The 72,089-nt window shown below is 27.1% G+C and overlaps 1 protein-coding gene across 1 annotated transcript; it reads right to left on the bottom strand.

Annotated features, from left to right (window-relative positions):
- Positions 1–34,215: 34,215 nt before the first annotated feature.
- Positions 34,216–56,928, bottom strand: LOC114126536 (homeobox protein unc-4-like). The gene is made up of 4 exons (XM_027990507.2): positions 55,943–56,928; positions 38,444–38,634; positions 37,509–37,770; positions 34,216–36,266 (listed from the first exon to the last, which is right to left on the bottom strand). The coding sequence occupies exons 1-4, from the start codon at positions 56,529–56,531 to the stop codon at positions 35,614–35,616; spliced, it is 1,695 nt and encodes a 564-aa protein (XP_027846308.2). The 5' UTR covers positions 56,532–56,928; the 3' UTR covers positions 34,216–35,613.
- Positions 56,929–72,089: the final 15,161 nt, after the last annotated feature.

Raw genomic sequence — 72,089 nt, 5'->3', positions numbered from 1 at the left:
ACTCTCATAAAAAATTATTTAAAATTATTTTCTTATAAATTTTAGATTCTGAATGGATTGATGAATGTATTGATTTTACAATGATGTGTGTTTTTTTTTGTGTGTGTCTGTGTACATTGTACAACATAACTAGTCGAAATAATGCTTTAATTTCAAACTTCGGGGGTGGTTTCTAATGGAAAAATTAATATCCTTGGTGGATTATATAGGTAAAAAGTAAATATTTTCCAACAGTTTTCAAAAATATCGAGTAAAACAAAAAAAAAAATGATGAAAAACGGGAATTTTTACGCAAAACCAGTTTTCGACCAAATCGATTTTTTTATATGGTTGTAATTCAAAAACTAATCAATGTAAATACTTAAAAAATTTACCAAATGTTTATGTTAGTGTTATCTATATACAGTTAAATTTTCAAAAATTTTTGACTTTTTTTGAGTTATTTATAGACCACTAGAATTTTCAATTTTTATAAGAATTTTTTTTTGAAGTGTTTTTAAAGTAGGTACTATGTAAATTTATATAGTACAAACTAAATCCGAACCTCTACCCAAAACTACTTTAAATGTTAAATTGAACCATTTTATTGACTACTGTTTTCGTGTATACATCCACAAAAAAAAAAATAAAAAAAAAAATCACACATCATTGTAAAATCAGTTCCCACTAGTCTTTGTTAAATTTTATTATTTTACATTTTGAACGCAGTTTTTAAACCGAGTGATTGAGCTTTTCTACTTACTTAATTCTTTCCAATTCGAGTACTGGCAACAAATAACTATAATACTTTATTTATTATAATTAATTATTATTGACAAATAATATTATAATTTCTGAATAATACCTGCAGGAACTGTGCAATGTAATAGGTTCAAAATTAATAACTATTCAAATATATATTTTCTATCGAACATTAGTAAAAACTAATTTTAATAAAATATTAAATGTACTAACTTATAATGTACCTATATTTCATTTATATTATCGTGTTGTATACATTTATATAATTATATTATTTTTAAAACAATTATTATTCTTTACAGTGTTGTAGTGTATGTACATAATATCATACACCATCTCCGTGATTTAGATTACTAAATAATAAATACATGTTTATATTATTTTTTTAATGTCCGTGGGTTTCAAAACAATCGCGCCTACGTTTGTTTAGTGGTGGCGGGCGGTGGTCAAGTTTGATTTGTACATAAAATCAGTATGAATTATATTATTATTATTATTTTCATTTTCATTATAAACTCCAGCGAGGAAATTAAGTCATTGGCTACGGTGCGTGTATAATTTAATATATATATTATACCTATAGTCTATACCGCATAATATAATAATAATGTATACCTATAGGTTGCAAGTATTGTAATCGGAATGGTGTTTTACTGCGACGACCGCGGTCATAAATCAACCGTCTTGTTAACAACGGGGGGAAGAAATAACGATTCGGAAGGCCCCAAACGATTATGTGTTGTATTTGTGTATAGGCAATATGAAAAAGTCACCGCACGCCGCAGATGACACGTGAAAGACCGCCAGATATGCGCATCGGATGGAAATTTACATAGCGATAGCGTTATAATAGACGCGTAGACACGTTGCCTCTTCTATATTCATCAGATATTCGTATATATATATGTACGGTACACGTACAAACATATATCATTGAGTTATTTACGAGCTTTACGACTACCTACGATTTTATAAAATTTATTTTTTTTCTCGATATATATTTTGAATGATTTTCATCGATATACAGTTTTCAAGTGCGATCGTGGATTTAAAACGATATTATAATTATATTTTGTTTAAAATATATTTTTCACAAAGATATATTTATGAGTTTTTTAACGCCTTTAAAGTAAAGTCAATTATACAAAAATGATACGTCATTACTCAAATATATTGGTTTACAGATAGGTACGTATAAGTTATAGGTATAGGTACAATTTTTATACAATTATACCGGCAATAACACTTATACTACCCCGTCAGTACAAACCAATAAAAAAAATTACAAAATTATTATACTATTCAGATACGAGATACCTATTTAAAATTTCCATTTCTTTACTATAGTTATATTAATGCATAATATTACAGTTATTCGACAAAATATTATAGATATATCTACTGGCCACTATATAGATTTTTTATCCAAACAGTATTCTCAAGTTCAATAATGAGTTAAGTCTTTTATTTTGTTAAGTGTAATATTAAACATTAATGAACTAAAAAGTGCCTATGTTAAAAGTTTTATAACTATACCATCTATACCATATTATATGGAAATATACAAGGAAGAAAGGAAAGTTTTTTTCGGATGTAAATGAAAACCATTTTAATGCATATAAATTATGAGTAAATACTTATACAACTAATGTTGAAATTATATTTATTGTAAAAAAGAAAAATTATTATTAAAGTAATGTAGTTGTAATGACATTTATTGTAACGAAATAATGTTTAAGTTTTAACTATAAATTAAAATATTAAAAAAACTAATTAAAATGATATTATATTAATTTCAATTAAATAATATAGATAATATGTATCATTAAATTTAAACTAACCAATGTGTTAACTTTTTCAGATTATCAATTATCATCTACTTATGCAACTGTTATGTTTTAAATTATTCTTATACACTTACTATGTACTTAATAATTTGTGGAAAATGCTAAAAAAATAATATGAGTAAACTAAAGAACGATTGAATATTACACATGCGTTAATTTAGTTTAAGAATGCAATATAAGTGCAAGTGAAGTAATTGATGAAAAAAGTTGATTGAAGTTTTTATTTGACTTCGGAGTACCTATATAAATTACCTATAATAGTCTGTAGCATTGCTCGTGTTACTTAAGTTGTATTATGCTGTATGCATGTAGTTTATTTCATTTTGATATTTAAAATCAATAAGAAACATTTTCACCATGTTTTTCACATTCTTATTTAAACTTTTTAAACTTTTCCACCAAGGAATAAACACATAGAATTTTCTTTATTACTATTATATATTTTTACATTATATATGAACCTATCAAAACAACTGTTGAAACGGATTTTAAATCAGAGTTAACCTAAACGGATTAATTAAAAAGTGTAGACTACTAGACTACATATGTATTATATGATTTAAACGCACGCACTGCAGATATAATTTTTTTCATTAAATAATTGTATGATTTGGTAATAAAAAAACATGAAATATATCAAGATACTTAAAGATTATACAAAAATTATGTAGTTTTCCAAGTTAAACTGGAAAATCTAAATAGGGCTAATGTAAAAAATTAGTTAAAATATTAATTAGACTAATAAAAAAACCTATTAAAAATATTATAATGGGTACTGAATTATTAAATTGCAAATCAGATTGCATGTTTTAACAATGTACCGTATAATATATTGTATACTATAAACTTTATCTGAATATATGCATAAAGCTTATAAAATAACTCACCTAGTAATTTTATCATGTAACTATTAGCGTTTTACTGTATAAAATACGTACCTATACCACCTATCTACATAAATTATAAATATTCATTCTTGTATTTACAATTTTCTTCGATTTATAAGAAATAAAAATTATAATTGTCATTATCGAGTATAATAATTAAAAATTCAAATTTTGGAACACGAATAATATTTTATATGAAGTTCTTAACGGTTTAATGAAAATAATAATAATATAATGTTTACTAGTTTTTATTTCTCCATGGTGTTGTTATAGGGTAGTAGTGTAGATATTATATTATAATATTAGATTGGCCACCGCCGCCGCCGCGCCGCCCGTATGTTACTATGTTTTCGACACCTGATTTGTTGTTATAACATCGTATTCATGTAATTATAATATTTAAAATTAAACTTCTATGATCCAATCCATTATGCAAAATGAAACAACGTGTCGTAAATCAACATGACTCTTCGTTATAATGGAAAAAGACGCTCGCACTCGTGCTTGTAGTTTTGTGGTTTCAAAACACACCGCGGCGATCATCATCTGCATATAATAATAACAAGTCACAAATTAAAGAACCATATGATATTGTATAGGTGATGAGTGTTCTCACTAAACGATATTATAAGATAATCCGTGTCTCGGGGCTCGGAAACATAATATATTGTTTATCAATCAAATCAACATGTTAAATCCAATTATCATCTAAATTATATTTATACAGCGAGTGGTTATTCTATGACAATTTGTCCAATTGCGCCTGTATAACTGTTACTTCTGCATAATATTAAACGTTCAGAATTAATGATTTACGTATAAAATTTGATTGCAATTTAAAAACCATTTAATCGGAGAATTTCGGATGTATCTATACTGATTACTGACATGAGATATTCGCGATGGTATTTAATAAAAACAGATTGTATATACCTATACTTATAATATAATATACCTAATAGTCTTTCAACTTGACGTACATTTTTTTTCAACTCTTGTTAATATTATATTTACGTATAAAGAAAAAAATATGTTTATTATTACATAATTTATGTATTATCAAGTAGGTTAGGTTGTATTATTATTAATATTATTATTTTTAACATAATATTATTTTCTCTGTACCTACTATGGTAAAAGTATGAATACCTATGAAACCTAGGATATACAAAATAGTTTGGTCAAACCTCAAATGACCATTACAGCTTGGACTTTTATAATTGGTAAATCTTATGAGTTATGATAAACAATCAGTGTGGCAAAAGTCCGAAATTTTTACCTTATTTTTCTCTTATTTTATACTCCAATACTTCTATGTTAATTACTGTTATATTAAACGTTTAACGTTAAAATTGATAATTATTATTACTAAATTATACTAGGTACTGCATTAGCTTTAGCTACTACCAGTATTAATAGGTATATATTATAATATTACAGATATACGCATCCATATAATTATTATAATAAAAAGTAAGAGACAAAAATCACACAATTGGAAAAATTTTCAGATTTTCAACAACACTGATATTGTTTATCCAAGATTTACCAAACCTCGTGTATAAAAGCCATATTTTGTGTATTGTATAGGATTTACTAGTATTTTTACTTTTACAGTAATATACACATAAAATGTATTCCGTTTAACCTGCAGGGTATAAAATAATATGTCCACGCCACACACGTATTAATATATATTAATCTACAGTATACGTATAGTATATAAGTACAGCTAAACAAGATAATTATTCTTTAATCTTTAACACCTATTTCTAAAAAAAAAATAATAAATAAAGGTACTAGTGGTCTTTTAGTATCTAGTACCTATTTATAATCTGTGGGTTTTTATTTAAAAAATTAAAACTCATATTGTTAAATACTAAAATCTACCTATAGTCATAATAAATTAGATTAACTGCAATGACGGTTTTGTAAAAAAACTTATAATCTCTTAAAACATTTTCATAAATTGCTTAATTATTGTAACCTATACAATTTTATATTTGAAATAGTTGTTTCATATTCGAAAATGATGACAAACAATAAGTAAATATTATGATTTATTACCGTGTTAAAGCTTTCAATATAAGTGGGAAATTAAACAGTGGGTAAGTATTATAAAGTATAAACCACATCTCTTGTTTAATGTACCTATAGAAAGTCTAATAATGCAGGCGTATTTCACTATCTCTAGACTCTAAAGGATAACGATTCTACATTCTAGATAAGTACATCGTACATATAATGTGATTTTAAAACAATAAGATTTTCGTATTAAATATGAGTCTATGATGTATAAAGTGGCATGGCAATTAAGATATAAGATGAGTTTTATAAGTACATCCTATACATAGTTAAGTATATAAATGTCGACATTACTCATACAACTTGTTTCAGGTTAAACAATAATATTATAATAACGCGCCGATAAGTAGGTGTATTGGTATTATTTCGTTTTTTGAGAATCACACTCGTGTGGATCAAATCGAAAGATAAACACCGATCAGGACACGAACCAATCGTTTCTCACAGCTAGCGGCCTTATATTATATACGTTTTATCATACAACTATAATAATATTAATAATAATAATACGTAAGTATATAATGCTCGACACGCCGCGCCGCCACGGTCCCGCCCGCACTGTAGTCATTATATTATTATTTTTTTTTTTATTATATACATAACGTTATATCTAGTTTGGTTTATTTAATAACATACCTACTCTTTAACGCCGCTGATACCGCTGATTACGTATCCAATACACCAATATTAACTCTCATTCGGCTCAGTATATCTAACCATTTAATTATTTTATATAATGTGTGTATAATTAATACATCTGACGCGTGACATCAAAAGCACATTAATTGTACAATAATAGTAAATTATTATTGTAAAAACAATACTATAATAGGTATATTAATAGTTATGATGTTGTACTAAGATGTTTTCATGAATTTTTATAATCCATTAATAGTATTTTATATATATATATATATATAGGTGCCTATTGAGGTTATAGATTTTATAGATTTTTACTAATTTTATTTTTGCAGATAACAGTATTTTATTTTAAATCATTCAAACGTTAATATTATAATATAACTCAAATTAAAATGTATTTTATGAACATTATAATAAAATAGTTTAAATTTGTCTTGTTTAAATATATTGAACCATACGATAAATAAACTTTAATTTGCGATATCTTATGTATTAAAGATTATAATTATAAATAATATTTAAAAAAAATAAATTTGTTATTATATTATTATTAAATTTAACTAATTAGTGTCTATTGTAGTAAGGTAAACACGAACCCGGATATACTGAAAATTGCATACGAGATTCTATTCTTATATAATTAGATTTTTTTCTGAGTAAGATAATCATATAGCACAATAGTGAAATTTGTATAACTAAACAATAATACGAATCAAAAAAAATTAACAACCTGTCGAAGATATATAAGATAGAACTTTAAAAAATCATATGTCTGTAATAAGCCTGTAACAAAATATTTCAAGCTATTATTTTTGTAAATATTATTTATAAATTACAATAGACTATAGACATAAGTTTTTATGTAGGTATGCTTATTCTCACATATAATTTTACAAAAATTTAATTTATTTATGTTAATTAATTTGCTATTAGTACGTTTATTAAACAATTAATTAAGAAAAATAGTTATTTAATCGAAACGCAATTTTTGTTATAATTTCAATATATTGTGTGTTTTTTTATTTATTAAATAACTAATTCACATGGACCACAAAATTATTGAGAAATGTATATAATTATGATTTGAACTTTCATTTTTTCTATATATTATAATACTATATACTACATTCCCTTGAACATGTCCATTTTAAAATGAGTACCTATAGAAGAGAAAAATTTATTTTTAAAAAGAAAACCTAAATGAAAACAGTTGAAAAACCTATAGTTTTTAATTTTTTATTAATGAAATACATATAAAAAATAGGAAATTAACCTAACTTACTCTAAAAAGTTCTAATATGATAATTGATAATTGATAATTTTAATATTGATATTGATTAAATATTACTAAATGGCTATATTAATTTATTGAACTTAAAAGGTATAAATTATTCCTTAATATAACTAACTTATATATGTATAAAAAGTACAAATATTTTTATCAGTACAATACTATAATGACGCATAATATGTTAATTATTTATTATTAATTTAAATGGTATTAATATTTACAATCAAATTCACAGGTTAAGTTAGGTATACTACTTATATATTTAATAAAATGATTAGAGAAATAAAATACTCCATTGAACCCTAAACTAAATAGATTCATTTAATTCAAAAAAGAAGCGAAGTAGTTTTCAACTGACAAATAATTAGCCACATTAAATTACTAAACAGAAACCTTATGGAGAAGATGAAACCTTTCTGATACTTAACAACTAAAATGTTATATAAACAACTCCATTAACCATTTAACCGTACACTGCTAAAATTGTATTGAAGTTAAAAGTGAATTCAACATCCAGGAAAATTTATATAAATATTTTCTGGTCGGTTCTGTCAAACTCCAGCCAATCCTGAAATTCTGAAAGAGATAATAAAGTCAACCAAGTATAAAAAAGAATGTGATTTCTGTAAGTGCAGGTAAGTTGGGTCATATTCTAACAATCTTCTATTATCATAAATCATAATACATGTTTTTACGTACGTACAGGAAATTATATTGTTGTTATTGTTATCCAATAAATGATGAAAGCATTATCGATATTTTCAATTTATTACGTTTTATTTTTCAATTCATATAGTTGTGTTGTACTATTTTTTTAGTATCAATTGCTTTAATATTTACACAGTAACATATTATATGTTTTTTAAAAAAATACGAATTATTATTTTTATATTTATAATTTGTAGTTGAAAATTTAGCCTTGGATATCTAACATGAAAGATTTTAATCGAAAAATAATTAAATTTAACGAAATATGTTGTAACTTTCACTTTAAAATCTATAAACATTGCTAATTTATTATTCAGTTTGGTTTAGAGAAGGAAAAATAAATTAAGAATTCAGTTAAACTACATTATTTTTATCGCACGTATTAAATATTTGATTACTAATTTTGCTATGCTTGCTATTACTGCTACCTAATTGATTAAATTAATATTAAATATAACATATATGAATACAAAATTTATAAATATTTTAAATATAATCTAAATAAATTTAGGAGATCATAAGGTCATATCAAGGAAACTAATTTATTTGTTAAAACCAGGTTAATAATTTAAATTAATTAATTTCAAAAATAAATAAAATTAAGTATATTATTTTTTACCTCTTTGAGGTACCTATATTATATACACAATAGTGGTATTATAGAGTTATCAACAAATTAATTATATAGAATTTTGTATGTATGTTTATTAACTTTTAATAAAGAGTATTAATTGTTTAATTGATTTTGGAGAAAATAATTATACATATATGGTATCATTAATACTGTAGGTAATTTAGTAATTATAATTGTTTGATACAATCGACATTATAATCAATAAACTATTTACTTATCTGTTTATTAACATTTTTAAATAGTTTTATATCTATGTAAGGTAAATAATAAGTATACCGTTACAAAATACTTATATCTTACAAATGCATTTCAAACTTAAACAATATAATATCCATGAATTAAAATTGTTTGAAAAACAAGATAAATTATTGAATTTTTATATTATATATTCTTACGTAACTATAGTTTGAATAAAATATATAGACCAATTTAATCTAGATTTTCTTAAAAAACCTTAAATCTTATAACTGTTTAGTTTATATTTTAAACCTGCTTGTAATCACTAGCCATGTGTTATATTAAACTATTATAGCAAACCATAAATGTTCATTATCAATTCATAAAGGATTTACTGATATTAATAACAACAGAAAATTAAAATATCTAAACCATCATCCATAACATGCATAGCCAGAGTCAACACATATAAATAGACTAAAAGACATAACTGTATATATTTATTTACATAATAATACGGACAACGAAAGTTATTATTTAACTTTAGTATTTAAATTATAAATTACGTATTTCGTAGATTAATATGAATCTATCATCTGACATTGTTCTATTATTAAATTAGATACACTTAACTCATTTATCAATGAATATTATTTCTCTGAACTGATTTATCTGCCAGCTAAAATAAACTTATAAAAGTCGTTCAAATACAATGATAAAAATTAATAACATAATAACTAACAAACGAAACATTAAATAGGGGCCCTGTAGCGATATCTCATTTATCAGCCGATAAAGATAAAAATTATATTCAGCAAACACTAAATGAAACATGATAATAATAATATACGATTGGGAGTGTCTGCTAATGATATTGGCTCTGGAAGATAGATTTCGGCGCGCACAAGTGCAATAATAATCTATTAATTTAAATATCTCTTAAGGTATATAGGTGTACAAGTTTTTATTACAATGATGTAATAAAAAAATACCTACAGACATGCATAATATACATAATACATATATAGTACACACACACGCACGCACACACACACACACACACACACACACACACACACACACACACACACACACACACACACACACACACACACACACATACATACTAACATGTACATGAATCGTTTGACGGAAACCTGCAATGAGAGAAAGAGAGAGAGAGAGAGAGAGAGAGAGAGAGCGTAAGGTAAAGAGACGAAGAAAATTAATAAGCTCCGGAGGGAATATATATAATTTTAATAACACGTTCGGTCGCGGTCGACCACTGCAAGACCAACGCATCTATAAGACATAATCGTAAAATATCAATTTAAAATAATTACCTGGAACACGTTAAACGAAATAACTATATGGATTAAAAAAATAATAATAGTAAAAATTAAAAAAAGGATAACAACCAACCGAAAACAACAAAATTGAAGTCTAGGGGACGGGTCGAATTTGCATATTAATTTGCTTATAAGTCGGTGTTCTGCCGTACAAACAAGCTTGTACCTATACCTATTATATATACGTAGTCGTCATCGTCGGCTACTGCACTGAATTGGTTGTTCGGAGTTACTTTATACTAATACACAGCTTTAAACGAGCGGCTTAACATTCCACTTGTATTTGATCATGCGTGGTGTCTAAATGATTCACGCTGTATATACAAATAGTTCTATGGAACCTTATCGCTGGTTGGCGTACCGATCATCCATTTAATAACAGCGTGAGCTATAAAATTTACACATTATATTATTATTAATTATATTGTATGAATTTATTTATAAATTTTGTACGGATCCAATGATAATACGCAGACATTATATTATTATCAGTAGCTTTGTGATTACTCACGTATCTATAGTTATAGTAATAATAGGTACTTGGTAATTGTTGTGTTAGGTCATCGTTTCTGAAAGTGATGATGATCTGTAGGTATAGTAAATAACAAGCATTTATACTTCACTCTGCTAGATAAACTGCAAAACAAAATAATTTTGAAAATATTATAATATAATACCTAGATATAATTATAATAAAAAAAAATAAATTTATTGATATTTCATAAATTATTATATATAATTTATAGAATATGTAACTACTAAATACCAAAACTGGACACATATTATTATTATTTTACTGTAATACTAAACATTAAAAGTGGCTTGAATATCTTCTAATCTTGATTTCGGAACTAATAGATTCAATTTAAAATTTAAATATAAACCTATAACTTATAAAAATTAGTGACTTATAAATAATCAAATTATTAATTATTATGTAGTAGATATATGGTAGAGTACAATATTAAGTAAATTTAATAGCTGGTATAGATTTATTTACCAAATATTTAATATTATCAAGATTTATAAAAATAATATGTTTTACAATAGATATAAGTCTAAACTAAATTGTAACAAGATGAGTTACTTCAGAGGCGTATTTATGGTTATTATAGTGGGGTTTGTATATGCTATAGGCTATAGCTCCCTCTTTAAAAAAAATTTTGTAAACATCAAACATTTTCAAATTCTGCGTGTTATTTACTCAAACACACTAATGTTGTTGATTTTGTAAAAAAAAAAAATAGCTAATATAGTGATAATATAATGACAGTCCAAATTTGGAGAGCAAAAAGAAGTAAAACGAAGGAAGTATTTTACAAGAAATTAAATACTAAAAGACTTCATGAAGACCCAACACAAAGATTATTGGACACGTTACTTAATGATTTACAAAGAATTATGTATGGGTTAATTATGCAGGGGACAGAAAACGACGGAGAGTCGTGTGCCAGGCAGCGTTGGTCCTGACCGGTCCATAAGCTGAAGAGAAGAAATGTTTTATGTTAATTTTTATTACATACAATATTACAAAAATTTTTTAATTATTATTATATTTATATGAGATATTCTCTTGTTATAAAACAAATGAACCAAAACTTTTGCCGTACACATAATGCAAATAATATGTTATACCTACTTACATACAAATCATACAATATCTACCTAAAACACTATTTCAGTAGTATAGCGAACTATAGTAATATAGTATTTATATAGTAATATTTAATATAGTATAGGTATACTATTAAATTTTATATCATGTATATAAAACAACTAGCAAGAATAAAACTGCTGTATATTTTACTAATTACTATTTATTATATAATAGTGTGTAAAGGTATAGTAAAGTTATTGGTGTTTTTAATAACGTTGACGATTTCTGAACTTTGTATCTATATGTGTTAATAAAATAAACACATTTAGCATATATTCACACTACTATAATATTAGTTAAATTTGTTGAGTACTTTTGATAACTATACTTTAGGTATACGTACAGTCATTATTATTATTATTATTATTACCATGAAAATTATAATTCATTATTATATTTTGTGCCATAATCACTAAAAGAATAAACATAATGACTACCTATGTATCAACTATCGAGTATTAGTAAATAGTTTTGCTACATCATATAGTAATATATAGGACAATAGTTAATAGGATAAATTGTTATACCTAGGTTAGTGGTTAATATTGTTTTCTGTTATGATTTTGTGTACCATTACTCGTATATTATAGTCTATAAAGTACCTATATATATTATATATATATAGGTATATAATATAATTATGTAGTTATATGAATTACAATAATTGTAAATGGTAGCATACTTATTATTACCTTACACGATTATTGTGTTTCCAGTTGAGAAACAACCTTGTGAAACGTATATTACAAAAATATAAAATATCGTGGAACGTTTGTACGAATGCATGATTTTGTAAAATTTAATCGGCATATTAAAACTTATAGGTAGGTAATGAAGCCAATAGCCAAATAATTGAAACGCAAGTATGCAAGAATAATATTACACTACATACTTATACATAAATTAGATCTCACCAAAAATATGCACTTATGATGGTTTTTCAGTTAAAGAATATATAGGTACTTTAAAAATATAAATTTGATAAAATATAATTTAATTTCCAAACTCTGGTTTTTAAATAAATGTAATGAATTAAAAACTGTTTCTAACTGTATATAATACATACATATATAGTATATATATATTTTATGTATGTAGTATATACATGTATTTTTAGCAAATAGCTAGGTAGATATAAGCTTCAATTTAAAACTAACAAATTGGAATGTCAAGTATGCCTAATATTATCTCTGATAAACTATCAAACCAGGCATAATACATCGTAATTGTTTTATAATAAATCAACTATTTTCTAAATCTGGTTATCCTGGTTGATGATGAGGATGTCGAGGACTACAAGGATGGGGTTGTTCAAGTATAAATCAAGTCCAAACAAATTAAGCGTGTCCGTGTGATTATTCATATGCAGCTGTGGTACATACTCAATTCTCAGCGGGCAGTGCGACAGACGTTTCCAAAAATTAATTGCACCGACTACTATTATTATATTACATAATACATATAATATGCAATATGCATACAATAATACTCGATATGGGACAAATATCCAGCCCTTACCTCCTTTACAAATTTAAATTCATAACAATAATAAATACATTTTGATTTTATAAATAAGAAGCGAGCCACGTCTGATATGACGAAAGCCGTAATAGTTGGCCACCCCCGGTCTAATAGCTATATCCAGCGCCACAGTCGTGGCGCGAGCTAAGTAAAAAAAAAATAAAAACTGCACGATGGTGTATGTATATACCTATATTGAATTTAAGTAAACTTATTTTGTTTCAAGAATTTATTATTATTAATATCTGTATACTATTCTAAATAATTCCTTGCCAAGTAAATAAATTCTTGAAACCAAATAAGTTTACTTAAATTTAATAATTTTTTTTTTTACTTAGCCATTTTTACACGTAGTTTACGAAGGGTTTTTGTTGTGATAGTAGTTATACATACAATTAAGTATAATATTATTTCATCAAAAAAAATATTTAAATATTTAAAGTACATTTATTATGGGTATTGTATATATTTATTATTTATTATTTAAAATTGAAATTTAATGTTAATAAGAATATATTAAAATATTTTTATATATGGAAGCTATCCAATAAATGTTTAATTTATAGAGTAAAATACTAGCTATATTTAAAAAATCAAATTTACAAAAACAAAATTGATGTCTGTTAAGTCAAAATTCTTAATGACTACATTTTCAGCCTTATTAATATTTTAAACCTATGGAAATCATCGGACATAGCAAGAAAAATATAAAACTCCCATTTCAGAGCCGTCTTCACTAGTAAACACATATCATTTATATGGATTCCCAGCCACTACAATATCGAAGGTATAGTAATGAACACGCCAACAAGGCTGCCAACTTTCAAACTTCTCCAACATCACCCTCATAACCTCTACTTTAACTTATACTAGGATCTTAAAAGAATCATATAACCAAGGAAACACAACCAGTGGAAGAACAAATGGCTAAACTTGTTATCATCCAAATTACACAAGATCAAAAGAACTAAATTACCTTAGCTTTTCTCTGAAAATATCACCAGAACAGAAAGTGACAGAAGTTATACTAACCGGACGAGTGACAACTCGTCTCAAGATAGGGCACACACATTATTCATGAAGAGAGAAGAACCCCAAATTTACTCCAGCTATAGCACTCCACTAACTGTCAAACACATTTTCACTGAATACCTGAACTTCAATAGAGAAAAGAGAAAATCATGCTTACCGTATCACATATCCGAAACACTCAACCCTGACCTGAGGAACGTCAGATTTATATGTGTGGAATTTTCACACATCTCAAAACTTCTCAACAAAATCTAAACAATCTAAACAATATGCACATTACCTAATAGTTTAATATACTAATATACTGTTCATCCAACGGCCATCGATGCCGCAAATTTTTTTTTTTAATAAAAAAAATTATAAAATAAAATATATTAGGTACTCATAATATTTTCATTGGTCACATATTATTTTTTTCTGATCCTAAGAAATAAATGCCACATATGTATATACTGATGCATAGCAGTACTAAAAATAGGTTTTGTTATCTAAAACTTAACGCTACAGTAGTCGTAATTTGTTATCTACAAAATACAAGTACTTAAAGAATTAAAGAACAAAATAGTGTTAGGTATACCTATGGGTCTTCTATTCACAAAATGTACTGTAGCTAGCCAATTAGGTTGATCAATTATATAAATTCAAGCATTCTCACAGACTTTCTATTGATTAATCACTGACCAATGGTCAGCTATTTACTTCGATATGTTTTCACCATCAGCTTCTGACAGTTCCTGAAACTAATACATAAAATATAATATAGTTAGGTAATAACAACAATGAAAAATTAGAGAGTAAAGTACTTTCCACATAAACTAAGCAATTACTGACTTAGCTTATTTCTTTAATTGACTAGGATAAAACTAAAAGTCTAACAGATTCATTCAGTAACGATAAATCTTAAATAATAATTATAAAAAACATTAGGTAGGTATATGCTTTAAATTTCAAATAGAAGAAAATAACATATGAATTTCAGTTAAATTAAATTAATGTTATGATAAGTGATAACACTTTTATTAATTTTATACTCGCACGTATTTTAATTGATTGAAATTTAAATCTATTTAGTATTTTAGAATTGGAAGTGATTTTTTGGTTTATTCTCAAAACGTTTTCCCTATTAGGTTCAAAGAAAATGTAGAGGAAATTAATAAATTTAAATATACTGATGATCGTAAAATAACATACAATAACACAGTTGCACTTTCCTACTTTAATTAAATGAATTTAGACGATGAGTTCCTTGTTATTGGCTGTGTCAAAATATGCTACCCCGCACTGCTGTTCAATTTCATTTAGAACGTATTTAATTTTTAATATAATATGAATTATGGGTGGTATGACAGTACATAAAATATTACAATAATCTTACCTAATCTTTCTAAATATAAAAATTAAAATACAATTTACCAATTCAAATTATTTAACAGTATATTAAAGATGCCAATATTTAAAATATTTATAATTATTGTTTTTTAGTAGGTAATTATTAATACAGACGGATAGTGCTTACTTCATACACGTTCTTATCATACGTACAAATCTTATCAATGGATCCGTTGGATCCAAACAAAAACTATTAAAATGCTGTAATAATATCACTTAAAATTAATATTTTACACGTTGTTTAAGCAGAATTGTTTAATTCTTAAGGTTTGTGTGTACTAATGCACTGTGCATAGTTGGTTTAATGAAAAATCGCGTAAATTGAAAGTTTAAACTAAAATGTTGTTCAAATTTTCTAAAAGTATATGTTTTTCACATAGTACGAAATATTTTTTATTCAATTGGGACATTTGATAAGGATTTATAACATTTTTGACGTAACACTATTCGTCCGTATAACAACTTTAGTTATATGTTATATAACTTTTCGTAAATTATTTTTAAAACGTGTTTTTAAACAGCGATTTCTATTAAACTAAACGTACTCATATTTTTAAGATAATTATTTTATAATCTTCTGGACTTTCTGGAGCAGTTCATAATAATTAATAACGTCATAATAAGTTTAAAAGGCGCTATTTGCTAATTGATATATTATGAACTGTAAATATTTGCACACCATTCAATAACTTGTAGTCGAATTTTACTTAATTTTTACTCTAGGCAGCAATAACCATCACATCAGGTTAATATGCAATCGATCAACGAACTTTATTGGTAATATTGTAGGTTGTTGATTTTTTGACTATTTTTTTTTTTTTTTTTTTTATGTTATGATAAATATGTCTTCCATTATAATTTGAAAATAATGTTGTTTTAACAAGCTTGGTATTTTGACACGCCAAGTGATAAATGATAATGTCATGCACTACCTTATACGTGTATATGGGTGCGAAAACCAAATACGTGTCAGAGAAATTTAACGTTTTAGCCTCCGTGATAGATTAAATAGGCAGGTACTACACCACATGTGTTTATAAACTGCTTTCGTGTGATTTAAACTAGTGGGATTTAAATTATATTATACTGAATGTTCTACCATCGCATGTTCAAAAATTAACGCTTGACTAGTTGTGTAATTCGACAACATATGAGTATGGCAATAATTTATAATACTATACATGCTATTTATATATACATATAGTTTATGATTTTTAATGTTAAATAATAAAGATAATTGATGAAATATTAAATAACGTAATATCTACTAATTAAATTTACCGTAAAATTCTTTGAATAATCTACAGAAACATATTAGAGTTGCATTAACAATAAATTAATAATATATATTTTTATGTTTATAGAATAATAAGCAGCATATGTACCCAATTAAGTTTTAGAAAATAATTGTATGGTTTAGGTTTGTTATAAAACTATCATTATTTAAACATATAATTAATGATATAATTATCTTGTTTTTAAAAATATGTACACTTCATTTTATGATCCTTTGCAATTGAAATTATTCTTTCTTAAATATTTATATTAAATCTATCGATAATCTATAAAGTCTATCTTTTTTTATATACATATAAAAGCCTGAAGGGAAAACAACTTGAACAGGATTATTTCTCCTCCTCTCGTTATTCGTTCCCTATGTTTAAGTGACGATAAAATCAATGCTAACGGCTAGTATCATTTATGACTAGGCTATTGAAAAACGTATATCGTACAAGAAATAATAAAATTGTATTATATGATAGGTATATGCCTGGATACAGCAGGGAGAAAGAACAAACTACTTAGAGATATCAATATTATTCTACTTACTTGACCTCTAAAGTCTAAAGGTTCAGATCAGCTGAAAACGAATATTTTTAGGTAATAATCACTTTCCTTAATCAAATATTTATATCTCTAAATTATTATTTAATAGTTGTTTAAAATTACATTTTTTTACTATATGGACACGCGTAAAATAATAACATGCATTTTACTACTAAACTTTATTTATTATATTTGAATTTATTATTTATATTAATCTTTATTCTTTGTATTGCACGCTATCTTAAAAAATTGATTTTTAAAATTTATAATACTATAATTATAAAATCTCTTTAATTAAATATAACATTAATATTGTAAATATTGTAAGCCAATAACCTTAGTTGTTGAGACTTAAATAAAATAATTATAATAAAAAAAAAAAAAAAAAAACAAAAAAAAACATACATCATTGTAAAATCAATACATTCATCACTCCGTTCAGAATCTAAAAAACACTATAATTAATATTATCTATAAGTAATACATATGTATTTAAAATGTACACATAAAAACATTTTTAATTTAGCACTTAACGTCATAACAGACTATAATTTTTTGTATAATATAAAGCATATGTTTATATTATAAAAAATAAAATATTAAGTCTAGTCTTTACCTATAGTCGAAATGAAAACGCCTTATATAAATTCTAATATTTAAAAACAATTATTAACGATGTACTGTAATACTGAAATTCAAAAACCTTCTATTGTTATTAAATGCTTGTTATATTATTATCTTATCGACGCCACATGTGTTGTTTCAGGATAATACCAGAACGTCAGAGCATAATATAATGTCATTAGCTCACTCATCAATCAGCTTATTCTCCAAAGGATAACACGTGTTATCAGTACATTAATGATTTTTATACCAAAGCCACCTAGAACACATCTTCAATTTTAGAAATGTATTTTATAAAACTCGAATGATGTGTAATAAGTATATAGATCATGCGTGATCATTAGCAGTTTTTCTTCACTATAAAATACGTAAGTATACTTAAAATTAATGTTATTTTAAAGCACACCTGTCGAATCGTTTCTAACGTAACGTCAAATACCAATTACACCTATCCCCGTTAATCTACCGGGTTCTGTCTCATCTAATTTAATTTTATAACAGCTATGTATACTTTCTGATTAAATATATTCTGTATAATACTATAATCAGTAAAAATTATTCTTGGTGTTTCTTAAAACTAACCTAACCTAGCTAAAATTATTTTCTACTTACATATGAGTTGGATACTAATTGTCGTTTGTCTAATCTGTACTAAATCGAAAAAAATATATTTGATTTTCATGTGATGTAATAATACGAATACAATATCTAAACATGTTTTATAATTTTTAAATTTTATTTTTTGTGTATCATGTAGTTACAAATTATTCAATAGTCCTTATGACGAACCAGTCATTAAATTATTAATATCATACAGGTTAATTAATAAATAATACTTTACATGAATAAGAGTGTATCTAACTGCTAGATTTAAGTAGCTGAAATATTTTGATTCCCATCAACCAAATAAAATTCAGTAACTTACCTCAACAAATTTGATCTTACACTCTTGTAATATTATGAATAATAATTATTAACTTATAAATACGTATAATGTTGTATAAAACATTTTAATTTGCTTACTTTTTAATTTCTTTTTTAAATACCTAATAATATAATAATATACAATAATAAGAGTATTAAACAATAATGTCTAGACAATTAATTAATTTATCTCAAAAATATAATTTTTATGTACATATTAAATTTCTAAAATATTGAGTACCTACGTAAAAACGTTCATACAATAGACGTATGAAAAAAAATGTGATGACACAATTAATTAGGCAATTAGAAATAATAAACATTACAAGGCCAGTATAAAGAGTGTAGCACCGCCATTGTATGAACTCAATAAAACAATTAAACTAAGGTTTCAACCATATATATACGCTTTAACAAGAAAAATTCGAATTCAAATGTCCATCAAAAGGAAACAGGTCAACCAGAATACAAAATATGACGGCTGCTACAATCGTACACCTAGATTATTCACCAAAATCACAACCTCTAATTTAACCGAATAGATCATGTATAAAGAAGTCCGTCACAAAAATTCGTTATATATGGTTAAGAATAACGAAAACATTTGGAGGTATAGGTATTGTAATATCACACACAGTCTTAAATATTGTACTTGCAGGAGTTAGGTCGTAACACGTAATCATGTTGAGATATTGATTTACAATTTGTAAGTATTGATTTTTTTTTAAAGTATATAAAACTGGATAAATATATTTTATTTACATTACTGACCAAACATAAAGTGTTCATATTGTTATTTGGTGAAATATACCTATTCCAAGAGATGGATTGGAACAATATAACTATTAACAGTAGGTATGTTCAACACTGTTCAAATTTTCAAAATAAATTATTATATAAATATTACACAACCTATCTTAATTATTTCAATTTTACTGATAATAATAATTTGGTATCATTATTGCAGTAATAAAAGACAAAAATATATACAATCAACATTTAATAATTTTTATTTTATGTATCTAATTTTATATTGTGTCAATATAGAAACATAGTTGATACATAATAGGATGTACTTATATAAAAAGAAAAATATAGGTACCTATCTTCTCTTATTTTTTCTACTTGTTGTATGAACTTTTTTGTTAAACATATTTTAATTATTAATGTAATATTTTTATTCAGTCCCGCATCCAAAGCTTTTGCTTTAGAGAACACTGATCATTTGTTATATTATATATAAGCAGTGCTAAAGTGGTACAATGTAAATACCTAAATATCTTTATTTATTCGTCAATATTTGAAACTCATGCTTAATATGTATTTTCATATAATCATTATGGTTTAGATTACTACATTCTAATTTATAATACCTATGGCTTATTTATTTTATTGGTTATTGGTATCTATATACTTTTTTTTCCTAACAAAAATGAAAAAATAAAAACATTGTAAAAATAAGATTTTTCCAATATACAAGTAGTTTTATAAAATATTAGTTGCTTAGTATTTAAAAGGTAAAACTGAAAAAAAAATTATTTTATTAATACAGAAATATCTAGCAAAATAACGACCATCTTAGTTACGAAAAATCATAGACCTGTACACATTAAGTAGTGTGTTGTACTGTCTAGTCCTTAATTTAGTCCTCGCAGCTCGCTTTTCGGCACACCGGAGGCTTATTATTATTATATTACTACATCGTTCGATGTGACGACCGACCGCGTCATCGCCCAGACACTACGGCGTTATTAATACGTTAACGCGCCTATACCTCTGTACCGCGCACGCACCTAATGATGTATATATTATTATTACCAATTCGTTTTCCGTCGCCTGGCTCACACAATCCTTTCGAGTCACTCTAAGATTTAAAAAAAAAAAAACGTTATACGTACCTTTCAATAATATAAAATATAATATAACGTTTTAAAATTCTCTCTCTCCCATACATAAACACTATACTCCCGAAACCGGTTAATTACTGTTCCTCCTCCACATAACCACTCATCAAACGCCATTCGTCGACGAGCCGTCGTTTTCGTGTTGTTTATTTTAATTACACCACACCATATCCGCGTCGTATCGTCTCACACAGTTTAAAATATATCTGTATATAGTCTATACGTGTACTCTATAATAAAGATGTGTGTGTGTGTCTGTGTGTGTGTACCTGTGTGTGTAATGCATTCAATTATGTACAGGTACCTACCTAATATTATAATGAATATAATGTATTAATGATGTTTCCTTATATCGAATGATTTCAATTAGGTATAACGAATTGATGACGAAATTTTATTAGTGATCAATGGTGTATACAGGTAAAAAACACAACTACAGTCAAAACATATTACGAACTTCAACAACTTTTACCAATTTTACCAAAAAGTATGCTAAATTTTGTTTTAAAATAAAAAAATTACTTATATTTATATAGGAGATAAAATTATTACTGGACATAACTACGTGTAAATACAATCATTATTTAATTATTATTATCAGTGCTTAGCTGACAATAATTAACTTCATGTTTTTTTTTTAGTTAACTAAATATAAATGATAATTAATACATTTTTAAGTGACTATAAAATGGTGATTTTTGGATACAACTACCATACCAAGTAGGTATACTATAGTCTAGAACTTTTTACCGCCGTCATTTCGGTGATAATGACAAAATACATGATATAAAGAAAATTATTTTTAGTATAAAATGATGTGTAAGTTATAGTCTTATATAAAAGATTAAGTTAGTTTAATGAATATTTTATAATATTTTATTTTGATAAAATTCAAGTTCAACGACATTCACGATTATAAAAATAGTATAGGTAATAATAGTAGGTATCTGGTATATAATAATAATATATAGGTATATATAATATCATATATCTATACTATACAAGTAAGTACCGATTTTTTAATCTGAAGTGTGTGATTTTCAAATTGAATATTCTTCTCTATGTTATATTCAACTACAATGTATCCGAAAACCATACGTAATATATTTTCTAAGAAAACTATTGTTTTATTTTAAAATAGACAATAATAGTACCTATACCTACAAAAAGAAAACTGTAATATAGGTACCTATTACCTATCATTAAACAATTAATATAGTAGTACAGTAATACCTATACGTATAGGTATATACTTATACTATATAGGTATATGTTTATCGATATTCAGTTATAAATAATATATATTATAATATATATTAAATATAGTTAAATTATTAAATTTAAATTAAATTTTGAAAATGTAATAATTTTTTTTGAGCACTTTAACTCTAAAAACCATGCAAACGCTTTATTTTATACTAGATGTTTCATTAATATAATAAATTATTATGAATTTCTTACAAAATCCATTGTATAATAAACGGTGTATACATTTTTATTAATCAATTTACAGTAGTTAAGTTGGTAGCAATTTATTTTCCATAAGTTGAAAATTGTTTTAGTTACTCGGAGTAAACAAATTTGATTACATCTAAACGCATAACAAAGTGATGTACCTACACATAATATTATATAGGTACAAAATACATAAATGTCAATGTAAATAAATTATGTATGTAGGATAGGTACTTACTAACTAGATATGCTCAAATAAAAAAAAACATTCATAAATATGCGATTATAAAGTGTACCCTATATTGTAACCTATATTATATTTATATATTCACTCAATATTTAGAAAAATTGTACTTAAACATAAATATATAGGTAATACTATTTTAATCAAAAATTAGTAAATATCTATTTATTTTTTATTTATCATATACACATATAAATTCAAACGAGGATAATATAAGAACTATTATTTGTGCAATGAATTATATTATACGCGGGCAATACCTTAAAAATGTGCGTTTATTTAGTATTACTATTGTGGACAATAAAATATATATTTCAACTTTGTTCTCTTCATCTTCCACCATCAACAATGACGACTACTTATAATAATAAATTTATCAGTATCGACTATCGATCTTCAGATATACGAATAGTATTGTCGAAACAAGACACGTCCACACCAGCGGTTTCGGCATGCAGGTCGCCAGAAGAAAAGTGTTGGAAATGGGCGGCCATTTGTCGTGACTTAATCATGAACCGATAAATCAAATGTTGTTATTAATAACCACGTTTATATAAATATATATTATTACCTACGTGTGTGCGTGCTTATGCTTGATGGGTCGGGTACATTTATTTCGTTCTTCGAATAAATTGAGTATACTAGTTAGGTATACTGCTTTAAGAGTAATGATATTAAGAATATTTTTATAACCGCGTAACTCTTTATATCATATATAATATAAATAATAGCCAATAGGTATTCGTATTAATAAGTATAATAGATAAACATTTAAAAATTGTTAGAAAACATTTGGTAGATTTTACTTATTGAAAACTAACGTTAACTAAATTATATTTTAACTATTAATATCTATATATAAGCACAGCATAATACTATTATATAATATTATACATTTTTTTATTCAATAAAAAAAATTATTACATCATATCCCTTGAATATCCTCGATTACCTATAAGACGAATAAGTAAATGTAATATGCTCGTTATTAGTGACAGGTATAGTATGAACTTTTAAAATGTGTATACGGGTTTTACTTTTACAAATAATTTTATTTCTAGTACCTATGAATAGTGTACAATATTATATACTTTATAACTTATAAAGGTACTCTGTTTCATTTTATTCAAAGAAAAACACTTTTTTTTTTAACTATTGACTTATTTATAATATAAGAATATCAAAAAAATATATTATTGATGATTTGAGATTTATTTTTAATTCTAAACATTCGTTTTACCATCATAATGATCGTTTAAAAAATAAATCATTTATGAAATTATATTTAATAAAACCGTTCGAAAATTTGCCATGTTGTACGTTTGTAAAACAGAAACAATATACATGTGGATAGGTTTACTTAAAAGTTTTGTTCTATCTGTTTTTATCTTTATTTATTTAAAAACTTTTACCTACCTAACCTACCCTAGTACCTTGTAAATGTTCGTAATACAGAATATTATTATTATTATTATAGTCTATAATAGTGATAATTCTTAACATTTTGCGTTTAAAAATAATACGTTATTATAACTTGTATTTACACTTCACCAAACTCATAAAATAATAATAAATTAGTTTTAATATGATATAATGACAATATAATATCTTATAAAATATAACCTATCTTATATTTTAAATAATGTATAGGTACTTCGATTCAAATCTAAAAAAAAAAGAAAAATCCTCATTATAGTTACTGGTTGTAGTCGTGAGAAATACATGAAACCATATAGCAAACGTTTTGTTTTTCACACAGTAATTTGTCCTCTGCTACTATACATAATATGTGACAATCTAGCGCACGAGTAAATTACAAGGTAAATGTTTTAAAACTAATATACCTACGCATTAGTGTAAATCAACTCAACCAAAAAAAAATACGACTTTATAATCTTCGTTTAAATATAACATAAAATTTACTAAGTAATATAAACATTCCGCAATCAAAGAGACTTAAACGATCAAGCGTAAGGTTAACGAGTTGATATATATATACATACCTACATACTTTTAATATAAACATATTGTAAATACTAGTATAACATACATGTAAGGTACATCTTAAAAAAAAAAAATTAATTAACTATGAATAATATATTAAATTATCGTCAGACGTTGACACAATTGAATAAACATGAAGTATTTTTATTTAGAGTTATATCTTTTTTATTTATAATGTGTTTGATTGAAATCATTATACTATAGTTACAACAATACATATTATATAATAGTACATTGTAAATTAAGTATAATTATGTACTACTGTTTGAAATTTCCATTCCATTTAAATAGTTATTAAAATTATAAAAACAAAAAAATAGTTAATTGCTTGAATCGAGGTATAATATACCTATTCTTTATGCGTGGATACTTAACTAAATGTTATACTCTTCGAAAACAATTCTTCTATATAGACTTTATGTGCAAAATAATGAATACATTATACTTAGGACCGTATTTTAGGACATTGGTATTAATTATTATTCTACATAAAACATGTTGGAAAATAATTATCCACTATAGTCATTACAATTACTATATAAAAAGATTATTTAATTATATTCTACGTATAATATTATATATCGACTTCAAGTAAATTAAATTAAATTAATATAATATTTTCATTATATATACACAAATATAAATAAGTATGTAAATACTCACATATATATGAAATAAAAATGAAAGTTATTATTACAATGGTAAATTAACGGAAAGCATAAAGATTTTCCCCTTAAATAAACAGCATAAAAAGAGTCAATTTGTATTCACTACAGTCTATATGATGTTGTTTATTATTTTAAATATTTTATTTAAAAAGAGTAACAGTTCGTCAGTTTAAAATAATAACATTTAATAAAAAATCAATTATATATAATACATTCTACACTTTTATCTAATTTACTTTGTGTTGGCATATAAATTAAAAGTTCTTACTTAATCACAGTACGTATCAGTGATTTATACTACGAAATCGATTATTTATTATAATTTTAAATAACAGAAAATAAAGAATTAGTACAATAAGTAAAAAGATTTAATAGATAATTATTTCTTTACAAATATCTACTGTTCCGATGTCTTCATTATATATTAAATGAAAACTAAAATGTATATATAAATGTACTCTTTTGTACCTTTCAATAATACACTATTAATAACAGCTGTACGACCATTCGTACATCGAAAATTCAATGAATGTAATATATTTGTAAAATACCATTTTGTGATTAAATTAATTTTATAGTAATATAATAGATTTGTATCTATCTATCTATATTCTATATATATGATGTATAATTGAATTTTATTTAGATTATTCAATTTGATATAATACCTATATATTCGTTAGAAATATTTAAAAATATAAAATGTATGATATCTTTATTGTATTGATTATAAATTATAATCATCGCAAAAGTGAAAAACAATAACTTTAAAAAACCTAAATCGTGTAAGTTGTTCATTTTTCTTCTGAGTCCAAAAGTATAGTAATAGGTAACTATAGCGAGGATAGTTTATACTGCAGCTGAGAGGATATAGTATAAAATGTTAAATTTAAACTTTAAAGTAAAATAAATTAAAATTCACTTTATTTAAAAATGTTAATAATAGACAAATATATGAATTAAATTTGTACTTGATTATTGTAAAATTAATTAAAAAAAAAAAAAAAACATTATTAATTATAAGTCAAACTGATGAATTTAAAATACCAAACATGAAAATAAAAATTGAGTATTATAATATTATAGTAATTTAGTTTCCTACAATAAGACATCATTCAACACCGTAAATAGTTATAGAAAAAATATTATATGGTGTGATTATGTATGTGTTATAATTTACCAAGTATAATCTTTTCTGTTTTTACTTAACTATAGGAGGCATTTATTTTGTTTACTTATTAATTATTATAGATGTTTAAAATATGTAATTTATATTATTGTATTGATACTATTATTTAAATTATAAATGTTCACTTTTAACAAAGGATATAATACATCTAACAATCGTTAAATAAAATTATTACATCTAAATCTACCTACCTAAAATTAAAAAAGTCTATAAAATTAGCCGTATGAAAAAGTGTTAGATATTACGTTTATTATATAAAATTATTACACAAACATAGGTATATTATTACACATACATATTAATTGAAAAATTATAATATTATCTAATTTATATTATTGGTAATTATTGTTTTTTTTGTTTTTTTAACTAATAGCTTAATCAGAATATAAATAATCAAAAAAAAAAGTAATAGAAAAATATGAAACTATAGTCGTTGAAATAGAACAAAAAAGTGAGAGGTAGCGCATATAAATATTAAGTATAGTCGGCTATACCGATGAATTATTTTATACTTATTGTCGTACATCTCAGTTATTCATAATAATTAATAATGATTAAAAATACCTTATTAAATTATATATTTATCAACTAAATGCATTTTGATCTCAATAACTTAGAGTTGTTTATACATTTAATGAATCAATAGTGAACGTAAACGTCACTTAAACGTGATTTATAGTGGCTCACGATTAGTCATTCAATTTTAAGTAATCATTAAATAAATCAAATTTGTAAGCAGTCTGGCAATATTATATTAAAACCAGATTGATCCTCAACCTTCTCCCAAAAATATTTTTAACTATAGTACACGGATACGATACCACATGATTAATTTTGAAATTGAAGTTTTAATAATTAATTTCCGTACCATCTAACAGTAGGTAAATCAAAAAAAAAAAAAAAATCCTGAAATATAATTTATTTAAAATAATTTAATTTTTGTGTTTACTTAAAAGATTTTTTGATTTCGAAAATTAAATGACCAAGTATAAACCAATAGTTGCAGTATACCTAACTTCCTAATATAATTTATAACTTGATGATAAAATAGTCCCGATTAAAATATTACTAACGGTGCTTATTTAACAAGTCGAACGAATTTTAGGATTTAATATTAAAAAAGATCACTCATCTACTTATTATACGCAAGCTGGTTTACCTATGTAGTTATTAATGACAAAATAATAAATATACGTTACAATTATTACTACTATAGATAATGTGTATACATGCACATATAAATGACACCGGTAATATTATAATAAAATAACAACGCGTCATAACAGCTATTTTTATATGCTCGTCTACCGTACCGCCGATGGTTAATTTCCCGTCGCCGCCGTTGCTCGAGGCGTCTCCACTTCTTCTTTTTCGTCGCTCTCTCTCTCTCACACACACACACACATGCCTGTCAGACGACTTTCCGATCTTTTGTTAGACATTATTAAATTACACGTACAATTTACTCCCCCGCGTAACGGGCCTTAACAATTGTGTTGTATTTGTTTCCTTTACCCCGCCCCGTTTCTTTATACGCGCTGTATAGGTGTTTATTGTATGGGACAGAACTGCACCGCACCGTCAGGGTTGCCCAAAATATCACCCAAAATACCTAATATTCTACTTATTTATTTATAAATGAACCGGTAGTCTGTGTATAGTGTACATTATATTAGATGGTCGTCGCGATAATTGTAAGACGATAATGCCTATAGTTACCGCATTATAACCATTTTTCACACTAATCGTGATGCTTTTAACAGTAAAACACTCATCAAAAAATATATTAACATTTTTGAAAATACTTTCTTGTATAACAACTCAGCACAAAATAAAACTGTTGATTGTTTTTTATTATTTATTAAATATTTATTCGCTTTTTAAATGTAAACATATAATTTTAATTTCATACTCACAAGTAGAATAATATGTACTGAGAAAAGTTTTTATATCTACATAGTGGTATAAGGATACCTCGCAAAACATTGCTAAGTAATCAGCTAGCAGTTTGTAATAACTAATATTTAATAACTTAATTTTTTTTTTATGTATAAAATGAAAAAAAGTATTTTTTTAAAAAAACATGAAACAAAAATGTTATTAAAAAAATAATAAAGTATATTATATAATATAATTAAAATAACGATAAAAATATAACTTGTTGTCTTATAATGACTTCAAATATTATCATTATGTAAGGATTCACGAAGTAAATTTATTTTTTCTGTACCATTGTTTAATATAAAGCGAGTTAGGTACCTAAAATGATTCAAAATCAGTGTATTCTTTTGAAAAGAACTGCATGGTTTATGTCTTTTTTTTTATTTAATTTATAAAACAACATTTGAGGAACAGAATAAAATGATATCGGTGATTTTTTTTTTAATTTATATTTTCTACTCGTTTAGAGTGAATTATATAATAAATATATTTTAACGAATTTATATTTCAAGTGCTATTTTGGAAAATTTTATGGGAATATCTAAACCATACTCTATATGTTTAAAATTTAGATTATCATTATAGTAAACAGGCATATTCCAGCAGTACGCACACTACGGTTAACGGCGCTACTATATAGGTATATGTTTGTTATTCAGCACTTTCTCGCGTAGGTACTACCTTGTATCTTTATATATTATTCATACGGAGGTTTATATATAATATAACGCGCGTGGTGAAATAATATATTAATCATAACAATATACACGTCAAAACGATTTCGTCGTCCACAATAGCCGCCCAGAGTATAATAGATTATAATTTTTCACTGAGCAAAACCAATTACGTATATTTTATATTCCTATGTATATCGTTGAAAGAAGGTATGTTCTAACCGATAGAGTGAGGAGGCATAATTATATCTCGTCTCTTAGATTATTTTATTCTTATTGTTCCTACAGTATACATATAGCACAATATATACACTTAAACGGATCTTATTTTGATGTATGTTTCTGTTTGGACATATTTTGCAATTTTGCATAGCTCTAAATGAAAATTATAGGGAGTGAGCCCATGCATAAAATATAAATCATGCGCACATCTAAAAAATCATTAAATAGTGACAACTGTATTTGAGATTATATTATTATAACAATATATGAGATTTTCATATGAAATGCATTTTGTTTCTGATGACTGTATATAAAGAAAATTCGATGAGCGCCATTTGAACCGCAGTTCGTACTAATCTTAAATTTCTTGTCGTGATGAGAAATTCGTGTAGTGAGTACTGCAGGTTATTCATTTAATATTATTTTATATTAATATAGTAACTATTATCAAAATTGATTAATTAATTATTTTCAAAAGAAAGTAATTTCTACATTTATTGCAGTTTATTTTAGTAGGTAATAATGTTTCCGACCGGCTATTACAATTGTCTTCTTTATGAAATGCCGAAAACAAAATCTTTACATCAGGTGAATTATACTAAGTACTTGCCTATATAAATATGTAATACATGTCAAACAAGTTGTTATTTGATTAAAAATACTTGAAGACTTTTTTATTTTTCAATAATTAGAATATAGTGTAACACGAGTTGATCGTCGTAAAATTTAAGAATAATGGTGATTTCAGAACAGGTTTGACTACTGAAATTGATTCAAATATTTTAATTAAAAAAAAAACGTAAAGAGATTTATTATGTGTTTGAAACCAATATTTGATATATACATATAGTATCTGTTTTGCAATTGATTATCATTATTATTATAGTCCACTTGGTTTTTTTAATTTAAAAACTGCTTCTAATAAATCAATTGGAATAAATATGATTAATTAATATCCCAATACGTTAATTTTGTTGTTTTCACACGTTTTAAAAATATATTATAATATTATTTAATGAAATTCGTCTATACGGATATACTATGTATACAAAAGAATAAACAATAATATTATTATTTATTAGTTTCAGTGATAATCGTAACCTATTATTATAATATATAAACAAATAAAAAAAAAGCAATTTATTTTTTTATTGAAAAAATAATATATTATAATATACATAATCCCAATCTATTATCGTATGATGCAGTTTTTACATGACCAATCTAAAATAATATAGCATATCTTAAAATCTAACATACCTACCACGAATGAAAATATTATATCATCCCATCATTGTTATAGGCATAGTGCTCATCGATGAAAATGTGTATTAAATTACAATTTGTAATTCTACATACCGGCAGGGTGCCATCCGTCATTACCTTATGAGTTAAGATCTCTGACATTCGAATAAAAGCCGAATCTTGAATAGCTAATGATTTTCATCTATAAATTATACCTACGTATTATACCAGTATATAGGTATACAGTTGTAGGACATTTACCGTACATAAATATCATAAATCTCTCTCTATATATGCATAAATAATATTATATTTAGTAAGAAGAGGTATATTATTAGTCTCCATTGTTTTGTATGATCTAATTCATATTTAATAACGCACATAATTCAATAGCATAACGGCGATGGGCGATGGCTTACTTGATTATTTTTGCTTATTTATTCAAAAAATAATAGCAAAGTTAATATGAAATATTTGATTTTATAGGAATTTATGGTAAAAATGTATTCAAAATGTAAAAGAATATTAACATTGAAATGTTTTAAATATGGTTAACAAAATATAAATTTAAATTATATTAAATGTATGATTGAAATTGATAACATTGGGAGAAAAAATAATAGTAATGAAGAGCACGCTCAAGCCTTCTTCATAATACTAAGCAGTAATGTTGCTCTGATAAAGACTGTGCTCAACCGTATTCTTTTAAAATTTATAGGTATAGGTTTATAATCATAATAGTTTAAATGCAGTTTCAGTATTTAGTTTCGGCTATTATTCAACTAGTATATATTATATTAATTTTATTTTGTTAGTTTAACATCTATATTATGTATAATATTACTTTGACGATAACAAATATTATTATTTCACTTTTATGTTTTTTTATAGTATTATAACATAATATTATTATGCCAGGTGCAGTACCTATAATCTCTCTGTCTCTCTAAATATAATAATATAATATCATGGATGTATAATTTAAGAAAAATAATAAGCGTGGTCATATTAAGAAATTAAGTTCTCCACTCGTCTTTATCCGAATAATTTTAAACGAATAGCAGTCGGTGGATACCGATTTTTGCTGGAGGCCACGACACCATAGGGATAAACTATATAATACATGCAGCACCAAACACGAGATAAATTTAATTGGATTTTCATACAAAAAAATCGACACGCGATAAATGAGAAATGGTCTTGATAACCATTTAGGTGTGAATGATGCAATAATAATATCGTTCACGCGTTTTATACGTTCTGCCGTAGGAAATTTGTAGGCACCTAAATATTATTTCATTCTATATAATATATTATACTCAGTCATTTTTCCATAAGGCCATTTCATACTTGGATAATTTAGTCCGGTAAATATATTATATAGGTTAGAATATAGATTAGTATTGTATGTGCTCTGGAATAAAAATAAACTATGATCAAAAATTGTTCTTATTAATTATTAATTATTTATTATTACGCGCTAAAGGTTAGACAATATGGACTATTAGCTTTACAAGATTTAAACAAAAATTTGTTGAATATAAAATGGAAACTCATGAGTCATGACTAGGTAATAAACTCTTCTATGTTTGTGTTAAATTTATTTTTCTATTTCAATGCTTTTGAAGAATAATATGGTGGTTTTTGGTTGGTAAGCACATACGATTATTTAGCATATAATATAAAATATAGGATACTGATAAATTATAATATGCTTTTATGACGACTCTCGACTATATTATAAGGAAATTTCAAATGTATTTAATTAATTATTATTCTATCGGTGTATAATATAGGTAGGTACATCATTTTTGTCTCGCCTATTGTTCTCTAAAATCCGCAATGAGTTAATTAATAATATGTCATTTTATAATTGTTTAACTACACACTGTGCACATTATGCATACATTATGAACCGATGTTAATATCATGAAAGCTATGGTTTTTAAAATAATAAAAAAAAATCACTAGTAACGTACTCAACACTGTGATGTATGGAATGCGTGTTGTAATTAAATACTCCACGGGCAACCCGTTATCGTGCTCATACTTAGGTTAGCGTGTTGATGAAAATGGATAGAAACATCACTTCTATAATACACATACGACATATATATTATTGTACTTCTATAATAATAATAATAATTAATAATATATACTTAGACGATCCCAAGGCGTAGCTTCAATTCGACACAAATACTAACGATCAATAAAATATTTTGTCTATTAGTTCCAACTCCTAACTCAATACCGTGAAATTTTCACGAACCCAGCCAACGCATATGCAGGTTTTTAGTCGCGAGATGTACAATTAACGTCGAAAAAGCGGTCATTTCATTGGCACTCACCAATAATTTAACTATAAATTGTATAACAACGCATATAAATCGATTAACACTAACCTAAAGTGTATGCTTGTATTATTATATTGTTCATTGTTTGGTCACATCTGGCCTAATCACTGAAAAAACTCCGTTGAAATCGTTTTAACTAAAATTGTTAATATATATTAAGTTCTTCACTTTACCAGTTGATTTTGAAAGAATCATACTCCAACTATTACTCACCTTGAATTTTTCTTAGTAGGTGTTAGGTTAAACTACCCTAACCTTCTATTTATAATATATATGTTATAAATTAAATAATTCTCAACACCCCAAAAAATATTTTCCCTGAAATTTTATTACGATGGTGTAAGATGAGTTGAAATATTTTATCGTATTTGGGCACCACTGTTTTGAACACGACCGGTCGACGTATATCGTTACAACAAAAACAACAACAATAATAATAATAATATAAGTATATATGTATATAAACGCATATACACGAGAACGAGACATTCGGTAGAGCGGGTGGAGAGGTGTTGAATATTATGAGGTGTTGGGTGCCTGTCAAACGTACAACACACTTAATGTCTTCACACCGGCGGCGGCGGCGGCCGAGACTAATTGTAAAAGATGTCTTCATCGTCGCCGTAGCACCGCGGAAAACGTACGTACACACTACACACACAAACGTCAGAATAAAGTGGCTTTACACGTTATGTTGTTATTATATTATTATTATGTACGTACCTCTTCTTCTTCCACAGTACACCTGTGCGCGCGAGTCGTATATACTCATGCCGAACGTATAGGTAGGTATATATTTTATATGTTATACAATATACAGAGCGTTCTCGCGTTTTTTTACTTTCCGTCGGAAACGATATAATTATTATTAAATTATTATCGCATTGAGGCGTACCAGCAGTATATACCTATATTGTGAACGGCGGTAACGAAATAATAATAATAAAAAAAAAAAAAAAAACGTTTTTATGCATCCATAAAAAAAATAATAATAATTCAACTTTTTTATTATTATGATTATTATTTCATTTTATAATACAATCGTATACGTAACATAATAAAAACCTTAACGTAAAAATGCGTTTATACAAGTCATTCCGGAATAAGGGATCGATGCACGTAATATATATATATAGGTATACACGAAAATACGAAACGGTAGCGATCAAAAACGATAAGTTTTATTTTTCTCTTCCGTACGTCTTTTCCACTGCAGTTTGTATACCTTAACAACATATGAGAGGGTCTGTCTACGACAAGTGGACAAAAACAATAAGAAATATCTATTCACAATAATAATATATATAATAAAATATTATAATACGTTTTTTTCCGATTTACACCCTACACGAGACTATACGTATAATATAAACACTTATTGCACTCACATGTTTAAATTTACAGATATGCCAACATTTTATCGTGCGCTGTTTAACAAATAAATTATACAAGTATACATTTTGTTCGCAGTGTTAATTATAATCGCTATTATAAACGTGTCTTAACTAAATTATTTACAAATTTATAATATAATAATATATTATATACGATATTTTATACAATGTGTTAACTTAAAAACATATACATATATTATATACTATTGACTAGATTCTTGTTACTTACTAATGGGCTGTTTAAAATGGACAAAGGTTATTATAAAACTATACAAAGAACAATAAATAAATATGACGTATTATATGATATTAATCTTCCCGGGTTGGAACGTATTTCGCGTTGCGTTGATACGGTTGGAGTGTCCAAGCATTGTCATCAAATCACAAGAATATAATGTTATAAATTTTTAACAAATAATATTAATAACAAAATATATCGTCAGTTTGTCGTTGGGTATAATCTCTATCGTGTTTATACATTTATGATAGGATCCTTCTACTTAATATATATATATACGAGTATAATATATATTATATAGCACATAAACGGTTCAAACTCGATTGGAAAAATTCCAATATAATAGAAACAAACTTAAATTGAGTATTGTAACGCTTATTGCTTGCTGATTATATTATGTGTTATGTACAAAAACAAAAGTATACAACTATATTATTCGCCTGCAGCTGCATATTATAGGTATATTTTATTTATTACAAGATACGAGTATATACCTACATTACTGCAGTTTTCAAGGATGCAAATTAATCAAAGAGAAAGAAACGTGAAACGAATATTTTTATAAATGTATATGGTGGTAATATAGTAGGTCATCCATTGATCTACAATACAGTTATATACCTAAAACATGTATAATATTCTATTATTACGTCACATAGGAACCCTGCGATGATAGCGATGACGACGACGTTTGTACAAACCGACGGCTGGAGTGTGTGTGATTAAAACCACTGGAGAGAAGGAGTTCATACTTTGTTATTGTTGTTATTATTTATGTTATTGTTGTTTATATTGTTAACATGGGTGGCAGTAATGCTGAATGGTCGATTTCCACCAGCTAACAGGGATTCGATACTAAACGGGTTGAGACGGCGAGCCTTGTCCGCGGTGGCTGCCGACGACGTTGTCAGGTTCAACAGTGGAGGTGGTGGCGACGATTCGCCGTCACCGGTCTGTGGTCGTCTGTACAAACGTCCACTGCCATACTCGTCGTCCGAACTACAGCTGTCGTCACCCCGGCAAGCGGCCGCTGCTGCTGCTACCGCTGCCGCAGCAGCCGCAGCCGAGCGCGCGTACGGTGGAAGACCTTCGTCTTCGTCCTCATCCAAATCATCGTCGTCGTCATCGTCGTCATCAAACGTCGTGCTCGCACTCCGCCTGTGGTGCAACATTCTGTGGTGATGGTTTTGATGTTGGTGGTGGTGATGCAAAAGGTGGTCCTCTTCGCCAACCACGTCAATCTCCTCGTCTCGGCTCGTCTGTCCGCTGCAACAGCTAGACGAGTCGTGAAAAGATAGATCCATACCAGCGTTGGACGATCCACCAACTCCGTCAATTCCTCCTCCCATTCCTCCACCGACGACTCCGCAATCCATCTGACCGTGCTTTTTGGCCGCATCTATAACAACAAACAAGTGTCAAACGTTCAAACTAAATTCAATTTCATATTTTATTCTTAAATCATCGCCACCACATATTAATACTTTATTTTTCATACGTAATCGTCCATATTACTATATAAATTAATAACTATAAAAATGTAAGTGTACTAAAAATAAGTTTAATAAAAAAAGGAAAACCTTTAAAATTAAATTTATTCTACTATGTTTTTATTAATATGATTTTTATAAAAACAAAATATGATTGAAAAAAATATATCTTTTAATAAAAATGTATATTATATATAGCTTATTTTAAATTTCAATTGTCTTATAAATCTCTAATACTAAAAGATGAACAATCCTACTAAATCACAATAAATTGAATTTATTTTTATTATTTTACAAGCATGGATAAGTATACTTATATAAGTTGTACCTAAGTAATATATTAACATTATTTTATGCGTATATTTCTTGCAGAAATCGTATATCAGCTAAATAAGCATACACCGTTGAAGTATCATTTATTACATATAATATTCATAATAATAATAGTATACTCGGGCTCGATATCGTTCGATTTAATGTTAATATATATATTATATATTATCTGTATAGACCCGGACAATTATATTGGATATTGGCCACTGGGTATAGATGAACGTAGTTTTAAAGAATCTTTAACGCGGTCGTTTTGATTGGTTTGTCGTTTGGAACGAGTAACGCACCTTGCATAGTAGTACCATGAGAACATTTTCCAATAACCGTATCGAAATATGTACATTCATATTATATACCATACGATATAGTAGTGTAAAGTATAATATTGTTAACTGGAATTTAAAATGTGTATTTGTCATTGAAACAGTCATTTTTTTTTTATCTCAACGATTCAACGACTTAAAATATAGGGTATATAGAGGTATAGTATTATAAAAGACAAATCCTATTATATAGACTCGTAGTACGTACTTATATATTATATAATATAGGCTATACATTTCTAACATGATATTATACAGGCTGTATCAGTTGTAATTTTCTAATTGCATAATACTAATTATAAAAAAAAGTATAAAATATAATAAATTATTATATTATAGCTATTAAAAACTCTAAATAAGAAATTCGCCACAGTGTAACTTCACCGCGATGAACGATAAAATTACCTATTATTGTACCTATATTAAATACCCGCGTACATGTTATATTGTGGTCGTTATAATATATTATTATATTGTATTATAGAAAGCGCTTACTGTTAGCTTGCTGAGACTCCCATTCTTTTCGTAACGTGTCCAAGTCAACGTGCACTCCTTTGGCAGCTAACTTCCTCTGTTGTCTTTCCAAGCTCTTGAGCAACTTTTTCTGTCGACGTTCGCGTTCCTTGCGTCGTAACTCATCAGCAGGTATTGGTTCTCCAGAACAAGTTACCGGATGTGCGTTGTGTGCCGGTCGACCCGGACCTTTTTTAGTGTGTTCCTTTTTCCTCCATTTCGCTCGTCGGTTTTGAAACCATACCTTTAAAAATCAATGCATTGTTTATATAAATAAATCTGTATAGTTATATTAAAATAAAATAGTGTTTTATTACATTAATTATTATGTAATCAACAATAATAATATTATCATGAAATCCGATGATATTTCATTATATAATAGATTTATATTGGCTAACACGTGCTCTTATCAATTTATAATAGGTAGGTACATAGGAGAAAAGCGACCCTGAACAAATGGCCTTTAAATTCCATAATAATTCGATACATACTCGTATATTTTTAAAAAGTATAGCTATATTATATATATATATACGTGCGCACTAAAGTTTATCGTCTATTTCTCGCCTCCGGCATTTGCGGTTCTAAAACCAGAACGTATTACACCCCAGGGACGTGTTCCAACTGTATGCTCCGGACTGCAACATGATGGCGTAGATTATTTAACCATACACACAACCGTTTGTATATGCACTTTCCCCTCACACACGATAAAAAAACGGCCAACAAAAATCAACCCCTAGCTGGTTGAAACAAGTATCAGGAATGAGGTTCTAAATCAAAATATTGAGCGAAAAGGGTGGATGCTCTAGGGAACTTATATACGAAACAAAAAAAAAACAAATGCGAATTCCTCGCGTGGGTACAATAACTCTATGCGTATGTACCTATATATAAATATAATATATACTTACAGCCACTCTGGATTCCTTGAGGTCCAACCGCAGGGCTAAAGCCTCCCTCATGAAAACGTCTGGGTAGTGGCTAGCCAAAAACGCTCGTTCCAGCTCTTCTAGCTGCCACGTGTTGAAATTTGTTCTAGACCTCCGCCGTTTGTTGGCCAAGTCTTCCGAACTACCTGCAGCGCTGTCTCCATCTATTCCACCTATATAAATGTTTAAATATGTTATAGAACAACATTAAAATAGTTTTTATGTATAAACAACTTAATAATAAAAATATATCAGAAATCGTGTGAATTCCGACGGATTTTTGTAAACTAACTATATAGCCATTTAAATTAATTGTATATTTCACAATGTTTGTATAATTAATAGGTAATGGTAAATTATGGTATGATACTATGAATCTCTATATTTATGTTGATTAATACGTATATTGACTTGGTGACTGGTATACCTACCTATATAAGTATTTAATATTTGTATATTATGATTAGTTATGTATAAAAAGAATATTTGTTTTTAAACGTAATTTCGTTAAATTACCGCCTATTTTAATAGTAATAATACATAAATGATAAATGTTTTGCACGAGTAATTGATTACATTTTCATAAATATTGAATAACATTTTTGACAATCAAAAATTATACATTATACAGATATTTTAAAATCATCTCATTATTGTAGTAGATACTACATTTTTTCAATAAATTTTTAAAATAATTGAAAAAAAAAATGATTTATGTGCATTGTTTTACATATTATAATATATATGTGTGAAATATGCATATATATATAGTATGCTTATGCGTATTATATGTGCAGTTTGAGTAAGTATACCTATACATTTTATGGGTATTTTAAAATACTTTAAACCCTCAGAGTTTGGATTATTAGAGAATATTTTTTTCACATTCCGGGTGATTTGAACTATTTCGAAAACAGATTTACGCCACATGGGAACGGTTGTATTTTCGATTACCGAAAAGTTGAAAATTGGCTTTTCCGGAGCGGGGTAAAAAGTTTAATACACCGTAGGGCGTTAAAAACACACTTTCAAAGTTCTCGAATTGAAACATAAGTTTACAGCTGGCGTATTGTTTACGAACCGAAAAACTGTAGATAAAAACTAATATAATGTATCTATATTTCCCCCTAGCTGATCAATAGTATACCAACAGAAACCAGTGTTGTATAGCTACAGTATATATATATTATATTATGCAAGCCCGGGGGAAGAAAACCGCATATCGAGTTAAAACAATTTCGCAATCGCGTTATAAATCATGTCCCCGCGACATATGGCAATATTGGTCTACAAGAGAGAAACCGTTTCCACGAGGATTTTTATCTCGCAGTATGCATGCACTTCAGACGGTCGTAAATCATATAAGAATATGGAAAAACATAAAGACGAGACTAGATAATAGAATCGGGAGCGTGGAAGCAGTTTTCTGGCGGTCTAAGAGGTGGCGGCAAGTAGAAAAAAATTAATTTTCGCCAAAACAAAGAGCTTCAAGAGGGGATCTAGAGAGAAAAAAATATTTGTATAATAACTGAACCATAACTGAACGAATTGTTTTCATGTTACCCCAGTTACCATGTTGCAGAGACCGCCATTATGGCGACAACACAATTACGTTAACTTTTATGAATCCGTCGCATATACAGTGATTTTCGCTTCTAGAATAAATCTCATATAAAGTAATTGAAAATTGGTACATTGACATACTTAACTATTAAAACTTGTGTTAAGTTTAACTGTTAAACTTGTACTTGGTACACAATATAAGCATTAAAGAAAATGTAATTATATGGTGTATTTACTGTCATTAAGTTGGCATATATATATTTAAATACATAATTTTTAGGTAAAAATATTTTTAAACATTTGAATAAAATAATCTAGTTCGACTGTATAACTTAACTTAACTTAACATACCTATATGACTATATGCTAAAATACAAAATTAGTAATACAATCTATAACAAATTATAATATTAAATTTTAAATGAACGAATTGTCAAACTAGTTTAGTGTAGTTGGCGAAAATGAAAAATGTTTTATCGGAAAAATATAAATTATATATAATATTGTTCTTAAAACAAAATCCATACTAGAATAGTAGAATATATAGGTATACTGCAGCATATCAGCGTATATACTTTAATAGCGAATATAATTACGTCAATATACAGTTGACCAATGAAACGTCTTGTCTTAAGTGGAAGTAAATAATGACGAAGATGTGTACAAAGCAGCTGTCACACGTTATATTATTTATTTATTATTATTTTTATAGACGGAACAAGAATGCGGGGGACGTGAAACACGATACGCGTTTTGGGTGGACCGTGTCAAACGGATAACAATTCGTTAAAATTGAATTAACGCGTCCGCGGACGACGCGCAAAGATGATGTTGGACACGCGGGACTCTCACGATAGGCGCTCCGGCAAACCTTTCTCTATTGCCGCCGAAATGGTATCTCTAAAACGCGTAATGTCGTATAACGTATAACACACATTATTATTATTATTATTATGTTATAAGACGTTAGTCGACAATGACGATATGACAATGGTAATAGAAATAATGGCGGTGATAATAATGATAAAAAAAAAAAAAAACGCAACAAACAAGACCGAAGGCGACCAATAGGAAAAAAAAATAATAAAAAACCATTTCACGATGTGCAAAACACACGTCGGGTGGCGACACTAAAATCTAGGACGTTCGATTTTTATTATTGAAGGTACATAATATTATATTATATACTAACGGTGGCGGCGACACAATAACACGTCTGAGTATAATATATAATATATATATCACTGGTTAATGGTTATAACTATCGTTGTATGTATACATGATAATATATTATATTAGCGGGAAGTCGTCGCACCACGGACCGTCTGTAACTATATACGTATATATAGCAATAATAAGGCGCCATACTTGTCAGACCCGCGCAATCGGCTCGACGTGTGAAGAATTTTAAATTTGGTAATTGTATCTTTGTACGTTTAGGGTTTTGACGGTATAGTAGGGCATAATGTATATAACAGTTATATATTATATGGTACCTATACATTTAATACCATTTCTTATATTATTAAAAAAATTACTTTTATTAAAGTTTGCTATGATATTAATATAAATGTTTGAATTATTGTCTAGGTAGTAATATATATATATATATAGGTACAAATTTAGTATTTACGATTTTTAAAGATATTAAACGCGACTATACATACTGTCAAATAAAGTGTGGTTTTCGTTGTGGTAAAACCATTATTACGCGTTAAACGGTTCGTCTTGGCTATCATACGACTGGTACAGCACGTGATAGATATTCTGGAACTTCAAGCTCGTAATAAATTTCAGATTCTAAACAGCTTCCACGCGTCGATGTTTGGCAACTTTGCCAACATCTATATATAGGTACATACGTATATGAACCACTGGAGAAGGATAGATAAAGTTAGTTCACAGAATTCCATTACGTGGAGACGGTTTTTGATTAAACAAAGTTCATTTGATAGATGATGATGGCACGCGGGTTTATAGTATAATATACATAGTATAATACTGCACGAATCCAATTAAATGTAAACCTTGACGATATCCCTACATCACTGAAAACCGACTTTTATGTGTTCAAGATGACAAATCCACTGCAGAATTACCTTAGATATTAACACGATACAAGAAAAACTACATTTAAAGATTTTTAAACAATTAAAATCTATAGGTTCGTTTAAGAACTTAAAGAGCACTAAAGAAAATATAGGCAGGTAACATCACTATAAGTACCTACATACATTACAATAATATATTTAATTTTGCAATAAATTGTAGTGTTTGATAATTTTACTCGTCGTGTATTTACGGGGGTGTGTAAAATATTTCATTATTTTATTATTATTGTGCCTGTTGTGTGTAGAACCATGCACAAGGTAATATAAAAAACAGGTTTTTGTAAGCTCCCAAAATAACTGTCCCGAAGTCAATAAACCGGTAGCATTATTATTATTTAAACACGAATATCTTTTATTTTATTGTCAATAAAATTCATTTAGCACTTAATTTAAACTAATCTATTTCTATTTAACTTATAAATAAAAATAAAGTATTCATGTAGTAGGTATAAGGTACATTTTAATATAATAAAAATATGCATTTCTCTCTTATACATGGATTATATTAAATACTAAAACACTTATAAGTGATAACATTGTTACACATATTTTATCAACGTAGATTATTATTAGATATTTTTATAAGTATTTTACTATACAACGTATAACAATTATTACTGCAGTCTATAATGACGTTACAAGCACGCAACCGTGTGAAGCCTTTTTGCACGAAAAAAAACTTTCTGAACGCGTTAGTATTATATAACGACATATTTTAATAATAATAAAACAGTATTATAGTATAAGTTTTATTAGTTAATAATTTTAGGTGTAGATATATTTTCTAGTTGAACGCCATCACAGACATTTTATAATGAATTAATAAATAACTGAATTGATTTATGTTTATCTTAAATGTATTTATATTTTGTAAATCAATCTATAACATAACAAAATTTACAACTTATTAATTGTAATACAATTGTTCGTCATACTAGGTATGTATACAGTTAATTGTTCTTGCGTGCTACGCGGTTTATAGTAGGTAGTATAGTAGGTACGCAAGTATATAATATATTGAAATTAAGATAACATTAATTTAATTTTGATTCTCATAGAATGACGCATTTTGTATTAATTTTAAAATTTAAATATTAATTATTTTGTTAACGGAAGTCTTAGCTATTGCCATATGGTTAAGTAGATATGTAGGTACGCATGCGTAGCATGCAGGTAATCATCCCTTAATATAGAAGTGTTTAGTAAAATTTAAAAATGTGATTAATTTCAACGCGTTTGTCGTTATATACATAATTATTTTTAAGCTTTCCACCGGGACGTATATTTACTTTACATAAAAAAAAATATATATATGTTCCAGATGTCTAACGACAACATCTTCATCGTTTCGTATTATAAAAATAATAATAAGAATAATTGAGTGTATCGACGGTGTATAACCTATATTTATTGACTGCCGTCAGCCACCTGTGACTCACGCCACCTTCGTCGACTTTATAATATATTGGTATAAAATAACATTATGTATAAAATATAGGAATGTTAATGTAACGATCGGTAGTATTATAAGCGGGGATGATAGAATGACGGGGTGGAGCAAACGACGAAAAAGAGAAGAGGGAGCGTGATTTGAATTGTAATTTCCTGTAAACAAACCACCGCTGCCACTGAGTCCTAATTCATTTTAATAACGATATATTATATACACTGTAGTTACGAACATGGCGGGGACAAGGCACGGGGCGAAGAGTTTTATGATTACAACCCAATTATAAAATATAACTTAATAATAATAGTAATAACAAGCAGAGGGTGGAAAAAATTGCCACCACTTTCTATTTATATCAAGTGATCAGTTTAAATGTATTTTATAGTCAAAATTTGATTTTACCAGACAGTTGTTTGGATGTTTTTCGAAATATTTAAAATAGCATATAAGTACCTAAATGTTAAAGGTTTGGTATACAAAGTTTAGTGAAAAAGTTTTTTATTTCAAATTTTATTATTGTTATGAACTGAAATTTAAAAAACATAATTTCATTTTAGTTTCATATAATTTTAATGTGTATTTTAAGATTGTATTGTAAATTAACACAATATAAATTATTAGATATTTGTTGTTCCTGATTTAAATGATCAAGTGATTGTAGTGCCTAACAAATTCGCATAATTTAATAAATATTGATTCCAATCGTATTATTATAATATTATATACTTAATGGTTCTATATTCTGTGATGGATATGTGGTATTAGCGATTAGACCAGTACCACAGTGTTCTGTTACTTCTGTTTCAATTCACTGAATAAACTAACGCGTTTAATAGAAAAAAACAACGTAAGGAGAAAACAAATCAAACTACAAGGATCAAACGTAATATAATCACGGATCACGATACTTTCTTTTCAATTAGTTGGACCATAATAGCTTTTATTTCTAATATTTTTTCCATTTAAATTGTGCGCTTACCCGGGTCTATGTCCATCCAGTCTCAATAATATGAAAAATAAGTCCTAACTTAGTATACAACATACTTACATTTTTTAATAAACTCTTCATAAACAATGCATAATTAAAATGCATTTCACGTACCTAGTGTTTGTAGAAAAAAAATCATATTTCTATCAGCTAAGTAAATTATTTTTCATAATTATAGAAAATATTAAAGTTTACGTTGTAACATAGGTATATTAAATTAAATTTTATATAATTATAATTTAGTAAATAACAAATATAAATATGTCTTCGTTGTAAAATTAATTTATAATATCTTTATTTTTATTAATAGTACAATATATATATTTATAATTTAAATAGGTAACTATTGTGAAATTAATCAATGCAAGCTATAGAGAATACGTTATCGTATATACATATATATCATTACATATACAATATACATATATTATAACATACCTACAAGCTATCATAAAAAAAAAAGAAAAAACAATTCAGCTAACATGTTACAATAACAGTTTGCTGAATTAAAATTCAATTATTTATATGATATAGAATGTAGGTATATTATAACAAGTTTTGAGAAAAACATAGGTTAGGTTATTTGTTATTTTTTCAAATTCGAGTCTTATAAGCTATAATTGAAATAATGAAATCTACTAGTAACCTAATTATTATATACCACGATTGCAAGTAAGTGTGTTATATAATATGATATTCGTATGTGTCTATCAATCTATTTAGAGTGCAGAAGATATATAATTAATTTTAAACCTAAAACTCAACGTAAACAAAGCGTGTAATAGATATTATTTACAGATATATAAAAGGACAAGGGAGTCGAAGTCTAATCGAATAAAACTTTAAACGGTTTCGAATACAAATAGGCTATCATAAAACCATATATATTACAAACAATATAAACCAGTATATATTATATTATACTATATCAAAAACTTTTTGATGTAATTCAAAGTCTACCTGAGACTATAGTATCTATATAGGTAGAACTAAAGTGTAGCAATCCTTTAAAGTTCTTAGCACACAGTTAATTAATAGATTTATGTTATTAGTAATTATTATTGTTGCATTCGAAAAGTTTAAAACATGAATCAAATAACCTTTGTATTGATCAATATTTTCGTTATTTAATTATGTATAATCAATTAGGCCAGCTTCTGTAAAATATATCTATATTATATTGTACTGGTACTGTACCGCTGCAAAATTGATAAGATGTACATTTATTATGTATAGGTACTAGGTATGTATATAATAATAATCGATATGTAGGTATAATATAATTAATACTAGTGTTTTAATTGAAACGAACCGATCAGCTGGTAAACACAAAGAAAAAAATATTTAATAAAGGTGTGTTTGTTTCTTATTAAAAAAATAATAATACAAACTATAGCATAATATTATATAGGTACCTACATATATAATATACATATTATATTCAAACTAAGGCGTACACTTTGTGACCGTTGATCTTCGTTCTACGAACTTCTAATGATGAAAGTCGCCGCAGATAAAAAAAAATAATAATAATAAAAAACAGTTTCTTTACAGCCAGACTTAATTTAATTGCAACTAATTAGAAGCTAGTTTTCAATTTCCTAATGGGTCACCGGAATTCAGACAGACGGAGAACTGATAGCATTTATAATTTTAAATAAGTTTTCTGAGGTTTTTGAATATTTATATAGCTAATATTACAATATTATTGTACATGATTTACAAAATTCTATCTTGGTTGTCTTCTTTGGTGGAAAAATATCTCATAAATTGCATCATTAAATACATATATATAATAAAATAGGTATAGGTACAGATCCGATTCGATCAACAGCACTTTTCAAAAATTATAAATGTATTATTCAGTATGTGCATTTTGGCTAGGATAAAAATGTATAGATACCTACTTAATTAACTAGAATTAATTATGACATTTACCGAGATAAAACAAAATTATTCATATTAAGTATATAAAAATATTTTATTTTAGAACAATGCATTATTATAAAGTTAGATATAATTTAGAAAACATAGGTACCCACATTTATCAAATAGTTAAAATTTTAACGTTATAAATACCTATAACTACCTAAATATAAGTTAAAAGACATAGTGTTAATTTAATTTTGTAACAACAGTTATAACATGTTTAGTGGTACATTTACAATTTTAACCATATAAACTTTTCAAACCTTTAGAGTACATAGGTACATTTGAAATACTCTCCAACGTCTAATCTTAACATTATTTATTTAAATTTAATTCTTATACTAAAACTATTATATTTTACATAATTTACTTTCATAGAAAAACATTTTGTAAACACTGTATTTTGAATTCCAGCTTACATATAAAAAAAATAAATTACTAAAAAATATGTAGGTACCTATGCAATATTTCAAAACACAGTTCGTGCAAAATGTTTTTCTATAAAAGTATATAGATAAAGTACAATAATATTAATAATGCTTAGATTATAATAGATGACAGTATTTACGTTAGCGAGTATTTCAAAATTATAGATTGAAAAGTTACTGTAATTAAAATTTTAAACATACCTAAATCTATCAATAAACATAAAACCAAAGCTAAAAAATTAAAAAAAAAAACGACTCATATGAAATGTTTTTCAAAAATATTTTTATGTAACTACATAAATTTATGTAAAGTACATTATGTAGGTAATGAGTTTTATTATTAACTACTCATTGATATATAAGTACCTAATTTATTTGAGTTCTTAATATTTTAATGATTGATAAAATGAAAAACTATATAAAATATTTAACAGTAGTACTTAATAAAGTAAATATTTCATAATGAAAAAAATCCAACTGGTTAAACTAACTAGTTAGTACTTTAGTAGTATTTGGAAAACATATTATTTTAACATAACAGACAATAAAAACGTTCATAAGTTATTGTGATAATTGTTTTATCTTGATGACATGGAATGCGTTTTTGATGTAGGAACGGAAAACGAATAAGTACTTCATAATAATAATAAACTTCGCGTTTGTATTCAACCGTACGCGTTCAGTCTCGTGGCTATAATGGACAATATAATATAAGTAATAATAATATAACGCTATAGCTTAATAAAATATAACCCGTGAAACACAAGACTGTAATTATTACCTTCAATGACGGCCGACGGGCCATTTGAAGGCGGACGTTTTTAGCCTCTCGCACCCGTATATGGTATATAGATTCCTTTATATATAGATACCTATACAGTTCATTTCTGACAATATTATTACCGTGTTATTTATATAGATATATTATGCAGCAACGGTATAGGGTGCAGGTTAGTATACATAGAAGAAAAAAACCAAGAACAAAATTGAATAACACTGCAGCGTTGTACATGTCCTACACCCAATTTGGCCAAAGAGGATTGCCCAGAGCATAAATCATCCCGCGATCATTCATTATAAGTACCTAATCTAATTGCAATGATTCTTATGATGGCGTTGCGTTAACCTCGCTATGCTAATACACGGTATTTCCGTTCCATGATCCTTCTTAATTTTTCTTGATCGTCCGGATAACAATTTCGAAAACAAAAAACCCACCAAATAAAAAGTCATAAAAATTTACGAATCGTCCGAAATTCTATCGGGATCTATACATACACACCGTGACATTTTATTGATTTTTTTTTTTTTTTATTTCAGCTTGCGCGAAATAACACAATAGCCCTAATATAGGTATACCTATATATAATATATCAATACTATTGATCAAAGCTTAAGTGAATACTAACATGTTTTTATGTACATCAACATAGAATAAATCTACAATACTTTGTTGGTATAGGACGTCTGTATAAATTTTTTATCTCTTATTTTCTGGATGCTGATTGTTATTCTGACAGCATAACTTGATAAATTATGTTATCTATTATAATTAATATTATTTTAAAAAAATGTACCCAATATGTTTAGTTGGTACTTATATATAGGTACTATAATACCTATTCAGTACACGGGTTATTAATATTAATTTCAATTCTAAAGAAAATCGTTATTTATACGGTTACATATACATTATACGTGGCATAATAGCATGTACAATATTTAATCAATTATTCGATTTAATCACTTAAAACAAAACGTTAGCGTTCGATTCCATCACACATTATACTCGTATGTTATGGCATCATTATTGTTTATAATTTAATTACAATTAAAATTATTGCTTTTATCCACCTCTCCACAACTATCGACTCACTGACTTTCTGCTGCGGATTCTTCGCCACGCGTATACTGTGTACATTCTGTATAATATAATATGAGTACATTGATGTCATTTATATAAAAACGGAAACGTGACTTGTGCCTGCCACGCGTGTGTTGTCCACGTATAATACGTACAGGTACACACACACGCGTGCGCGCGCGTGTGGTCACAAATGAAACGGATTGAAATTTTAGCTTTACGTGACCGTCGAGTTGGTATGGCGAGTACAATGGTATTGGTACCTATATAATTCAAAATACTTAACCCGTAATAACCGCGAGTTGGACGTGTTGCCGACATCAACATATATATTAATATAATAGCAACTGTTGTGGTTGTTCTTCTCCTGTTGCGAGACGATTTTTCTCGTTAAGAAATAATAAACACACACACACACGACACACAAATTTTCAATTGGATTCGAACGCAAACACAAAAGACAAGCCCACGACGTCACACAATTAATACATATATAATAGTACAGTGAACGAGATTATATCATTATGACCTCTAGATCGACGACAACGAAATTCGTAACGGCCAGAAATTCCAAGTTCCACGTGCCACGTATTGCAATATACTTGTGACTAGATTTTCGTCCCATAAACGTGATATAAGTAAATATACGATGTGATGATCCTCACTATGTCGTTTATACATCCTCAATAACGTGATAGAAAACAATTAAGTACACCACGTTAATTATGTAGGTATGTACATATTATAATATTCGCGAATCTTCAGAAGTAATATAATTGTTTTCGTAGTTGTTATCATTTTCACGTAGAAGGCTGCAGCGTAATCAAAGATTTCACAGTAACAAATATTGTTTTTTTTTTTTTTTTTAAATAAGAATATTTTTTAGTTATTATACTTTGGTTTTGATAAATTTAAAAAAAAATCGATTTAACATATAAACGAGGGTTTAAACGATGTGGTAATCACCCGTGGTGATAGTTCATAAAAAGAATATTCAGTCAAAACATTATTTGGGTACCTATACATTTAGATTATTAGATATATTATTATTAAATGGTTTCCAGCTAATTTCTAATCAATTTAGTTGCGCTCAAGACAGTCGTCTATTATAACTTATAAGCTATGCATCATTAATCATAATCACCCAAATGTTTCATCGATGTTTTCTAAGAAATGTATGTGTATAATATACTTATATTATTTTATAGTACTTAATACTTATGTAATGATGTTATTGATATTATGTTAAACTGTGTTTTCTCGTATTTAATATATAATAAAAAACGCAATAACAATTTAATAATAATTATTATTATTATATTCACCCATCGTTTGGTGTATTGATTTTTATTTCTTTCAAATCAATTCAAACCTTTGATCAGACCGCCTTTTACCGCGAATTCATGCGGATCGATTGCTTTATCGCTCGTCAATGTCAATCATTGTAAATACAAAAACACGATTTTTAAAAACCTTTTGCGGTACTATGAAACGCACAAATATAACATACGATTTGTAATTTGCACAACATAACCATAATAACAATATTTTATACATAAATTTATTGATGATTATTGATTGTACTATTGTTCGACAGAAATACGTAATCGTTTAATTACCTATAATAACAAGTTTGTTTTTATTCGTAGTATTTGGTTATTCTGTTATTCATATCTATTTGCTTTATTCGTAGTGATGTTTTACCATTAATTAATTAAAATACTTGTTATTTGTTAATAAAGTTAGTTGGTTTATAGATGAAATACATTATATAGGTATTATTGTATAATAATTTATTGAATCATCAATAACTTTTTGTTTAGCAAAAATAGTATTTTAAATATTTTAACTCAAAAGACATTACACATTTACACTGCATAAATTATTATGATAAATTAATAAATTCAGTTTTTATTTATTATAATTATTTGAAATGATTAATCCTTGATATCACGATTTTGTTTCAATTTAGTAACTATTAAATATAATAGAATTACATTTAACAAACTAAAATAAACTATTTATTTTATATTATTAATATTATATAATACAAGATATATTATAATTAACACATTTTAATAATATATTGATAATATATTTTGAAATTTATAATAGAGCTAATAGCCTAATTAAAAATAAAAATGAATAGAAATTTGCATAATGTATAGATAGAAACATATCGATGTCACAAGAGTTATTGAAGTAGGTAAGTGTAGGTACTCAAGACTACAAGAGTGCATGCGACGTAAGTTATAATATTCACAGTCAAATATTGTGTTAAGGTTAATGTATTTGTAAAATTTAAAATGTAGTGACTATATATATTATATTGTATATTATCTGTTCTCTTAAGCTTTATCCATCATCAATACATAAGTAAAAATGTTGTTTAGAATAATTGTGAAAGTCCCATATATATATATATGTGTGTGTGTGTGTGTAGGATATATTACTACAGCAATACATATTATGATTCTTAATCTATACAATAGCTATATTCAGTAGATTAGGTTAAGTTAGATTATAGGTACCTATTCGAAACAATAAAAACAATTTATGTACCTATATGTCATGATGGTGACAAACATATACATTTATTATAACATAAAGTAAGTATTATAGTTTCATATTTTATAATTTATTCACGCGATATGGTTTTTATTTCCTGTAGAATTGAACCGCATTTATTATTTATAACGTTTATCGCGAATAATTTTTCGATACGGTATCGACGGTGAAGTTATTATATCACTTTTAGGTACTTATATAAATTAACCACGTATCGAAAATATAAGTAAATATTGTGTAACCGGATGTAGTAGCGTAAGTTACAGGGGGTTTTGCGTATTTGAACATGTATGTATTTATGCAAAAAATATTTGTATATGTAGTATATGATTCAAATTTCTACAAAATATGTAATATGATGTTGTCATATACATGGTTCTATTTCATACTTGAATACTTGATATTACAATCGGGATAATAATTGGGTTTCTACCTTATTAATATATGAAGAATGATATTACAATGGAGAGTGTATAAAGCCCTCCCCATATGTTATATTTAAAAATATAATTATAACACCCCCTAAAAAATTTCTGACCACATGCGAATGTGAGCATCTTTTAAGGATTATAGTATATTATATGAATACATTTATTAAACATGTATAATTTTGGGTATAATGTGTATTAGGTACATCATATTTATAGATGTACCTACGTCGTCATAATGATAATAATAATTGTGTTTAATAGCTGCCTCACGAAAAATAGTTAACTGTTAAATCTCCCAACACATATATACTTATTATACCTATATAGTATATATATATTATATGTATACTAAATGTACTATATAATGATATAGGTAAGCTCAATACATATGTATATAGGTGTTGTTTCTATTTTTTATGCGAGTATTTAATTTATAATATAGTAATGACTGGTTACACTCATACACGTGGCGTACATATTGTATAGAGTTTAATCCGCTGATCTGGACGAATTGTAAATACCATATAATATTTTATTAAAGGTTATTTTCCCTCGACTGTATACGAAGTTATAGTATATTATAAGTGTTTTACATATTTTATACATATTATGCGCACATATTCATTGTGCCTATACATATAAAAACTTATAGTGTCCTAGTAGGTAGGTATACCTACTTATACTCTAATAATACTATAATATAATAAATACTTAGTTGACGTATAATGTGTACCTACATATAATATAATACATGAATACATATTGCAGCATACGCTTACTTACAATACAAGTATAACATATATTCATTATGAATCTCCAGTCTGTAATAGATACCTATATGTATATATTATATCTATACAGTAAAAACATTTAGAAATCAATTGGTCCCTATAAATATTATACTATTAAATAAAAACCGTATATATTTTTTTCAGATTATATTATATTAATTTAATAAAAATGCTCTGGTTCTGACTTATATCTTGTATGTATATTTGAGAATATTAAATATACATAAACACTACTATATAATAAAATTTGTCTAATTGCAAGTCATAAAAAAGATAAAACTGTAATGTTAAAAATCAATTTAGATTTTAGTGTAATAATCATAAAATATAATAGCTATTAAAGTAGAAAATTATTATTTTCTCAATAACTTTTACATAATAGCATGTAATATATATTAATTATATTTATTTGATTTTGGTACCTATTTATAATATTTTAAAAAAGAAAAATTACAAATTCGATAACACTGCAAAAGGTTCATATTATATTATATAGTTAAACATTTTTATCTGTTAATTATTTCACCATTCGTATAAAATAACGATCGGTAATGTTAATTGTCAATTACCTAACACAACTAGAGCATAATAATATTAATAAGAATAGTTGAGTAATTATATAGGTATATCCGTTTATTGTGTTAATTAATTGATTAGGTAATATTAATGTTATTTGGTTTATTTTTAATCCTACAATAATAATATACGATAAATATTTGTATAAAAAAAACAATAACGCGTATTTCGTGCATGCGTAGGTAGGTAGGTACCTATTATTATTTATACCTACATGCATATTAAAATTAATGATATAATAAACTTATTTGTTCATATATCTAAGTCGTAAAACAAATAATTAAATGCGGTTAAATTTGTAACACATGGGTAAATCTTATTTCTTTTTTAATTTTTATCATAATTCTAATTTATTGTTTATAATCATTGTTATAGTTTAACGTTTTAATTTTTAATTGATTTCAATTTTAATTTAATATTGTCTCGTGTAACTTCTATCTCCTATGCCTACTTCAAATTATGAAAATGTATGAAAAAGGAGATCCAAGTATCCGAAATAAATATAGATGAAAAACGTGTTAATCATATTATTATTTGGAAATTAAAATATTTTAAGTAAGTTATTTATTTAGTAATTAGACATATTTATGAATAGCTATGTGTTCATATTATGTCACATAATTATAACAAGGTAAAATTGGATATGGTAAAATTGAGTAATAGATTTTACCAAAAATTGTGATTACCTATGATTAATAACGATAAAACAGACAATAACAGACTAACTCGCAATAAACAAAGCTCGCTAAAACTTACTCTGCTAATATAACAAATTTTATTTATCAAATTTTTGAAATTCGGTACCTATACTACAAGTTGACTGTTATTAAAATTAATCATATTTCATTTTTAGAACTGATGATAAATATTTTTGTTTATTATTCAAGCAATTAAATGTGTTAATGATCATGGTTGTAATGTTGTATATACACTGTAGAAAGTAAATCAAAATTATTTATTAGACTTTAACTTTTGTATTTAAATGATATACCTATACTTATATTCATATAGTTTATGCCATCTTAAAACAAATTTACGAGTACTTGAAATTGCAGGATTAATACATAATCTATACTTTACACACTGTCTTACAAGGGAGTTATACCCTTCCGAACGTGTAAAGTTCCCACGGTCAAACGATATACCTATACCTATTGCAGTATAAACAATCACATGCAGCACACTTTTATAACTGCCCCTTTTTTTAGGATATTTACCGTCACGCAATTTTCGTATTTATCGTTATATTTTACATAAATATGCGCTTTAAAAAATAAACTGATACCTACACATAATAAATATAATATATATAGATAAGAGTACATAATCGAATTCTAACATAATATTATTGGTAAAATATTTACGTATACCTATATTTCTATGTATAAGAACATTATAAGAACCTGAATGTCACAAAACTATTTAATCACACAACATAAAATATTTTTGTTTGAAAGAATATATAATATATTATATGTATGTGTATTATACCCAAAACATTTCTATGAATTCTATGAATATTATATTATATTGTACATATAAATACATGATATTCTAAAAATATTTATCTTTATAATTAACCAATGTATATGAAGGTACAAGACTATAGGTTAGATATATACTAAGCACAAAAATGAACCAATCGTAGGTACTTCGCGTGGTAAAATTCTTAAAATGTATGTGATCTTTATTATAAAAATCGTGAAACAGTTTAAATTTAACTAAATACCTATGTATCTTTAATTGCATACATTAATACATACCAGCAACCAGCTAATAATGAATTAATTTTCATCAAAAAATCATTTTTATTAATGTACCTATTTGACAGAATTTATTGTAAGTAGAATAATTAGGTATAACCATTATATATACTATATGCATTTTTTAAAATAAATCTAAAGGTATTACTCCAATTATGTCTATCATATACGATATACGAACTTACAATTTATTAATTTACTATCAATTTTAATTAGGTATATGATTGCCTATCTATAGTTCTTGTTAGGTACTGCTAGGGTTTCGTGATATTTAAATCGATGCATGTGGTATGTAATAAGACGTGCTAGATTAATATACACGCAAATCAGTTGAATTAGAACATTTTTTTATAAGAAAATATACTATTATTTTAGATTTAACACGCTATATGAGATTCGCTTAATATTACCTACACAAAACTGGCATTTTATAGAATGTATTTTTATAGTATACCTACCTACATCTAATTTTGAGAAAATATGTTTAAAAAAAAATTACTAGGTATACATATAATATAGGTACCTACACGTATTAATTTATACCTATTAGGTATGTTAATATGTATAAATATTAAATCGCTGCAGTGAATATTAAATTATTATATAAATATGCCTACTCATCATCAATCATCAAATACCTAACCTAATCAATTAAACCAAAATAAACTAAAATATATTATGGATTATATTACTTGATTTTTATAAATAATAATCTTAATTTTTGTGTCCATATTGATAATATATTGATGTTAGTGTATTCATTGTGTATAATGTATATAGGTATTATATAGGTATCTATAAATATAATATATCTAGATTCTAGATATAAAAAACAAAATTTTTTGAGAGATTTAGGAAAGCACTCAACGTATTATATTATACCTCTATGTTGGTACATATATATACATAGGTATTACATAGCACCTATACTATCTTTAACAATTTATTTTTGCGCTTGATTAATATATTAAACCTAATAATTTATACCTAATTAAAATGATATAGGTAAAACGGCTAACCTTTTTTGGGCGATCCGTTTTCAGATGCACTGTCGTCACTATGATTGCCTGACATATTAATAATCCTGTGCTGTTGGTGTTGCTGCTGCAGCTGCTGTTGCTGTTGTTGCTGTTGTTGTTGCTGTTGCTGCAACAGTAATTGATGCTGCTGCTGTTGCTGCTGATGGTTGTGCGGCCGTTTCTTGCTCGCAGGTTCCGAGTTGGGTCGGTGATGGTGGTGTTGTTGTTGATGCACGGCAGCAGACATCACGTGACCGGCAACCGTGTTGTTTCTGGCCGCAGCTGCGGCCGCGGCTGCCGCGATCGCATACCTTTGAGCGGCCGCGTGTTCGACGTGGTGCTGCTGGAGGAACGGTGAAAGGCCGGCCGCCGCGAAGCTGGCCGCAGACGCCATGCCGTGTGGGAAACGGGCGGCAAAGTGCGGAAACAGTGGATGCGGCGGCATCTGGACGCTACCTCCGCCGGACTGTTGCCCTGTACCTCCGGATGTGGTGACGGCCGTGCCTCCGTAACCGTTAGCTGCAGCCGCGGCAGCCGCTGCGTACAGCCGTAACGACGGGGACGCTTGTCCCGAGTCCAACACCATCATCGTATGCGAACGATGTAACACTTATGTACGACAACAAAAAAAAAAAAAAAAAACCGACTGCAAAACTAAAGTGTATAATATTAATATATGAATATTATATATAATATAATCACAGTCGTAAACGGACGCGGTGGCGACGACCACAACGACGGCAAACACAACAACGACACGGTAAACACGAGTACGACACTAAGCAGACAACGACTACTACGCGGCGACGGCGACCGGACGGTTGTGATGTGGCGTGCAACTGCAGACGAGCGCGCGGTACGGAATCGGCGCGGCTATTAAATATAGTTAACACCTATTTTTCGGTGCCTCCGCGCCGGCCCGGCCCGCCCCAATACACGCGCGCACCACCACCACCGTAAGCACCGCCGCCGACGCAGACAGACGCCACGGGCACCGCGAACCCCATGTACCGTGGTACTATAAGTGTATATTTTGTGTGAGTATGTGTGCGTGCCGACTAAATTGCCGGGTAATGATGGCGAGCGATTCTCCCACCGCCGACGCCGTCGTTCATTGATTCGTTCGCTCCGGACGCACACACGCCTCGAGTGGCCTCCGAAAGACACGCCCACCGCAGCCGTCCGGGATACCGGGGCGGCCGCCGCCGACGCGTCCGTTATTATTACCCGGTATAGCACCACGCCGCCGCCGTCAAAAAGGACACCGCCCGCGTGATGATCATTATAATAATTATCTTCAATTTGTACTTTTCGGTAAACGTACCGAAATATTAAAATCCCACAAAACCTTAAGTAATTCAGTATAGGTATTATTATATTATTATGATGAGTACGTACCTATATTTTATATTATATTATGCACGTCTTCGTTAGAAACTTTAACGAGTCAATGAGACGTTATAATACTTAAATTCACTGTCTTATGTGTCTATTTCTGTACTCGCATGTAAGCAGGAAGTGTAATAACTATTAATCGATGCTCCCTTAAGGTTTATACTGATTACTGATTAGATGAAGTATATGAGTATATTCACTATACATGGCTATGTAAGCGAGTGGTTTAATTATTTATGAACCTATATCTGTTGTAAGATTCATGTGTGATGTATATATCTTTATACATAATGACTAATTAGTACCTATATAATAGTATATACGTATATATATACCTATCTAACTTCTTATAAATAAATTATGTATGATTTGAGCCGTCTGTGTCTTATGATAGGTATATATATTAATTAATCGTGTATTATAAAATTATAAATATTTTAATTTATAACTTATTATATTATGTAGATATTTAAATATTTAATACATTTTATAATAATAAACATATATACAATAGTCAAACAACATTATATTAGGTAGTTATATTATACATAGTATGTACCTATTCAGTATTAAATCGATACCTAATACCTATATAATATATATATACAGAATACGGTAAATGTAATATTATTTTTTCATTAAGAATTATTTTTAACTAATTTCATTGAAATGTGTGCAGTAATACGCAGTATATTATAATAAGTACCATACATTATATTTATATATAATAGTAACTAGGTATATAAATACATATTTTTAACATCGTTATTACGTGTTATACACTTACCTGTATATATATATATATATATATATATAGGTATACGAGTGCAGTCAAACACTGAATAATTATGCAATGATTTATAGCAGGTACCTATATCTATGTATAATGTATATATACTATATATAGGTATGTTATATATCGGGGTGTTGGAGGCGCCTGGACGCGCACGATTCTTCCGGACCTGATGAGATGGACGAAAAGATGCCCCAAAGACCTCACGTTTCATGTAACACAGGCTCTTACTGGACACGGGTGTTTCAGGCATTACCTACACAGGATGAAGCGCGCTCCTGATGCGGCTTGTCTGTACTGCCAACACCCTGAGGACACTGCGGAACACACGATATTTGATTGTGCTTACTGGGATCCGCTTCGGCTGCCAGTGAAGATGTTTGTTGGTAACCGAAATATAACTCCGGGAGACGTTCAGGATTTGCTGTGCGGCCCCTCTGATGTCCCGTTCAGCGAGAACGACCGGCTACGGGCTGCCTCCCAACGTGCCACTCAGTCCTTTTATGACATGGTTGACAACATTTTAAGCTGCAAGGAGCGTGATGAAAGGGTAGCTGAGGCCGAACGAAGAGCGAATCCAGTGGCAGCCGCTCCAACTGACTGACTTTATTATTGTATCGCATTGTATTACATTGTATTGTACTATTGTATTAATGTTATTTTAAGGTGAAGCAACCATAATTAGTTATATGTTAAGAATGTGCATGTATTAATGTTTTTATTAAATATTAATAAACGATGGCAGCAGAGGAGTAGTAGTGTTCACACAGATCCTCCTCTGCTGTCGGTTCAAACGGAAAAAAAAAAAAAAAAAAAAAGGTATGTTATATATATACATATATTACCTATTTATCTTAAAAAATGTTGTATTATATATTGTTTTATTTACTTATACCTACACTAATGCTATTCGATAACATTATGTTGAATTAATGGACGTGAAAGAAAATTATATAAGCACGTAAAAGTTTTTTAAGTTTTACTCGAGTGAGTTGATTTGTATGAAATATAATTTTAATATTATTTTTGTGCACGCGTGCACCAATAATCTATATATAGTAAAGGCCAGTGTTCATTTGCGCACAGTTTGTCGTTAATTTTCCGGTCTGGAAAGTTGCTGGTCGTGTTAATGCAAATTCTTAATATAAAATGAGAGATTTTTTTATTCTTTCCCGTAGTCTTATTTAATTTTTTTTATCGACTTTATTATAATATATTATGTGGATAAGTGAAAACTATATACATATGTTATATACATCATAATATGTATATATAGGTAGTTTTCACTACATTAAATAAGGTTATTATGGATATTATAAGGTATAAATACCAGCTTATATAAAAATATTATAAATAATATAATACTTTTATAATAGAACTATATTAGATACCTTATTATGCTATTAAATTTATGGTTAGGTATATAATATCATAATAATTATTATGAATAAATTAATACATTTTTGTCACAATAACCATTTGGAGATAATATATAATAATATAATTATTATAAATTATCCATAAATACCATTTACACATACATTATATACATTTACTTTATGAGTTATACAATTATTTACTATACTCATTATACCTACCTATACATATTTATTTAAGTTTTTGTAGACTTGAAAAAAGCATTCAATAATATGTGACATTATTTTCATTCAAGACAAATGAAAAAACATTTCATCATTTAACTAATCTACAACGTACGAATTAAAATGTATCTATATAATATATGTATATATAGGTATATTTAACACTAAAATATATTTTTTGAACAGTGAACACTAAATTAACGTTGTAAATAGTTACCCACTATAAAGTTCAGAATAAAACGATTTTTGAGAACCTGCATTGTTCATCCACTTTGGGACATAAGTTTTATGTTCACTACATGCGTAAGCTGATTTCCTCATCTCACAACAATAAACACCTTTGAGCACATAAATATCCGTTTTATTTCGTCATTTATTTAGATTTGAGTCGAGGTTTTTCCATGATAACTTGAAAGTGGATGGAATCGCATTTTTTTCAGTATAGACCTCTCATATAAACGGGACAATAAATAAAAATATGTGTACAGACTACGCGTATAATATTTATGCAGCCGGAGGGGGTAGAGGGCAGAAAAAAGCAATTTCATGCAAGCGAAAGTATATATTTATATACATGTATATTGTATACATTTGTCTGTGTGTGAGTTTTATATAAAAAGAGAGAGAATAGCGAGAAACAGAAAAAGAGAAAGAGAGATAGAAAGAGAGAGAAGGAAAACATGAGCATAAACTGTTTTTGAAACTTAGAATGGAAGGGCCACGAGAGGAGAGAAAGTTTAATGAGAACAAACTGCCTTTTGGGTACTTCCACCCTGCTACCACATCCCACACCATTATAACCCCAAAAGCGGTAGCAGCGGTTACGTGTTCTCAATTCTTAACTGACTAAAATAAAAAAAAAATAAAAATACTATGGTGGTTGGTTTTTATTGCCTGGAGCAGTTGACGGAGTATGAGTAGCGGAGGGGAAGCAAATAAATAAACTATATATGGAAAAATATTACCCACTTTATTCAATACCCGAGCGAAATCACAGGAAAAGTCTGTGGTAAAAGAGAGAGAATGATTTTTTTTTAATACTGTCGATAAAAAAATAACTGTTTGGTGCAAACACTGCAAACAATATAATGCTCGTATGATATGCTACTGCCACTACGCGTGGCTTACTTATACTATATAGTCTATATATAATAATATATTTATATGTATATACATATAGCTATTAGCTGGTAAAGCAGTAAACATCTTAAGAGTACAATATTTTCAGAAACATATTAAATATACATTACTAATTAAAATACTTTTATGATTCAGAAGTTTTATTGAATAAAAATAATAAATATTATTATTATTACAAAACCTACACATTATTTTATAATTATTATCTAATATTAAAACAATAAAAATGTACGAGTAAATTATTTTCAATCATATATAAATTATAAGATTCATTAAAATCAAATATACATAAATTATAGTGCATATAAAAACACTATATTATTATTATTAGATTACAAAAAAATACAATGCTTCAAATAATTATCTAATAATAATTAATATTGATTTTTTAAAGTAAAATAAATACATCTATATTATATGTAATACTACTGAATATTTAATTATATATTTAAATGGTATAACTTCATAATTAAATACAAAATGTTTGACATCATAATATGCCGTTTAAACGTTTAAACTTTAAAAATAAAGTATAGGTACAATATTTTATATATTTATGTATAACTTATTATGTATTTAAGTAAATAGAATATATATATATATAAACAATAATAGGAATCCTATTAAATAGTATAGAAATGTATCTATTATTTATTATTGTTAAAAATGCGTTTTTCTGTTTAATATGCAAAGGTTTTATACAAGAGTAATAAAAAACCTACACAATAATCGATTTTAAAATAAAGTGCACATATTTGAGGCACTACAAAATAAAATTATATGTGATATTTATATTTTTATTCACCCTCCAATAAGGTCTACACCATTAATTATTTTTATTTTTATGGTTACTTTTAATGAATTTTAATTTTATACTCGATGAAAAAGTATAAGTTATTATGACATTTAAATTATGTTTGGGGGGAAAAATTCTGCTTGTTTATACAATAACATTATGATGATCAGTATTTATGATGTACCTATAAGCATTATAAAGCGTGATATATATTTACCTTTACTCCATTATTTTAAAGGGCTTTATAAAAATGCTTAAAATTTGTAAACATTGAATTTTAATTCAAATTTATATAATTCCCTATGCTATTGAATCAATTATAGTTAAGTATAGGACCTCTACCTATAGACATTGTAAATACCTATAATATCTATTAAGACAAAGACTTTTATTTTATTTTAATAAATTATATTTAATATTTTTTTAATACATAAATACTCGTACATAAACATTTATGAACCATATAACTATCGCATAAGTTTAGGTCAGGTAAAATATAGCTCATATTTATCAAATAATATAACTATACTTTTATGGATCGAAATATATTAGAGAAAACTTAAGGATTTCAAATTATTTGTATTTAATTTAGATTGTAATGGAATTTGTTTTCAATCTTGATGTATCTCATATTATATTTTTATAATTTATAGAATACATACATGGTACATAAATCATTACATCTCGTATTCTCTTAAAGCATAAATATAGGTAGGTACATGTATTAGTTTCATTTATTATATAGTTATTCAGTTAAATAAAAATGTTTAAATATTAAATTTAAGTATAATAACTAATAATTGTTAAACTATAGATTTTATTTTATATTACTTATACAATCTATAATTATATTTTATTGTTAATTTTAATTGTATTTATAAAATTTAACTCTTTCATCACAAGTTTAGTTTATACACAGGGTGTTGTCGTTATCTCAACTTATTAAATGTTGTTGTGTTACAATAAATATATATGTATATAATATCTAAAGCCGGATCTATACTAGTAAAAATGTACGTTATGCGTCGAATGTAGCTATAGTTCATCGTAAATATTTACGCCCAAAATCCATGTTGTTGCGACTTGCGACGCAAAATACGACGGATCGTGTATGTGGAATGCATCGGAAATATTTATGTGCGTATTTATGCGGCAAACATAATATATACACATATTTTCTAAGGAATAGATACATTTGTGGTAATCGTAATATGAATCATATAAAGTAAATTTTATTATAGTGTGGACTAGTCTTGAATCGTTTCAAAGTAAATTTTATAACTATATGTTCCAAAAAAAAAGTAGCAATAATGTTTGAATAAACACATTTATTAAGTTTACTACTACCTATCATATAGATTTGAAATTTCAGTATGTGATATTATATTCTATTATAAACTTACGATGGACTATAAAATATATTGTAGGTATACAATAACTTGTGTAACTTTATTTTGTGTTAAATTCTTAGCGCTATATAAGAGGATACCTAATACTGTCTATATGCATTTAAAAAAAATTAAAATTTGTTATTTTACAAATAAAAAATATAAAAATGTCTAAAGTATATAATATATTGTATTTATATTAAATATTTATAATGTATGTATAACTTATACATAAAGGTTTATTTTGTACTTAGTATTTACAATCATATACAGTAGGTACCTACCTATGTGTTATACAGATACTATTTTACATCATCATTATGATTTTAATAAATTATAAATCTATAGGTACTGATATTATATTATACTACCTATGTATAATAATGTAGAAAAGCCGGTAGTGTTTATTTAAATGACACACGGCGTATAATAAAACCGTCACTTTCAATAATATGGATAAACATTATATACTAATTGAGGATTAGTCGAAAGTAAATTATTGATAGTATAACAATATAACATGTGTAGGCTCAACAGTGCAGAGTTTAGGGGCAACGTAATAATATGGAAGGGACATCGAAATTCTCGTGGGAAGACTAATTTGGCCACCGCCTGTAGACCATGATGGTGTCTATATTATACAGGATACTATAAATATATTATACATCGACCGTCCCGGTAAAAAAACTAATTTACTCGGGTATTCAAACAATCGCTGAAATTAACCATCAATATAGTCTATTAACCGGTTGGGCAAAAAATAATACAATTACTTCCGGCTGCACGTATTACGCCCATTGCGCAAACGGTGTTAATTTGCAGTACATTTATAATATATATATTATACTCATAATACTGAACGTCTGGCTTCCGTAAGCAATATTATTTTCAATAAGAACCTATTTATACCTACCATAAATAGGTATACCACATGGTTATTTATTTATTTTTTCTTCAAAATATTATTTTTGTTTTAATCACTTATTAATATAGGTAATATGATGTTTATCGTACTGTATACATTTTATAATGGTAGGTATGTTAAAAATAAACAAATTTTATATATTTACCATGTACCAACAATTTATAAAGAGTTATTGATAAAATCAATGATGTTAAAAAATGTTATTATTAAACGTTAAAAAAGCCTGCATCATCTGCATGGGCTTAATAATTTACAGTAAAAATTAAACGTTTTTATTTGAAAAAAGTTTATTTCGGTACAGGACACTATAGGTACATTGGTACGATATGAAAATCAAAGTACTTACATATTATAGTCTTTAAGCATCAGTGGTGTATTTACGGGGGTGGTTCAGGGGTACTGGACCCCCCCACAGAGGAAAAAAAACCGATACATATTCCTGCAGTATAGTTAAGTAATAAGCATAGAAATTGGTATTGTGTGTATTCTGACGATGATTTCCAAGTTACGGCTAAATATAATGTGTAATAAAGGCAAAAGGTATATAGTTATCATAGTTTATATAAATTACTTAAATATGTATAAACTGTGGACCTCCCCCCAAAAAACTTTTGAAAATACGTCACTGTATAACAATTCTAAAAATCAGAATCTTAATAAATTAGTATTACAGTTTAAGGATAAAATGGAAAATAGCGCCCTTAGTGATATTTCCATGTTCTTGTATAATAATAATATAATAATATACTATCATATTATATAATAGTCTAATTCGCATTTTATTATTGATAATAAAATGTGTTGTAGCAAATAGCTATTGAAATTAAATAACTGATATAGGTAAGTACTTTATTTTCTATAATAGATAAGTTTATATAAAATAAGATAAATAATGGAAAAAAATGTTTACTACCTACATATTATGTTTAAATTGAAAATAAAAATTTAGTCGTAAAATTATTGCTATATGTATAAAATATTATTTGTATGTAGTATTTGATATATGTTATGTGCTTGTATAATGGAAGTATATACAAAACTATATAAGTATATGTGTGTACAAGCCATTGGAATTTTGAGTTAAATGTATGTATATATATTTTTTTTTAAATCGTGTTGGCTATTGTATACTTTTATAGCCTTATCCTTTTCATGAACTTTACGTACAGCTGACTATCGATAAATAAAATGCGGTTTCTTTTTTTTTTTGTTATCTAAACCTCGACACAAATAAACGTAGGTGAAAGTGTGAACCTCGCGTTCATAGTATAAAAAGCGATTTGTCGGTAGAGTACGGGCCGTATATCACATACGCAGTGCAGGGACGGATTTTGTGTATAGTATTACCGTATAAAAATGCTGTAAAGTGTTTCGCCGGGTGGGATGAAAGAGACGTGAGGTCCAAGAAGGGACGTCTACGTGGAAAACAAACGAGCGTAAAAGACGTTCTTGATCTTTTTTCCCAGGGATCGTGTAAAGGGTCGCGAACATATTGAGTTGTGTGTATAACCTGTTTATATGCGAGCGCGTGTGCGTGAATTTATATACAGACCCATATATATATATATATATATAAACGTGTAGAAATAGGGTAGATATTTTTTCTCTCGTTGTTATTTTCCTCTTTCGTACTCGGGGCGGAAAAATATACGAGAAGCCATTTTGTTTATTGATGGGTCAGCGAGAATCTTTATTTACGGACGAGGGTCGGTGGCGGCGGCGGCCACTTGGCACCTCCGCAGGGCATTATCTACGAACGATTGACCGCCGTGTGGGATTTGGAAATACTCACGCGCGCGCACACATACACATACGTTTACACACAAAGACAGACACTCTGCCCCACCACGATCAGTCTTGCACTGGGTGCAAAGGGGAAAGAGATGAGTGCGTGGAAGACTGCAGCGGTGAAAATGGAAATTCGTTCACGTCCGCGGGGTTTATCTTTTTGTCGAACACGACGAAACGGTATTCTTATCGTCGCGTACCGAAACTCTGTGTGTATGTGTATTATGACCTACAGTCGTCGTTGTTCAACCCCTCCTCCCCTGTCACCGTTTCTCATCACGTGAATAGAATCCAATTTCCTAGCTTATAAATATGATTTCGTGTATACTGTATATACACTTTTATTTTCTCCTTCGCTTTTCAGGCAGCACGTGATTTTCAGACCGAACACAGACGTATATATTATATACTCACCGCGATGTACAAGCAGACGGATACAAAAAAATCATCCTTACACCCCTACGTAATGTTGTATATACGCATCACACCATAACACTGCAAGCTGACTGTTACATGGCAGTACACGCATCGATGGGTTGTCGTTATATTATATAATATATGATATTATTATATACATCATATGTATATCGGAACATCGAAATGATAATAATATCACTACGTTTTTAGGTTCCATATATATATTATATTGACCTCTGAATATTTTATCGATTCTCATACATTATCCTCAAGTCAAATGGAATATGTAGTCATGAAGTAGATTGTAGGTGTCATACGATTGCCACATAATATTATGATGTATATATTGCATATTGTTGGTAAGTATACATAAATGGAGAATAAAATCGTTTTTGATCGTAGTTTTTTTTTTTTATCACAAAGTAATAACAATATTACTGAACAGTTGCAGGAAGTAGAAAATAATTATTTTCTATTCAAATAAAATAAACATTATACGCACGTTACTGTGTTTAATTATATGTGTCAGTAATTAGTAGATATGTATAGTTTATATATTATATTATATCCATATAAGGATAAATTTATTTCTAAATGTAATTAAAAAATATTTTTATTTTATTTACAATACTCTTGGTTTTTGTTTCATAGATATTATAAATCATTCGGGTTTAATTAAAATATTTATTAACAACGCAAAACATATTATTTGTTAACTTAATTATACAATAAAAATTTGTTTTTCTATAACAATCTTAAAACTCTCACCATATAATTAAAGTTATTATTCCAACCACATACCTCTAACCTATATAGGTACATTTATATAGTCTTGTACCTATAAACATACTTACAAATTACATAATTACACTACCCATTCAATCTATTTATTACATAAAACAAGAAAAACTATTTTTGAATTTGCTTAAATAAGTAATTTGTATACTTTTTAAGTATAACATTTAGTCTTTAATAAAAATAACGTATACTAGGGTAGTAAATGTCAATTTTATTATTATTGCTTTGCTACGTGTATTTGTCTAACCATCTAAAATTCCAAACATATTTTGCAACAGTTTATTATCAAATTCAAATACAATGTACCTACATATGATACTTATATAGATATATACGCACTGTGTTTTTCTTTTACATAGATTATCATTAATTAACCTTCAATATTTTTAATAATCATAAATTGAAATGTAATATTAACATTTAAATTGACAAAATTAAGTGTGTAGATAATTGAAGAAAAAAACATCACTCATTTTTAACATAAACTATAACTTATATTCGTATTTGTCTTGTATAATAGGTACATGCATAATATTTACAAATATGTATATATTACTGTTTTGTTTTGAATATTAATCACAATATTTTAACAAATTTACTGAGAAAGAGTCCTTATAAAAATAATCATTTGATCATTTTTTTTTTTTTAACTATAAGAACTTGTATGTACGGTTGAATTCGTTTATACACTTTATTCTTGTGCATTATATACGAGGAATGAAATTAGAAAATTAGATAATGTAAGGGGAAAAGCGCTCACCCATTGTTTTTATTACTTTGGTGGAACCATAAAACTAGTGGTAAAAGTTGTTATTCAGAATATAAAACCCTGTCAAATTTCGATCATTGCCAAACATATAAAACAACAATAAAAATAACATAAAATATTTGATCGGTCTTATTTTTTCATTCTATACATATATATATATTATATTACTATATATGTGTATATGTGTGTTATGTACGACCACCAATCGTTTTCATATACCGAATAAACCCTAGCGTGCATAACTATGATGTTTTTTCTTCTTTTTTATTGATACACTCGGAAAATTGTATTATTGCTGTATAAATTTCCAATAACGGTTATAAGGTCCTCGGGGTCGCGGTTTCATGATTCCGCGGGTTCCTTTGGTCGATTTGTATTCATGACGAAATCATAAACCGTTATGAGCTTTAAGGGCATTTTGGGTGTTCTGTTTCTGATGTTGCTGCTGAGTCAGCACCTACTTTCCCGCGTTTCCGGTTCGGTCGTGAAATAAACCTATGATCGGAAATAAACGGGTTTTGACTTTTCATGCATCTATATTCTATACCTATATTATATATATATATATAATATATATATATATATGAATGACAGAAGTCAGTATTCTTGTATACTATGTGTGGCATATACAACGTTTCAGTTATCTCTCTTTCTCTCTCTCTCTCACTCTCTGTGATGATGATATTCCACCCTCTTCACTCAAACCACAAACCCTCAAACGACCAATAAAACCGATTCGCATACCAAAGACCATTCGTTCGCGAAATTAACCGCAGGATGCACGCGACTAACGGTTGAGCGCACATAACGGTTTACATTAGGCGTTTATCCGTGAGCAGTAGCCGCCACCAAAATTGCCGCGTATATACACTATAACTATTACACAGTATATATAATATGTAAATATATGTATATTGTATAATAATATACAGTGTATACGTACACCCCTTCATAAAAGACGCACTCAGATTTAGGACAGCCCCCGAGAGACGGTGGTTAAGGAATGTGACACTCGGTTTTGATGATTAGGTATAATAAATAGTATAATATTTTTCTTTTACGATTGTATGTAAGTATATGATATAAGCACAAACGTAAGATTATCGAATAGTTTAGTTTTAATGTGATAAAAAATAAAAATAAATTTAAAATGTATATAGTTAATGATTTTTTTTTCTACAAAAATAGATTTTGAACAAAAATTATGTAAAGATACATGGATACCTACTATATCTCTATATTATATCTAGTATATGTAGAAAACTATGACAACTATGTTTAGCGATTGCTGTCTATTGAAAACATTATTCGTTAGGTAAGCATGGTTAATATGCTGAGTGTGAGAAATGGCGAGCGGGACTAACTGCTGACTTAAGATTTTCCGACACACGTCGTGGTATATAATAATGACTGATGCGTGTTTGGCGGGAATATGGCGTATGCGATACGAATTTCATTTTTATGTTTCTACATAACGGTGTAGAAAACTCCGAGAACGATTTATACGGTTACTGGCGATCATCCACACTCGCGACATGTCGATACCTTGATCGGTAATCCTCATATTCTATAGATATTATTATATATTATCTATCTCGTATAATATAGGTAGTTATCTATATATTCTTACATGTACTTAACTTAAATTAGGTAGTGTTAATATTACAAACCGAGGTCGAGTCTCCGATACCTTGTTAGTATAAACATAAATTTGCTATATGGAAAACGTTGAACCACGGTAGCGATTGGTGAATAGGAGACGTTACAGCAGAAATTTAAATTAGTCGAATTATGTACAAATTATGCATTCGATGTACTTTTAAGTTATAAGTACCTATCTACTTTTTAAATTAAATATAAAATAAAGTTTAAAAATGTGTAGGTACATGTATAGTTTTTATAGTTAATCGTATGTTAATTATTAAAATTTCGATTTGTTCGTGATTTTATATTTTATTTTATGTAAAATTAATACTTTTCGACAGTACCTATAATTTTATAATGGATAGTATCCAACACTAATAAAGTTCCTATTTTCTTTCTTTATATTTATATTACTTAAGTATAATACTCAAATCTGTAATTCTAACATAGTATCATATTATTTATTTCAGTACTTATAAATAAATATTGTTAATATTACGAGTATATACAGTTAAAACATAAATGATAAATCCATAATATTACACAACTATTCAGTGATTCCAATATTTCCAAATAGGTATCTAATATTAGTTAAGTAAAAATACTTTTTATATGTTTTTGAAAAAAAAAATTCAAAATGATTTATTTCGAAATACATTTTTTCAAACTCTATTTATAATTTATAATGAATACTTTTTAAATATATTAACATCAACAGCTCTCATCGTATTATTATATATTGTAATAATTACTAATACAATAAGTCACAATTTCCTTCAAAATCCTTAATTGTTATTAATTTATTTATCCTATTAAGATTTTGACCTTATTAATCACAATAATTTTATTCTTTCTTACTTTCTCGATAGGCTAGGTTAGGTTAGGCTAACCTGTACTTAATAATATTTAATTTGACAGTTAATACACCGTATATAATATATAATATATACTATATGTTTAAATATAAGCTTAACAACTATCCGAAAATTTGCATTAATTACTTAAATCCCTGTTTTCCACGAATAAACAATAATAAAAAGAAATTTAGTGATTGATAAATTTACATGATATTCAATTCGTTGTATGACTGATTGAATATAATATTATGAATTTGATAACTATCAAATATTTGATGATCGTTTAATAATATTGTCTTATTATTTTTATTGGCAAAATGTGAATGGTTAAGACATCATAAGAAAATCAATTGAATTAATTTTTTTTATTTAATAAAGTAATAAACAATTTCAGTACAAAAATGTTGATCAACATCAAAGAATATAATCTAAGCCGCCCTTCGTTTAATTAAGAAACATGTAATATTATAGGTATACAAGTTGTTATGAATTAATAATTTATAACCCAAATTAATACATCTCTTTTCCATTTATTTTATATTTTAATTTATTTTCTTATTTATGACATTGTAATATTAGTATATAATTTTGTTACGCATGCAGTTGGCTTCTAATTAACATTTTGTGAAATTAAATTTGATATGGTTTCAAGCAAAACAGTAGCCATTGAGTAAAAATGTATTCTATAAACCATGTAAAATATAATAATAAAAGTATTAAAGTATTTAATGATGGTTTTCTAAATTCTGTTTTGGTCAATCTTGGCACGAAACAAGTTAATTAAAAAAATAAATTATATAGGTACTAAATATGTTAGTTTATGGCAGATGGAAACGCTTTTCTATAATAGTATAATTAATATAAATATTTTTTATTGAACTTGAATGGGTTATAATGGTTATATATTTATACATGTTATTTTTTAGTTAAAACATTCATTATACAATTATTTTAGATTTAACTATTAGCTAAAATTGCATTTATTACCTTAAAAAAACACTATAACTCAGATATATTATTTTATATGATATACCTACATATTATATAAGTATAAAAATATATACCTATATTATATTATGCACTATAATGTTGTAAAAGGTACTGTAAATATAAAACTTTAAATTTAATAAACATTTTTTTTAAATTGCATGTAGGTACCTACCTATTTTCAATATAAATTCAAGCTTAGTTTTATAGATCTAAAATATAATACTCAACATTTTAACTATAACCATTAGTGTAGCCAGGGGGGTTAGGGGGGTTCAAACTTCTTCCCACTTGGCCTAAAAAAAAAAAATAGGAGTACGTATTACCTATTTACCTACTATTATACCATATTTTTTACCTAACATATTTATTAATTTTTAACCAATGATTTTAGGCATGATTGCTTTCATCTAATTAGGAAAAAAGTAATTATTAAACTGGTAGAAACTAATCAAAAACTCTTTATGGTTATCATGATTGTACATTTTGATTGATATATATTTTATTATTTGTATGAAAATCGCAAAGTTTTTCAAGTGATTGATTAGAGTATTCGATTCATAAAAAAATATTATGAATGATTATTTGAAAATATTGTTGCAATTTTATTATAAAGTTTATATTATATTGCTTCCAAAACACCGTATAATCGGACGTAAAATTTTTTTTAAAAAAAGTGAAAATAAATAAGTAATTACCTATATTTTTCTTCCATAGATCTTAACTAAGATGAAGTTTTTCTTCTTATTCAAATATAAATTTAACTTAATATTTATACAACTATATACCTACAATTGGAATGCATTCATTAAATATTTATTAAAAAAATTAGTTCATAGTTCATATATC

The sequence above is a fragment of the Aphis gossypii genome, chromosome 3, assembly GCF_020184175.1.
Source record: "Aphis gossypii isolate Hap1 chromosome 3, ASM2018417v2, whole genome shotgun sequence".
Lineage (NCBI taxonomy): Eukaryota > Metazoa > Arthropoda > Insecta > Hemiptera > Aphididae > Aphis > Aphis gossypii.
This window is presented reverse-complemented; position numbering and strand designations above follow the sequence as displayed.

Coding starts and splice junctions, on each gene's coding strand:
- LOC114126536 (XM_027990507.2), bottom strand. CDS start 56,531: ATGATGGTGTTGGACTCGGGACAAGCGTCCCCGTCGTTACGGCTGTAC. Junction 37,771..38,443: donor TCAAGGAATCCAGAGTGGCT/GTAAGTATATAT, acceptor TGATTTTTAAAG/GTATGGTTTCAAAACCGACG. Junction 36,267..37,508: donor GGAGTCTCAGCAAGCTAACA/GTAAGCGCTTTC, acceptor TTGTTGTTATAG/ATGCGGCCAAAAAGCACGGT.